The sequence below is a fragment of the Staurois parvus genome, unplaced genomic scaffold (genome assembly GCF_062004578.1).
Source record: "Staurois parvus isolate SC_StPar_1 unplaced genomic scaffold, SC_StPar_1.0 ptg000362l, whole genome shotgun sequence".
Classification (NCBI taxonomy): Eukaryota; Metazoa; Chordata; class Amphibia; order Anura; family Ranidae; genus Staurois; species Staurois parvus.
Genome location: NW_028318158.1, coordinates 2,488,639 through 2,560,727, shown reverse-complemented (window position 1 = coordinate 2,560,727; position 72,089 = coordinate 2,488,639). Strand labels below are relative to the sequence as shown.

Genomic DNA, 72,089 nt, shown 5'->3' with positions numbered 1-72,089 from the left:
CATGAATAGAAAGCTATGTGGAAGGGAAAAGTGTGGAAGAAAAAGGTGCACAAGCAGCAGGGATGACCGCAGCCTGGAGAGGATTGTCAGGAAAAGGCCATTCAAAAGTGTTGGGGACTTTCACAAGGAGTGGACTGAGGCTGCATCAGAAGCGTCTTACCTGGGCTAAAGAAAAACAGACCTGGTCTGTTGCTCAGTGGGCCAAAGTCCTCTTTTTTGATGAGAGCAACTTTTGCATCTCATTTGGAAACCAAGGATCCAGAGTATGGAGGAAGAATGGACAGGCACACACTGCAAGATGCTTGAAGTCCAGTGTGAAGTTTCCACAGTCTGTGTTGATTTGGGGAGCCATGTCATCTGCTGGTGTTGGTCCACTGTGCTTCATTAAGTTCAGAGTCAACGCAGCCGTCTACCAGGAGATTTTGGAGCACTTCATGCTTCCTTCCACAGATGAGCTTTATGGGGATGCTGACTTCATTTTCCAGCAGGACTTGGCACCTGCCCACACTGCCAAAAGCACCAAAACCTGGTTCAATGACCATGGGATTACTGTGCTTGACTGGCCAGCAAACTCGCCTGACCTGAACCCCATAGAGAATCTATGGGGCATTGCCAAAAGAAAGATGAGAGACATGAGACCAAACAATTGAGAAGAGCTGAAGGCCGCTATTGAAGCATCCCGGTCTTCCATAACACCTCAGCAGTGCCACAGGCTGATAGCTTCCATGCCACGCCGCATTGAAGCAGTAATTGCTGCAAAAGGGGCCCAAACCAAGTACTGAGTACATATGCATGCTTATACTTTTCAGAGGTCCGGTATTGTTCTATGTACAATCCTTGTTTTATTGATTGCACGCAATATTCTAATTTTCTGAGATTGTGGATTTGGGGTTTTCATGAGCTGTAAGCCATAATCATCACAATTATGACAAATCACGACTTGAACTATCTTGCTTTGCATGTAATGAGTCTATCTCATGTATTAGTTTCACCTTTTAAGTTGCATTACTGAAATAAATGAACTTTTGCACAATAGTCTAATTTTTTGAGTTTCACCTGTATGGTGCAATGTTAACCTACTTATTCAATAAGCGTTTGGGTTATTTCTACTTATAATCGACATTCACCGCAAATGCTAAATAGCAAAATAAAGATATTGATATTAAAAATATATTTAAATAATATGTGGGGACATATAGGCTAATCCTAAAAAATATATTTTTAATAAACGGAATTATGCTATGTGTCTACTCTTTTTATTCCCTATGAGTGCCTAAATTTATGACCACTATACTCGATCATCTCCGTGATTAAGGGACATATCCATACCAAGGAGGACTACAAGCACCAGCTATTACGGGATTTTTCCCACTAAACGCATTAGACTGTAGTCTAAGAGTCCATACAAGTCGGTGAGTGAGGGGTACCACCGGTGGGGGGCACAGTGTGTGTTTTTCCAGCACTTTTAAGAAGATCACAGCACAGATATGGTTATAGATTGCACGGTTATTCACAGTGCATGGACTTTGGCACCATTTTACCAGAGTCCTGTGTGGGGAAGAAGTGTTGTGTGCTGCGGACTGTACTGCTCTATGTTAACTGGATACAGGGTCGGACTGACCATTTGAAAACTCAGGCACTGCCCGAGGGCCCGGGGTCAGTAGGGACCCCATGAGATGCCCCTGGTATCTTTTTCATAGGCTTTTTTCAGCTTGGGCACGGACACAGGGGCCCCATGATCCCCTATTGTCCGGGGGCCCCATGAGTTGTCAGTCCGCCTCTGATGTCTACACTTTGTATGCAGAAATGCATATGTATAGATATAGTTCCAATACTGAATCATGCTTTGCACATGACATGTTTTCTTAAAGGAAACCTGTCAGAGAGATATGTAGACTGACATTGCTATCTATGGGAATGCTTCTTGTCTGGCTGTCATGCTAATACACCGGCCTTTTCATTTGGAGATAATGACCCAGAACAGGCATGAGGAATTTTGAATTTTTCCAGACTTGATGGATCAACACACGTATTATAGGTTAGTGACTTAGGAGGTATTGAAGCCAGAGATCCAGAAAACTGTTATTTTCAGGGGGTCAGCGATGGCAGCCACAATTTTTCTCTTATGGCAGGTTTACTTAAAAAGGCAGGTTCACTGGGGTTGATTTACTAAAGGTAAACAGATTGTGCACTTTGGAAGTGCAGTTGCACACTGCAAGGCAATTTGCCCAAAATCTTAATGAAAGATGGAAATCTCAGCTGACTTCTGTCACCCAATCACAAGCAAGTAAAAATGCTGTTTTTTTTTTTAATTTTGCTTGCATGTGATTTGGTTTTCTTTGCAAAGTGAAACGTCACTTAATTTGCTAAGCTCTGGCGCAAATGCCCTTGCAGAGTGCAACTGCACATGAAAGCTATTTGCCTTTAGTAAATCAGTCCCATTATTTCTCACTAGCAGTCTGTTTTTCCAAGATTCTTTTCCTGATCAATGAAAAAACCTAAAACATGTTAAAACACAATATAATGTAACAGAAAGAAAATAATCACACTGCCAAATAAACAAAAAAAACTACACTGCTCAAATAAATTAAAAGAACACTTTTAAATCACATCAGATCTCAATGGGGAAAATCTCATGCTGGATATCTATACTGATATGGACTGGGTAATGTGTTAGGAAAGTAAGGATACCCCATTGTTTGATGAAAATGAAAATTATCAACCTACAGAGGACTGAATTCAAAGACACCCCAAAAATCAAAGTGAAAAAATGATGCAGCAGGCTAGTCCATTTTGCTGAAATTTAATTGCAGCAACTCAAAATGGTACTCAGTAGTTTGTATGGCCCCCACGTGCTTGTATGCATGCCTGACAACGTCGGGGCATGCTCCTAATGAGACGACGGATGGTGTCCTGGGGTAATTCCTCCCAGATCTGGACCAGGGCATCACTGAGCTCCAAGACAGTCCGAGGTGCAATCTGGCGGCGTCACATGGACCGGAACATGATATCCCATCTATTGGATTTAGGTCAGGCGAGCGTAGGGGCCATTCAATGGTATAAATTCCTTCATCATCCAGGAACTGCCTGCATACTCCCCACATGAGGCCGAGCATTGTCATGCACCAGGAGGAACCCAGGACCCACTGCACCAGCATAGGGTCTGACAATGGGTCCAAGGATTTTATCAAGATACCTAATGGCAGTCAGGGTGCCATTGTCTAGCCTGTAGAAGTCTATGTATCCCTCCATGGATATGCTTCCCTAGACCATCACTGACCCACCACCAAAACGATAATGCTGAACTATGTTACAGGCAGCATAACATTCTCCACGTGTTCTCCAGACCCTTTCACGTCTGTCATATTTACTCAGGGTGAATTTGCTCTCATCTGTGAAAAGCACATGGCGCCAGTGGAGGACCTGCCAATTCTGGTGTTCAATGGCAAAGGCCAATCGAGCTCTATGGTGCCGAGCAGTGAGCACAGGGCCCACTAGAGGACTCAGGCCACCCTCATGAAGTCTGATTGTTTGGTCAGAGACATTCACACCAGTGGCCTGCTGGAGATCATTTTGTAAGGCTCTGGCGGTGCTCATCCTGTTCCTCCTTGCACAAAGGAGCAGATACCAGTCCTGCTGATGGGTTAAGGACCTTCTACGGCCCTGTCCACCTCTCCTAGAGTAACTGCCTGCCTCCTGGAATCTCCTCCATGGTCTTGAGACTGTGTTGGGAGACACAGCAAACCGTCTGGCAATGGAACATATTGATATGCCATCCTGGAGGAGTTGGACTGCCTGTGCAACCTCTGTAGGGTCCAGGTATTGCCCCATGCTACCAGTAGTGACACTGACCCTAGCCAAATGCTAAACCAGTGAAAAATATTCAGAAAAGATGAGTAGGGAAAAAAATGTCAGTGGCCTCCACTTGTAAAACCATTCCTGTTTTGGGGGTCGTCTCATTGTTGCCCATCTAGTGCACCTGTTGTTAATTTCGTTAACACCAAAGCAGCTGAAACTGATTAACAACCCCCTCTGCTACTTAACTTCCCCGATCAATATCCCTGGAGTTTCATTGACTTGATGCTATACTCTGATTAAAAAGTGTTCCTTTCACTTTTTTGAGCAGAGTATAAAGGTAAATGCTGCAGCATGTTGTTTTTACAATATAAAAAGAAAAGGGATGCAAACATAATTCTTTGTTCAGATTTTGAATTAATAATATATTGATTGTGCTTTTCTCCTTGCATAACCGCTGTTTGGTATCTTGCATTTTTAATATCACCTTAATGCGCAATTACAGTAGTAGGCATAACTTCTGCACTGCAGTGCACCCCAACCCACATGTAGTGCATTGTAGGGCACTGCATAAAAAAAACAGGCGGGTGCATTTTAAATGTGTTAAGCTGTGTTTCAAGCCTACTCAAGAAGACCTAATGCAGTGCAACTTAACACATGATATAGTATTCCATTCACATGCGTCCATTAATGCAATGTGTTCTTTGGGCCTTAAACGCCTTCCTTGGTTTGATATGAGGACGGTACCTGGGCTGAAATCTCTTCAACATTTCTTACAAGTCCAGCTGAGTGTGGCAAACCACACCTTCACAGTAAGGTTTAGCAGACAAACAATTACTCATATGAAACAAATGACCAGTATTAAAGCTGTGTATACAATCTGTTTTTTTTCCTCAGCTAATCTTTTTTCCTTGGCTGCTCTTTTTTTCTTCTGTTCTTCAGCTGCATGAGCATACCCCCTATGAATACGTGCGGTTGCACGAAACGCGTCAGAGAGGAACTGCAGTACAGTGACGTCCTACTGCCGCTGGCACCACCTGGGTCCCGGCAGCCATCTTGATTTATCTGGTCAGTATTTGTTTTTCTTGTATACCCTTTGCTGGATGGAATAAAAAATCATTTTCAAGCAGTATCACGCTATTCTGGCCTCCTTTTCTCTCTGGGGCTCCCTGGTGAGCTTTCCACTACCCGCAGAGTTACGTCTAAGGAGGACAGAGCCATGCTTGATAGCTGGGGAACATAACACGAAAATAGACCAGACTTCATTCCAGACGGTTCCTGGATCCATACCTTAAGAGGGGTCATCTCTTACATGCGCATACTAATTGCGCATCTGGTGAGTGCGCAGTCTTACATCGGTTTTGGATATCACTACATTCGATTTTGGATATCACCATATATGTGTTAAAAAGGATCCTAAAAATCATTTCATCACTCCACCTACTGCGATATTTTAGACTGGGCATTAACACTTAATTAAGTCACAGCATTAGTGACATCATGTGGACTATGCTATTGTTTGCACTTTATATGTAATTTATCACTATTTATGCAATGCGTGATATAGAGTATCTAATTTTTTATTATTTTGCATTTCATTCCATAGCGCTGCACCTTTGCTTATATGTGATTTTCACACTTGTAAATGCAATGGCACTGCGATTAGATGTGAGACATCACCAAGTGCAATGCAGTGTCGGAAGCAGTGGTGCAAAGCACGCCACCATTGGACACTAGAACATTGGAGATGTGAGGAATCATGCTTCTCTGTCTGGCAATCCGATGGAGGTGTCTGGGTTTGGCAGTTGCCAGGAGAACGGTACTTGCCTGACTGCATGGTGCCAAGTGTAAAGTTTGCTGGAGGGGGGATTATGGTGAGGGATTGTTTTTCAGGGGTTGGGCTTGGCTCCTTAGTTCCAGTGAAGGGAACTCTTATGGCTTCAGCATACCAAGACATTTTGGACAATTTCATGCTCCCAACTTTGTGGGAAGTTTGGGGATGGCCTTTTCCTGTTGCAACATGACTGCGCACCAGTGCACAAAGCAAGGTCCATAAAGACATGGATGAATGAGTTTGGGGTGAAGGAGCTTGACTGGTCCTGACCTCAACCCGACAGAACACTTTTGGGATGAATTGGAGCAGAGACTGCGAGCCAGGCCTTCTCGTCTGACATCAGTGCCTGACCTCACAAATGCTTTTCTGGAAGAATGGTCAAACATTCCCATAGACACACTCCTAAACCTTGTGGACAGCCTTCCCAGAAGAGTTGAAGCTGTTATAGCTGCAAAGGGCAGGCCAACTCAATATTGAACCCTATGGACTAAGACTGTGTGCATGTAAAGGCAGGCGTCCCAATACTTTTGGCAGTATAGTGATTAAATATCTCTTCTGTCTGTTATTCTCAGAGTGGATTTTGTTCCCTAACCATACAGCCGGTTATTTATATTTACTAGAGAAGCACCAAAAGTTCGGTGACCAAAACGTTTCAGCTGAAAATATCCCTAGCGGCCTTTGGCCGATATGAAAATAGGCACCGATACAGGTGCAGAAAATAGCCTCGTCCCTCACCGCCCCCCCCCCCCCTCACTGCCACCCGCTGCCGCCGCCCAGTGGTTCTCCGTCTTACCTGAGAGCCCACCCAACGGTCCCGGCACTGGACATAGACATCAGTGAAGGAAATATGGTCTCCACTCATCTCTATGCCCTTGGAGGCCTGGAGCGATGTCATTACGTCACTTCCGGTTCCGACGCCATGTTGAGTGCCTTGAAAAACGTATTCATACCCCTTGAAATTTTCCACATTTTGTCATGTTGCAACCAAAAACATAAATGTCTTTTATAGGGATTTTATGTGATAGATCAACACAAAGTGGCACATAATTGTGAAGTGGAAGGAAAATGATAAATGGTTTTCCAAATTTTTTACAAATAAATATCTGAAAAGTGTAAATACATTTAAAACCATTTATCATTTTTCTTCCACTTTACAATTATGTGCCACTTTGTGTTGATCTATCAAATAAAAATCCCAATAAAAGACATTTATGTTTTTGGTTGCAACATGACAAAATGTGGAAAGTTTCAAGGGGTATGAATACTTTTCAAGGCACTGTAAACAAGGCCATTTTTTTAAAGCACTAGATCAATGCTTTTTTCTTTTTTTTTTCTTTTTTTAATCTAATTCTTTACGTTGTAGAGGAGAGATGTAGGGTCTAATTGATCCCAGATCTCTCCATAAAGAGGACCTGTCACTGCTTATTTATAAGGGATGTTTACATTCCTTGTGATAGGAATAAAAGTGATTAAAAAAATTAAAGGGAAAATGTAAAAAAAGTAATAAAATAAATGTAAAAAAAAATGTTGAAAGTGCCCCTGCCCCCCTTGTGCTTGCACGTAGTGGTGAACACATATGTAGGCCACGCCCACATATGTAAACCATGTTCAAACCACACATGTAAGGTATTGCTGCGAACGTCAGAGCAAGAGCAATAATTCTAGCACTAGACCTTCTCTGAAATTTTAAACTGGTAACGTCTAGAAATGTTTAAAACGTCACCCATGGAGATTTTTAAGTACTGAAGTTTGACGCCATTTCACAAGCGTGCGCAATTTTAAAGTGTGACATGTTGGGTATGTAATTACTCAGTGTAACATCATCTTTCATATTTTACAAAAAAATTGGGCTATATATTGTTTTTTTTTTTTCAAGCACCAGAGACTTTGAGAGAGCAACTTGTGCAACTTGCACACCTTGAGGCAATAAGAAGTCAATAAGAAACTGTAATCACAAAGCAAAGACTTTGTGAACTATACTGGTCGCCAGGCATGTATGCCCAAGTATTAACTGCCATTTAATCTTGCTACATCCTGATTCTGCTTGAGAGGAGCTTGCTATTGAGGCCTCATGCACATTGGGCTTTCCTACAGTGGCTGTTTTTGGCTTCTGCTGTTTTTTTCTGCAGCCAGTAAACTCCCCAGCATGTTATCCTATGTGTTCATGCACACATAGGCTTTAACCACCTCAATACCGGGCACTTTCACCCCTTCCTGCCCAGGCCAATTTTTTATTTTTCAGTGCTCTCACACTTTGAATTACAATTACTCAGTCATGCAACACTGTACCTATATGAAATTGTTATCATTTTTTTCACACAAATAGAGCTTTCTTTTGGTGGCATTTAATCATAACTGGGTATTTTATTTTTTTGTGCTATAAATGAAAAAATATCGAAACGTTTAAAAAAAACATGTTTTTCTTGGTTTCCGTTGTAAATTTTGCAAATAAATTTTCTTCATACATTTTGACCATAATTTATACTGCTACATTGCTTTTGTAATAATAACCCAAATCAGGGTATATTATTTGGTCTGTGTGAAAGTTACAGAGTCTACAAGCTATGGTACCAATCATTGAATATTGTTCACAAGTGATGTACTGATGGCCTATCTCATTTCTTGAGACATTAACAAATCAGAACAGTACAAATAACCCCCAAATGACCCCTTTTTGGAAAGTAGACATTCCATGGTTTTTAGTAAGTGGTATGCTGATTTTTTTAAGTTGTAATTTTTTTCCACAATTCTTTGGAAAATAAAGAAAGTAGATAAAATTATTTTTTTTTCCCCACAAAAACATCATATTAACAAGTTATTTCTCACACATAGGCATACTTGCAACTACACCCCAAAACACATTCTGCTACTTCTCCTGAGTATGGGGATACCCCATGTGTGAGACTTTTTCTCGTGTAGGCACCTTCAGGCATTATCCTCTTTAAGACCAGGCCTTCTTCTGACACTTTTTGTTTACAAGTAAAAATCAGTATTTTTACCAAAAAATTACTTAGAACCCCCAAACATTATAATTTTTTAGCAGAGGCCCGATAGAATAAAATGGTAGTTTTGCAATTTTTTATGTCACACGGTATTTGTGCAGCGGTTTTTTGAATGCAATTTGTTTGGAAAAAATACACTTTAAGGAATTTTAATGCACACAAACACAATATAATACCCACATTTTTGGTCAAATATAAAATATGGTGTTGCATCAATTAAATAGATACTAAACATGTCACACTTAAAAATTGCACATGCTTATGGAATGGTGCCAAACTACGGTGTGTAAAAATCTCCATAGGTGACACTTTGTAAGCCTTTACAGGTTACCAGTTTAAAATTACAGAGAAGGTCTGGTGCTATAATTTTTTGTATTCATTAAAATGTATTTTTTCCCCAAAAAACTGTGATTGAAAAATACTGTATATAAATTTTTAAAAACTGTCCCTTTCGGTTTCAGTTTTCGGCAAAATGCATCCTGAATTTTCGGTTTTGGCACCAGAAGTTTCATTTTGGTGCGCCACTAATGTTTAAGGCTGCATATATGGTAGATGGTCAAGAATAAATTGTCTGGTGCTAGAATTATTGCCCTCGCTCTGATGTTCGCGGCGATACCTCACATGTGTGGTGCGATTGCTGTTTACGTAGGTGTATGAGACCAATGCATGTGTTCGCTGTTGCACATGAGCAAGGGGAGACGGGTGAGCTTTAATTTTTTAAAAATTATTATTTATTTGTTTTGTGCACTGGTACACTGTGACAGATGTTTTTGTATACTGTATACTGTTTCAGATGTTTTTGTGCACTGTACACTGTAACAGATGTTTTTGTATACTGTATACTGTTTCAGATGTTTTTGTGCACTGTACACTGTGACAGATGTTTTTGTATACTGTATACTGTTTCAGATGTTTTTGTATACTGTATACTGTGACAGATGTTTTTGTGCACTGTACACTGTGGCAGATGTTTTTGTATACTGTGACAGATGTTTTTGTATACTGTATACTGTGACAGATGTTTTTGTGCACTGTACACTGTGACAGATGTTTTGTATACTGTACGCTGTGACAGATGTTTTTGTGCACTGTACACTGTGACAGATGTTTTTGTGCACTGTACACTGTGACAGATGTTTTGTATACTGTGACAGATGGTTTTGTGCACTGTACACTGTGACAGATGTTTTGTATACTGTGACAGATGGTTTTGTGCACTGTACACTGTGACAGATGTTTTTGTATACTGTGACAGATGTTTTTGTATACTGTGTACTGTGACAGATGTTTTTGTGCACTGTACACTGTGGCAGATGTTTTTGTATACTGTGACAGATGTTTTGTATACTGTGTACTGTGACAGATGTTTTTGTGCACTGTACACTGTGACAGATGTTTTGTATACTGTAACAGATGTTTTTGTATACAGTGACAGATGTTTTTGTGCACTGTACTCTGTGACAGATGTTTTTGTATACTGTACACTGTGACAAATGTTTTTGTATACTGTACACTGTGACAGATGTTTTGTATACTGTACACTGTGACAGATGTTTTTGTATACTGTACACTGTGACAGATGTTTTGTATACTGTACACTGTGACAGATGTTTTTGTATACTGTACACTGTGACAAATGTTTTTGTATACTGTACACTGTGACAGATGTTTTTGTATACTGTATACTGTGACAGATGTTTTTGTATACTGTACACTGTGACAGATGTTTTTGTGCACTGTACACTAACATATGTTGACATGTGGGCAGGGACAATTGGTGCTTCGTGCACTGGTGTGGGATGGCTGAAGATCTGTGTAACTGATCAATAAAATCATCAACTACACAGATCAGCTGTCACAGTTTGCAGCATCCACACTCCCCCCCACTGAGCTCTCACTGAGCTCAGCGGAGGGAAACAGCTACAGAGACACACATCTCTGTTGACATTCAGAGATGGCTGTGATTGGACACAGCCATCATGTGATCAGGAGGGCCAATCAGAGAGCCCATATTCCGATCTGTGATGTGCTGTGCTGTGTCCAGCTATCACAGAATCACGCTGCTGGCACATGTTTTGAGGGAAGTACAGGAATGTACAACAGGGAAGCTCCCACCTGGTCGTTTATATACAGTTGTGACCAAAATTATTCAACCCCCAATGCTGTAAAGGGGTTTAGGGACTATAGTGTACATTTGGAATTGTATTCAGAATCAAATCCTACAAGGACGTTGTAACTACCCAAATGCAACTAAAATGACATCAATTGTTTATGTAATACAGTAGTAAATGGTTCTTATGTGGTTTCTTCATTGCCACAATTATTCAACCCCTTAAAGACTACCACTCTGAAGAACAGAGGTTCATACAGGTGCTTTCCATCAGGTATTGAAAACACCTGTGGATGTCACCGAGCAGCAATCAAGCATAATAAGCACCAATTAGGCAGCTTTAAAATGACTGTGATACTCAGCTCCTTCTAGACATTTACTGGTGTGGTTACAAACATGGTGAAGGCAAGAGAATGGTCCAGGAAGACAAGAGAAGAGGTGATTTCTCTTCACAGGAAGGGCAATGGCTATAAGAAGATTGCAAAGATGTTAAACATACCAAGAGACACCTTAGGAAGCATCATTCGCAAATTCAAGGCAAAGGGCACTGTTGAAACGCTACCTGGTCGTGGCAGAAAGAAGATGCTGACTTCGACTGCTGTGCGCTACCTGAAGCGTAGAGTGGAGAGAAGTCCCCGTGTGACTGCTGAGGAACTGAGAAAAGATTTGTCAGATGTGGGTACAGAAGTTTCAGCCCAGACAATAAGACGCACACTGCGTAATGAAGGCCTCCGTGCCAGAACTCCCAGGCGTACCCCCTTGCTGTCTCCAAAGAATAAGAAGAGTCGACTGCAGTATGCCAAAAGCCATGTGGACAAACCACAAAAGTTGTGGGATAGTGTTCTGTGGACTGATGAAACAAAATTAGAACTGTTTGGGCCCATGGATCAACGCTATGTTTGGAGGAGGAAGAACAAGGCCTATGATGAAAAGAACACCTTGCCTACTGTGAAGCATGGTGGAGGGTCAATCATGCTTTGGGGCTGTTTTGCTTCTGCAGGTACAGGGAAGCTTCAGCGTGTGCAAGGTACCATGAATTCTCTTCAGTACCAGGAGATATTGGATGGAAACGTGATGCAGTCCGTCACACACCTGAGGCTTGGGAGACGTTGGACCTTTCAACAGGACAATGATCCCAAGCATACCTCCAAGTCCACTAGAGCATGGTTGCAGAGGAAAGGCTGGAACATTTTGGAGTGGCCATCGCAGTCACCAGACTTAAATCCGATTGAGAACCTCTGGTGGGACTTAAAGAAAGCAGTTGCAGTGCGCAAGCCTAAGAATGTGACTGAACTGGAGGCCTTTGCCCATGAAGAATGGGCGAAGATACCCGTAGATCGCTGCAAGACACTTGTGTCAAGCTATGCTTCACGTTTAAAAGCTGTTATAACTGTAAAAGGATGCTGTACTAAGTACTAAGATTGAATGTCACTTGGGGGTTGAATAAAACTGATAATGCTGTGAGCACAGAAAAGACATTTGTGGTTATTTCATTATAACTGTTATGTTATATTTGTCTGACCTACAAGTGCCTCTTTAATGTAAATGTAAGCAAGATGACTGAATGATCAAAAGCAATGTCAAACTGGCCAAAACACTCAATTTCAGTGGGGGTTGAATAATTTTGGTCACAACTGTACATTGGCCAGGTGGGAGGTGGTTAATCAGCGGTTTTTGGCAGGGGCGTTTTCTGGCTGGAACCCCCCCCAGAACTAGTGGGTTTCGAGAGGAGTTAATTAGCTGTAAAAATGCTGTAACACTGATAAAAGCTGAAAAACACAAAAAAATGCAGCTATTTGGCATTTATGAGTGTTTTTGAACCTCAAGCTTTTGTGGGAGTATAGTTTTGCTTAAAAACCGCAAATGCTAAAAAACGCAAATGCAAGAGTGCAGTAAACTATGTTGGATACATACAACTCCCAAAAAGTCTACTGCCCCTGAAATCATCAGAATACAGTTTTCGGTGTACATTTTTTTTAAACAGGAGCAATTCAAAATTTCCAGTCTGCTTTACCAATTTTTCAAGTCAGTGAGACTTGAAAAATTGGTAAAGCAGACTGGAAATTTTGAATTGCTCCTGTTCAAAAAAATGTACACCAAAAACTGTATTCTTGCACCACATTTCCAAAATGCCTTACTTTATCTTTTGAGCTTTAGCAGTCTTAGCAACTGATGATTTCAGGGGCAGTAGACTTTTTGGGAATTGTATGTATCCAATGTAGTTTACTGCGCACTTGCCTGCCACATAGTAGTTCAGCTGGTGATGCTCCTGCTATTGCTTGTTTGGTAGCTCTGTAGACATGTAAGAACTCTGTAGTGTATAAACGTTCCTAGATTTCCCTGTATGATTTGCAGTCTCAAGAGCTTCTCTAATGCAGGCCATAGAAGGGGAGAAAAACGGCAGATTTTTCTTTTAAAAAATGAAAAATCAGTCGTTCAAGCGGCCGATGTTACCATCAATGGTAAAAAAAAATCGGCCGATTTTCATCCCGTCTACAGCTGGCAAAAAGTGTCCCTGCAGAGAGCTCTGCTATTTCTTTGACAGTTCCTTGACATTTACAGCGGTTGCAACATTGTATCTATTTGTATCCATTTAGGATACAGATGTTTTATTCGGAAACAAATAGATACAATGTTGCAACCGCTGTAAATGTCAAGGAACTGTCAAAGAACTGTCAGAAATAGCGGAGCTCTCTGCAGGGACACTTTTTGCCGTACTGGAATTCCTCTTATTTTTCATCCTACTTCTTCTTCTTCTTTTTTCTTCTTCTTCATCATCATCCTCTTCTTCTTCTTCTTCATCATCATCCTCTTCTTCTTCTTCTTCATCATCATCATCCTCTTCTTCTTCATCATCATCCTCTTCTTCATCATCATCATCATCATCATCCTCTTCTTCTTCTTCATCATCATCATCCTCTTCTTCTTCATCATCCTCTTCTTCTTCTTCTTCACCATCATCATCCTCTTCTTCTTCTTCTTCATCATCATCATCATCATCCTCTTCTTCTTCATCATCCTCTTCTTCTTCATCTTCATCATCCTCTTCTTCTTCTTCTACTTCATCATCATCATCATCATCATCATCATCCTCTTCTTCTTCATCATCATCATCATCATCATCATCATCCTCTTCTTCTTCTTCATCATCATCATCATCATCATCATCCTCTTCTTCCTCATCATCATCCTCTTCTTCTTCTTCATCATCATCATCCTCTTCTTCTTCTTCATCATCCTCTTCTTCTTCTCTTCTTCATCATCATCCTCTTCTTCTTCATCATCATCCTCATCTTCTTCTTCATCATCATCCTCTTCTTCTTCTTCATCATCATCCTCATCTTCCTCTTCTTCATCATCCTCTTCTTCTTCTTCATCATCATCATCATCATCCTCATCTTCTTCTTCATCATCATCCTCTTCTTCTTCTTCTTCTTTTTCTTCTTTTTGTCTTCCTCTTGCAGGTCACTGCTCATGCGCAGATTTTTTTATCGGTAAAAAATTGGCCGATTTGGCTATCATTGCCGCGAAAATCGGCCGATCGGCAAAATCGGCCGATTTTTTTCCAACTTTACCGATAAAAAAAAACGGCCAAAATACCGAAAAACGGCCGAACAAATAGCCCACTAACGATCCGAAAATCGGCCGACTTTATTTTCGGCCAAAAAATCGGCCGATTTTCGAACCATCTATGGCCTGCATAAGGCTTTTTTTAATCTATCTCTCCATTTGCTTGGGCATAATACATTTAGGCACCCTACACATATGAACGGTCTGATGGACACATATAGAATGCCAGTCGTCTTATGTTTCTTAGGCAGGACTTTTCTGAAGTTTCTTTTGATGAAGGACATTTTCCTGTTCCTACTGATAACAACCAAACTAGACAGCAGGAACCTGAACCACCTAGACATGTTCAAAGAATCAGAAGGCTTCCGGAGTGGACCTAGGGCTATATGATGTAATTCAAATGCATAGTACTGTTTTCTGATGTCATCCTTTACATTGTTCGTTGCCTGTATGTTTCAATATTGAGGAAAAAGGCTCTTTTTTACTTTGAGAGCGATTTGTCATGTTTTAGCCTGGGTTCTCAGTAGTGCGGTGCGGCATATCACATGTGATTCACACAGGAATCGCACCGCATTCCTGTGCAAATCACATATGAATTCCATGCGGTTTGATTTGAGCCAAAGATTTGGTATGGCTGAAATTGCACCGCATCCGCACCAAAAAGGTGCAAGACCCTTTTTTGGTCCGCACTAGAATCAGATCGCATGCAAAATCCTTTGCAAAGTGCAATTTCCCTTGCAAAGTGAACAGTCAATTTGCCTCTAGGAAATCCATTCCAATGAGTGTGCTCATGCCATAACACAGGTTACTGAAAACATCTAAACATCTATTAAAATAAAAAACATTAAACATTTAGATGCCAACTGTTTTCCTTTTAGGTATTTTTTTGTTTTTTAGATACGCATAGATTAACTGTTATGCCTCACAACTTTGCAAAAGGAACATAAAAATAATCCTCTTCAAAATAGGGACTGAATGGGTTGTTTACTCTCTCAGATGAAATTGCCACACATGTGACAGCTAATATATTGTCCTGAACCAATAGGAATCAGGTTATTGTCCTTGGAAGGTCTAATTTCCTGCTACAGAATAAAAAAGTGGAGTTTTTTTTTCTGGACAATTTAAATTAAAAAAAAGCAACATAAGTTTGTATTTATTTGTTTTACATTATTTTCTACTGAATTTTAGTTCAAAAGAACATTTGAAACGAACGTTGAAGTGCTAACCCCTGTTTAATGGCAGCTTCCTTCCACCTGGTAAATTTTGTGACTTAAGTCTACATATATGGCAATAAATCTTTTCAGTCCCCTATAGTTATGCAACGTTTGTACTGTACCATGTGTAATAATATCCCTTCCCTTAACTGGTCTTTGAAAAATAAACTGATTATTTTATGGCATCATAAAAAGAGATTTTAAATGTGATGTGCTCTTGGGGCAAAAGCATATAAGGTAGCTGTAAAGTAACAGGCAGAAGGTGCTCTGAGAGTTAGAGAGAGTGTAGACAATTATGGGTCGCTATACGGGCAAGTCCTGTCGCTTGATCTTAATGTGTGTTGTGAGTTTTTTCTTATTTATAGTAGAGTTGGTGGCAGGGTACATAGGGAATTCTCTTTCTCTCTCCTCCGATGGCTTTGCAGTTCTTACCCACCTTATCTCCATGGTCATCGGTTTGCTCGGGGTCCGATACAGTCGTGTCCAGTGGCACCAACGGAACACCTATGGCTTCCTCAGGGCAGACGCGGTGGGAGCCTTTGGCAATACCATCTTTTGTGTTGCTCTGATGTTCAGCATCCTAATAGAGGCCATCAAAAGGTTTATCAGCCCAGAGAAGACTGAGAATGTCATGCTGGTTCTGATCGTCGGGGTCGTTGGCCTGGCCATCAACATATTAAACTATGTCATATTTCTTGAGTGCTGCTTACCTACAAAGTCATCTGTTCATCCAGACCCAGAAAAAGGTAAATCAATATTTTATGACAGCATTGTCTGTTTAAAGTTTGGTTTTAATTGGTAGGGGTATATGGAGGTAGGGGTATGTGGAGGTAGAGGTATTTGGCGTTCAGCAAAATATAAGCTATGACTAGAATGATATTTACAAGCAATAGTTATTAGGGTCAAGCCGCAATTTTGGAGCAGATTTGGCAGTTCTGCAGATAACGGGGAAACATAAAACCTGCACATTGGGAAGATGCTGTGCCTCACTTTTTTCTCAAATCAGTGTATTTTTTGTATTATGTGAACATTTATTTTTTAATGCTTTATACTGATTTACTATTTTGTGAATAAATCATTAGGAACATTGTGCATTTTTTCCAGTTCGTTTCTTGTGTCTATTTACCTAATCAATGGATTGGAATGGAACTTGTGTAAGTCTTACATCTTTTGGTTACTGTAATGATTTTTAGGTTATGGGGAATGCAATAGGAGAAAAGGGAACAGCTGTAATATTGAGCGATAGATAGATAGATAGATAGATAGATAGATAGATAGATAGATAGATAGATAGATAGATAGATAGATAGATAGATCGATCACACTAATAGATAAAATAAATGTTTAAATATCTCTAGATGCCATTTATGGTGCAGTACTTTTTCAGTTATTTCACTTTTCATTAATTAGTACATATTTTGGCTTTATGAACATTTCAAGATAAATACAGCAAACTGTGAAGCCAAAGGGCACTCAAGCCAATTGCCTCAGTGGCCGTATCCTTAAACCAGCCCTGCTTGTTTCATAAATAAATGTTCTTCCTTCTTTGACCATACATAGGGAATTCTCTCACTAAGCTTCCTCGTACTTTACGCCCGGTACAACCCTCTGCAATTATTCTTCCCAACTCCGAGCCTTTGAACAACACTTCCAGTAGCCCTTAACCTTGAGAATAGGAAACAATTGCAGCAAGCAATGCAAAGCATTTCTGGTGCTTGGAGGTTCTCGTTATTGATGTGCATTGAACTCCTACATCGCCAGTTATTGACAGTGATGTTTCAATAGGCTACATTGCTTGCAAATACTGAAACATTTATTGTCACCAGTAACTGACAGTTATTGACAGTGATGTTTCAATAGGCTACATTGCTTGCAAATACTGAAACATTTATTGTCACCAGTAACACCATTTTCCTGAATTTTGTAATGTTTTTGCATAGTGTGATCTTACAAGTACTGTCACTGCTAATCTCGCTTATCTCCTTGCCAGGCCATTTACATATTTGTAAGGTAACATCCGGTGTATAGAATGGCTCTAAAGTTCATGTTTTACACTTTGAAAACTATTAGAAAGGCATTTAAAGTATATTGGTCAGAGATCAGAACATCCTAGGATGACAGGGAATTCCAGGAATGGGAAGTTGTAAACAGTGAAGAATTTCAGAAACGTCACTGCACGTATACATTTGTACATAAATATAGAAACAAAAAAATAGTCCTGTGGGCAGTGCCGGGACAAGATCATCTAGCCCCCAGGTTGAAGATGCCAAACACCTCCCCCCAAAATGTATGAACAATATGTGTCAGCAAAAATGTTCTCCCTCTAAAAGTGGCACTGCTTGTCAAACTTGCTCATTGAGTTCACAGGGGCTGTGCCACAACTGTATGCAATGTATGAGAAATCAGTGCAGTGGTATGGGATTATAGGGTAAAATCAGGTGGTGATTTGACTGATTGTCAAATGTCCTCTGAAAATCACTGTGACTGGAAGGAGAGAGCCTGAGATTGGTACAGTGGGGATTTCTGCAGATCCTGACCTGGAGTGCAAAACAGGGGCATGGTTCCTGGGGTTATAGGCGCTAACACAGGGAGGACTTAGCCACATAGAAGAGTTATGGAAATGTGTCAGGACATCTCCTAGCCAACTCTCCCACCAGAACCGATCCTCCTTGCTGTACCAAACAGCTTCTCAGGCTCTCTCTTTCCATTTCTTACAGCTCTCCACATGGAGGTATCGAGGGCCAGATAGGGACAGCCAAAGGGCCAGATCTGGGTCCCCAATTTGCTCAGATCTGGAGTAGAGGAAGAATATCCATACACAGATTGCTCAAGTCATTAGTGAAAAAAAAAAACAATAAGGGAATAATCAGAGGTTAAATCCAAAATATGGAGTTGCCACCAGAATAGGAATAGAGGGGAAACCTTCCATTGGGGGCACCTGCTCCTGTAACAACTGTCTACTAAGAGATTTTCCCTCATGTTGGAAAGATGTCCTCTCACTTTCAGTCAAGTCTACAGGACAGGTAGTGACGAGGAAATCTCCTTAATGAGATACAAAAGTCAAGAAGACAAGATAAAAATAACAAACTGGCAGCAGTATAAAAAAATGTTTTGCGTTTATATGTACTTTTGGGTTAAGCTGAGTCTGGGATTATGGTACATAAAAAGCAAGGGGCTGACTTCTGATCACCTACTGTATGCCTAATAATCTGTATTTTGTTGGACCGGCCCTTGAGGCTAGGTTCCCACTACATATGAAGGGACTGCATTGGATGGCTATTCCAGCACAGTTCCACTGCATGGACATGGAAAAATGCCTTCTCGTCTATGTGCCTGGTTCACACCACTGCGTTGTGGGGGTGTGCTGGCACGGTGAACTGAACTTGGAAAATCAAGCTGCCTCAAATTATCCATGATTATTACAATAGATAAAGATCTAATGTCTGCAAAAAAAGTACACATATGGCTCTAATACCTGTCTAGGAACTGATGAAACAAAAAAAAAGGGAAAATCATAAATTTTTTTGTGGCAGTAATGTTAATTTTTTTTTTTCGGGGGTCATGCAAATCCACCCTCCTGACCAAACACTGTAAAGTATAGACTGGCAGGATCACAGCAAGGCTGAAGATGCTCCTCCACACAATACTCTGTCCCTGACTAGTTGGGCTGGCGCTAATCCCGAAGTACTTAACCAAGCATCCCAAATAGTTGTGAATTTCCGGGCACATCCTCTATGTTGGTAGATTAATTTCTCTCTGATTAGGGTATTGTTAACAACTTTAATCCATTGTGCATGGGAAGAAGGGGTAGGAGATAACCATTTCTGGGCTATGAGTTTCCGAGCAAGAAACAGCACTTGAGGGATGGCAACATAGGTATGAGGGGTATATAGCTCCTCATCTATAGCTCCCAGCAGACAAATCTTAGGGTCCAGGGGAAGATTAAGAATCCAAATTCTATTGATAATTTCTATAATGTATGTCCAGAATCTTATCAATTTAGGGCATCTCCATAACATATGGAGAAGTGTGCCATTATTAATTTCACATCTTGGACAGAGGGGGGAATCCCTCCTATTCCAGTCGTACAATTTTTGAGGAGTGCTGTAAGTACAGTGAATGATAAAAGCTTCTGAGTTGGCGATAGAGAGACTTTAATTGCATTTTCTAGTATTGTGGACCATTCCTCATCTGAGATAGTGTCTAAGTCTATTGACCATTGTGCCCTACAATTGAGGGACATCGCCTTAGAGACCCGGTGTACAAGAGATTGGTACAACGAGGATATCTGACCCTATAAAGTGATCTTTTAATAAGTTTCTCATGTATTATAGATGGAGTTATCACCAAATGTACATCAGCCATCTCCATTTACAGGCAGGTAGTGGAAGGGTAATAAAGAATACATTCTTCAATGTGGCTCTAATTACCAGTCCACACCCTGGCAGTCACAAGGATGGAATTGGTGTCAGACTGCATGTAGCTGGAACATCTGAGCAGTATATGCTAGTAGGATGATGCAGTAAAAATATCACCCAACACTCTTCTGCATGTCTGCCACAATATTACAGTGCAAGGTTTTGTGTGTGTACACACTGAACCAGACACTTGTTTCCACTAAAACATAATTTTTTAAAAAAAAATAACACAATAAAAGTACAAGATGCCCATACACCTTATCTATATTATATTGTATAAAGCAAGTAGCTTCTCAGAAAACCTTATACCTATCCTGACTACATGCATAAAAAAGAACTTTATACCTATTTTCAATCCGCTCTGGTCCGATAACATGTTCCTGAAGTTCTTTGTACGGGAGCGCTGAGCAGCAGCTCTTACTTCCATAGCCTTGCTGTTGTTGGTGCTCCCTCCACTCCCCTGAAGCAGCTACTCACTGACAGGGGAGCTGGAGATGTGGGATCACATGACTGGACCGATTAAAAAAAAATAGATATACTTTTTTTTAATACAGGTTAGGATAGGTAAGGGAGGGGGTTAACATTTTTAAGAATATATATAGCTAGGTTTTTCTTCCTGAAGTTCTGTGTAAGGGAGCGCTGAGCAGCAGTTCTGAATTCCATAGCCTTGCTGTTGTTGGTGCTCCCTCTGCTCCCCTGCAGCAGTTGCTCACTGATACAGGGAGCCGGAGATGTGGGATCACATGACTGGACCGATTAAAAAATAGATATACGTTTTCTTTAATACAGGTTAGGATAGGTAAGGGAGGGGGGTTAACATTTTTAAGAATATATATAGCTAGGTTTTTCTTACACTTTAAAACCATTGCTCCCCCCCACTTCCCCAACTATGCTGTAGCATGCTGGTAAAAAGGATCTGTGTAAACAACTTATTTTAATTCCCTCTGGTCTGGGGCTGAATTGCGGGAGCCGTGACATTACCTGCCAGCTTCCATTGCCCATCTGTTGTTGGAGCCCCCTCCTCTTACTGGCAGCAGCCGCTCCATGATACAGGGGAACCGGAGCTTCTACATCACATGACCGGACCAGAGTGGAATGAAAAAAGGTTCTTACACTGGTCTATTTATCAGCACTCTACAGCATAGGTGGTAAAGTAGTAGGGAAGCAGTGGTTTGAAGCATACAGTATATGTAGCCATTACGTGCTCTATAATGACATGTCATATGACCTGTTCCGTCACTCGCTTTATACTTCCATAATGAATGGAGTGGAGCACTCCAGAGCATTCATGTAAAAATAGAATGACTTGATTGAATAACTCAGGAGACACAGTGACAGCTGTGCACAGCTTATCTGTGGTAATTATAACACGCTAATCATGGAAAATGTCCCTGGAAATTACTAGTTTCCTAGTTACATTCTTAGGCCATACCTGCCACCTACGCAGAATGATTTTGTGTAGCAGCTCACAGTATACAGGATGCATAGCAAAAACAGCTTGCGCCAATCGTGTCTGTTTGAGATGCTTCTGAGATCTTTCAGAATTCTCTGACAGATGCATGAAACCTGCAATTGAAATACTTTTGACTTGCATTGGACCTGCTTCAAGAGGGTTTGGCATTCCAATTATCTTGCATGGGAATGCAAAACTCGCTTGAAGCAAATAAAAGACCGTTGACAGCGACCTAAAGCATTATAAAAACAATACTTTTTAGAGTAAGCATTCTATAGCATTTTATTGTGTTTTGAATCATTTAAAGTGAACTTGTGCTTTACTCAAGTTTTATTTTTTATTTATTTTTTTCAATTTAAGAGCAAACGATGATCCCAAAAATTGTCAAAGCGTTGTCAGACCAATATAACGAGTTTACGACTGTTATTTCTCTAAAGCAGGCTTTACATACAATTTTCTTTGCAGGAAAGAAAATTGCCTAATTCCCCCATTAACACTGACTGTGTTGATGGGGGAATTCTTCCTGTTCTGCTGATGGGGAGCCTTCGTTGCCAGCATAACACAATGATCACTGGTGGCGGCTATAGCCACCAGCAGTGATCTCATGAAAAACAATATGACAGGCTGGTTGTACTGAAGTCAATTGACGGATCGACTTCAGTACAACCAGCCTGCTTATAGATGGATCCCTGCATAACCGGCTTTAGTTTACTAATTTTGAGAGGTAATATAACCACTTATGGAAGTTGCTAGGCATGGAGGGTGGTGGACATTGTAGAAAAATGGGCACCAGTCACTTTTAGAATTAAAAAATAATGAGTTTATTGCTGTGAACAGTAGAAAACTCAGGGACAGAGGGTTGGGGCACAGGACACCCTAAGTCAAATAAAGCAGCAGACTAGAAGACTCCTTAGACAAAAGAAAAGGGAGTAACCAGCAGATCCTTGAGGCTGTAATCAGCAATCTGTACTTTAGTTGCAACAACTGTCGCCCATAGCAACAAAGAGAAAACCCGGGATGAGACCATCTTGATGGTTTCCCAGGCTCTCCACAGTTCCTCGGTCTATGGCAGAATCACTTCATCTTTGTACTTTATCTCGGTTCTCCATCCTTTCCTTCACGCATCCAGACAACAAACAGACAACAAACAAACTCTCGGGTAGACCAGACCAAGGCCTGGGTGAAAAGCCCCTGATCACCTGACCTCCTTAAATATTTATACTTTATCCCATCATGCTCAGCAGCAATGAAACTCCTACTGATTGGCTGGGAAAAGTATACATATTCATAACGTAGCTTTACTGCTTTTCAACATACTAATGCCAAACATAACAGTGCCACCTATTGACAGAAGGGAGGAACTACAGCTACACCAGGCTTAGGAGATACCCCAAATGATCAAAAAAACTATAAATCAACCAGGTTGCTACAACCCAGCACAGCTAAATTTACTGGTAGCCTCTGATTAGGACAACGGTGCTACAAAAGAGATAAGGGAGAGGAGGACAAAACAGGGAGGAGGTGTCTATATACTCCCATCCTCTCTATATGAGTGCAAAACTCTCTCCTCACTTCAATACATCTCTACAAAGTGAGGGGACATCCCTTCCTAGCAAGTTATCCCTAAAAATGGTGTCCCCATTTCAAGCTAGCAGGAGCCTGATCCTTTATCATGCTGGAGGCGTTACATGGGCTTCCTGGTCATGTGATCACTGTGATTGGTTGCTGGCAGCTTTGCTTCCAGCTCCCAATCATAAACAGTGACCGGAAGCTGTTGGTGACAGCGTTGGAGAACACAGTAGGTGACAGATCATGCTGAAGCACGGCCCGTGGGGTGTGTGCGAGACACAATTGTGGGAGGACATCATATGATGTCGTCCCAGGATCCCGCCCAGCCGTCATATTAGGCAGGGCAGGAAGGAGTTAAAATCCAGTAATACACTGTCTCACCCTGCTCTGCACATGCCTAGTTGCTGTCTATTTTTTGGCACTGCCAAAAATGTAGAGGCCGATCTGCTGACAGCATAAAGATTTACTGCTGCTCAGGGGCTCTGGGCTTCAGCAAAATGGCAGCCTCTGGCAAGAAGCTGGAGTTTGCATGTTCTCCCTGTGCCTGCGTGGGTTTCCTCCGGGTACTCCAGTTTCCTCTCACACTCCAAAGACATGCTGGTAGGTAAATTGCATCCTGTCTAAATTGGCCCTAGTATGTGTATGAACGAATGTGAGTTAGGGACCTTAGATTGTACACCCCGTGAGGGTTAGGGACTGATGTGAATGTACAATATATGTTTGTAAAGCGCTGCGTAAATTGATGGCGCTATATAAGTACCTGAAATAAATAAATAAAATAAATTAGAAGAAATGGGAGCAATACTGTAGAAAATGTACAGCACACACTAATTTTGTTAGCATAATTATTAATTTTTATTATTAATAATTATTAATGTGGAATGTATGTTCTTTGCTAAAGAACATTGTCTTTTATCAAGTTGTTGCGGGCAAAGTTTGTTTTAAAATTGTGATTTGATTACTACCAGCAATGTTACCTTGTAATTAACTGCTGTACCACTCCCTACCTCCAGGGGGCAGCAAATGATCTTCATATCACAGACACCTTCATCACCAGCTGACCTAGTTGTACCATGAAGCCTCATTACACATGTAAATCTTATTTATAGGGAAGTGATATTTATGATGGTTGAACATAATGGGACACATGGAAATACTAAATTACCTTTTGCAAATTTTCCATATAAGCTCCATAAAACTCCACCCAAACTCTAATTTTATTTTTGGGTGGTTGCTGGAAAGTTAAAAATACATTTAATCCTTTACAATAATATCTGGTTACTGGTTACTTCATAATGGGACAATTGTGAGAGCAGGGGATAAATAAAGGTGAATGTGGCTAAAATAAAATTGACCCTTGCAGTGGGGCTTGGCTGCAGGTTAGACACTTCGTGAAGTTTTTGGGAAGATCTATCCCTCGGTTTGTCCTGGTGGCCATTATTAGTCCTCATGCACACTGGATGTTTTTACAGCGGCTGTTTTTGGCTTTTGACGTTTTTTTCTACAGCCAGTAAACCCCCCAGCATGTTATCCTATGTGTCCATGCACACATAGACTGTAATCAGCGTTTTTTGGCAGGGACGTTTTTTGGCTGGAAAAAAAACCCAGGACTAGTGGGTTTCTAGAGGAGTTTTTTTAGCTGTAAAAACGCGGCAAAACTCTGCAAACCGGCGTTTTTGGACTTTTTGTGACCAAAAAAACACAAAAACGCAAACGTGGAAAAACGCTGCTAATTGCGAAAAAGTGCTAACGTTACCAGAGTTATCAAAATGCCCAGTGTGCATGAGGACAACCAAGACAGAAAATGATGGGAAATCCAACATTTTAGAACTGGCATTAGTGCAAGTGCTCCAGTGAAGCCTGTTCCTTGTGACAGCCTTCTAAAATGGGAATTCCTCTAGTTTCTATTTCTATCTTCAGGATAGGAAGTGATATGAAAGCTTCCATGCTGAAGGAAGGCAGCAAAAAATAACCTGATAGGGGTGTAGACTCTACCCTACGCTATCCAAAATTGTAAAAAATATTTTGGCTTTCCATAACATTTTTATTGTTATCTCAGGATACACTGAGTTAGGAAGCTGGAGCACGATATGTGGATTCTGGAAAAGAACATGGCTAGGGAAACATGCTTGCATTGTTGCCAATGATCACATGACTATCAAAACCAGTGGATCTTGTGAGCTGCTATCAATTGTACAAATGGAAGCAATAATGTGAATCGCCCACACTAATCACACTCCCATACAGATGTGTTAATAATTTATATATAACCAGCACAGTGCTGCACTTCACTAAAATAAATAGATCCTATACACTCTAACTCAGAATGTAATACTAGTGCACTTCATAGTCACCAACAAGGGCGGACTGACAACTCATGGGGCCCCCAGGCAATAGGGGATCATGGGGCCCCTGTGTACTTGCCCAAACTCAAAAAAGCCTATGAAAAAGGTACCAGGAGCATCTCATGGGGCCCCCTACTGACCCCGGGCCCTCAGGCAGTGCCCGAGTTTCCAAATGGTCAGTCCGCCCCTGGTCACCAATATCATAAATATAATATTCATAAACATCAGTGTGTGAAATTAGTTCCAAAGGACAGTCCCATATCCACTTGAAAAACTTCAAATATGAGTAAACTTCACATTTATAGAAGCTTCTAACAATATCGTATGTACCAAACTAATAATTCCAACACGGGGTGACACACCACCCTTCACCAGATGTGCTCTCACCTGGAATATATGACCAAACCATAAAGTGAAGTCATATAGCACTTATGTCCCTAATGCAGGACTGATATATGTTCCATGGTCGAGATTCAGCGATGTGAATGACAGCCTCGGTTGTCCCGGTTCTCTGCCTCCTCATTGGCTGAGACAGCAAGCGGGAGCCATTAGCTCCGCTGCTGTCAATCACAGCCAGTCAGCCAATGAGGAGAGAGAGGGGGCGGGGCCAAGCCTCAGCTTCGTGTGTGAATGGACACACAGAGTAACAGGTGCCCCCATAGCAAGTTGCTTGCTGTGGGGGCACCCGACAGGTGGTAAGGGCCAGGAGAGCCTGCTGGGGACCGGAGAAGAGGAGGATCCAGGCTGCTCTGGTCAAAACCACTGTACACAGCAGGTAAATACAGACATGTTTGTTATCCCCCCTAAAAAAAAATTAAACATTAGAATCGCTTTAATTCTTTTTCTCCCTGATGAAGCTCTGTGACCTGGTGGCATAACGGGAGAGGCTTGATGACATGATGCTTGAGGTCTATTGAGATGCGGTAACTATCAGCTGGCTGTATACTGATCGGTGTATGTACATCATTGGATATATTTAATGTGTGATATAGTGTGGGGCACTTACAAGTTGTAAAAGTGAATTTATATATTGGAAATAATTTTATGGCAATACATTTTAAAAAGGATAAGCACTATACTGGTGATTTTTCCTTATGGATGATCAAAAAATGTGGAGGCCTAGCGAGCGCACACGTAAGCAGCTAAATGCACTGATAAAAGGAACCACAAAACCTTTCAATAGCAAGCAAAATAAAGAAATAAAGTGAAGGAGGAACCTTTTTACTTACGGCACCAAATTCACCAGTAGCCAGGTTAGCAACCGAGACGGTTTTGACAGCACACACTGAAGTGTCTAATAGGAGGTGCTGTTTGGAGAGAAGCGTACAGTGTGTCCAGGACCCCAGACGTCCCATTCGGACCAGAGGAGGGAGGTGATAGACCAGACCTGCACCCACAACTGGATTAAGGGACCCCCTGGTGTTCCATTCGGACCAGAGGGGAGGTGATAGACCAGACCAGTACCCATCATTTGATTGAGGGACCCCCTGGAGGACATCAACATTCCACCTGGCTGTTCCCACATCAGACTTCCAGCTGGTCTTGGATTCTTTTATGCACATATTGATTGCACTTCTGGTTAGTAGGCAATCTTACCATTCTTTCACTGGATACCGCATTGGATATCATAACAGAACTGTCACATCAGCACTCCTTATATCCATTAAGGAGCTTGTCTACCTAAGACTGTATTCATTAGCTTTCTATTACTTTAGCGCTGCACTTTATTTCTTTATTTTCTTTCCTTATGTATGCATGACTGAGGTGGATCGATAGGAGGAGGATCAATGGGAGGAGGAGGAGAGGTGGATTCTTAAGGAGTGTAGATTCATCTGACCCAACTAGGAACATATATCAGTTCTGCATTAGGGACGTAAGCGCTATATGACCTCACATAACGGTTTGGTCATATATGTGAGAGCACATCTGGTGAAGGGTGGTGTTCACCGTGTTGGAATTATTAGTTTAGTACATACGGTGTTGGAAGAAGCTTCTATATTTGTGAGGTTTTCTCATATTTGAAGTTTTTCAAGTGGATATGGGACTGTCCTTTGGAACTAATTTCACACACTGATGTTTATGAATTTTATATTTATGATATTGGTGACTATAAAATGCACTAGTATCACATTCTGAGTTAGGGTATATAGGATCTATTTAAGTAAAGCGCGGCACTTTGTTGGTTATATACTGTATAAACGATCACATGACTGCCGCACTCTCCCTTAACAAGCATTGTGTGTGGTGCCCAGGACCATGATAGCTGAATCTATACATTCAGCTTGAAAACTAGGACCTAAAAGAGCTAAAATCAGTCTGGGGGCATGATAGAAAAAATCAAGAGCATGTTGTTCAAGGGAATTTGTCTGGAGCAGGGATGAGCTCAGGTCTGGTACGAACTTGAGTTTGGACCAAAAACAGAAGACCATATAAGGTCAGTTGTGTCATGAGCATCCCTGACCTTCTGTGTACGTGCAGATGCTGGGTGTAGCACCCTCATAGTTAGTTAGGAAGAGCTAGATAATTATTTTTTTAATTAGAAGCTGAATAGCAACCTGATGCAATAGCCAGAGGGTCAAATTTGGGTCATTGCTGAGAGGCTCTGCAGATCAGTTCCCTGATACCTCCCCCTGATCTAGAGACTTGGAGAAGTCTCTAGAACTCAGTGGGTGGGGGGGGGGGGGGTGAGGAGAGGAGCTGATCTGCACTCTCAGGGGATCCAGGCCAATGCCCAAGCAGGAGGTTTGGCATGGGGTCAAGACAGCCCTTAAGTGTGATCAAGCCTGCTCAGTGGCAGGAGGAGTTTGGGTGGGAGATGGAGTGAGCAGGATGGTGTGTAGCCTGGGAGGGGGTCCAGGAGAGGAGCCTACCTACAGGTGGAGGAGATGGAAGGGAGGATCTCTCAGCCTCATCATCCCGAGAGAGGACAGCCTGGGAAGTGGGAAAGGAGCCAGCCCAGCGTAAGGCCTAAGGCAGCCACCAACCCACAAGCTTGCAGGAGAGACTGAGTGAGTAACCCCACAGACCCTGTGCCGTATAAGGGGAGAGGGCATTCGGGTGCGAAACCTAACTAGCCCACATCTCAGACTGTTTTTATCTAAGGTGGAAACTTCTGGGTCCCCTTGCCTAGGGATTCCCTCAGGCAGCTGAGTGAAGAGGAGATTTCATCTGGGGTCTGAGGTGGTGCAGAAGGAGAGGCTGGATAGCTCTCTGGGAAGAGAAAACCCCTCTGAGCACTTGTACATAATTCCAGGAAGTTGTCCTCAGTTCAGCAGTTCCTTGGGCATCCCATGTATCCCTCATCCCCATCCAAGTTTCAATTCCCTAATAAAATCCAAAAAATAAAGTAAAAGGACTGTTTACTGTCTCTGGAGTGCAAGGCTGGAAGGAAATGCGTGTTGCCTCTCTGTGCAGGACTATAGGGGGACCCAAATCTCTAGTGCCTCCTAAAGGGGTAGTACTAAATGGGCATGGAAAGCACTAGCCACAGTTGATTGGGTGGCAGTGGGCAGGAGTGACAGTTTCCTTTCTGGCTAGACCCAAACCAAAGTTCAGACTAAACCCAAGCTTATCCCTAGCCATGAGAGATTATGGAGTCTGACATTGCTAAACATTCCTTTTTAGGAGGTTGCTAGTGCTGATGCTTTGGCTTAATGGATTTTTGAGCTGCTGACCTGGAACAGGTGTAAAAAAGACATTTGAACACTTTTCTGACACTCATTTTCAGTGTGTTTATTCCAGGTCTGTGACTCAAACGTACCTAAAGAATAAGGCCTCATTCACACCAGTGTGCAGAGAGACGCAAGCTTTTCTGCACGAGTTCTGCAAGGGTACAAAGAAGACAATTGTTCTCTATGTGTCCTGTTCACACCACAACACTAGTATCAAATGCAGATTTTATTCTGCGCGGGAATCTGCAACGTTTGCAAAACTCACTTAAACGTGCATGAAAACTGATGTAAACTCGTGTCTCAGCAAGTGAAATCTGTGCATTTTTTCCATCCGTTTTTTTGCATATATAGTGCGGAGGAGGCCTACGCACATTTTTGGAAAAAGTGCACTTACTCGTTTTGCCTCAACCTAAACCATCCCACCTTCCCCCTTTGCAGATCCATTCTTCCTGTCATCTGTTGCCCGCGGCCTTCAGGATTGTTTACATCTCAAACCGAAAGACTTCCTCTGCTGGCCGCACCTGTGCATTACACTCCAATATACTTCTATGGGGCTGTCAACCAGATTAGGAGACAAATTTAGACAAGCGTGGCTTGTACAGTTTCGTCTCTCTCCTTATACAATTTATTTTTAGATTTACCAAAACCATATAATATGAGACCAAACCTAAGCACTTGAAGGTAAATCTAAAAGAATTTGAACAAGAAAATTGCATAATGTATGGTCAGCTTTAGTCAGACACAGGCAGGTAACCAGCATTTTCAAAAGGAGGCCAGCAATTGCTGCATCATACTTCTTCCATGAAAAAGTCACTTTAAAGTGACACTAAACTCTGGTTAAAAAAAGAGAATTGTATTCAAGCATGTATTCTTAAAGTGTTACTAAACCCAAAACAGTAAAATCAGTGTTTATATGCAGTAAAGCATCCTTGTTATACTCACTGTGGAATCTAAGGGGTTAGATCTCCCCATTGTGTAAAAATGCTGTTTGATCCTGACTTCTCTGATCCTCCCCTTCTTCTACTGCCCCCCTCTTATCTCCTGATAAGACATAGCATGTGCAAACACACTGCACATGCTCAGTTTGGTGTGTATTGCTGGATATTTGTTTTTCTTGGGAGAGTGCATGTGAACAGTACAGGGCCAATCAGCACTGTCCAGACAGAGGTCAGGGGTTCTGCATCCCCTTACAGCAGAAAGAAACCTCCTCCTACAAGCTTTAACTAGTGCTCTGCTGGACACTGGTAGAAGTCACAAGACTGCTCTAACTGCTGATGAGAAAATGTATTTAGCAGTTTATATTTACTAAAATAATTGCATTTTCCTATGTTCTGTGTACTGTGGGAGACCAGATATAGTGAATGCGGGGTCCTGGGTTTAGTAACACTTTAACTTAAAAAGTCCTTGCTATTGCTCTCAGCCACCTCCAAATTTACAAATTCATTTTATCTGGTAGAGGATGACTTTGTTCGTTCTCCATGTTCCCACTGTATGTAGAAGTGAAGCCACCATCTCTTGCTTGCTCCCTAGACAGACTATGGACCAGGGGTGGACTGACAACTCATGGGGCCCCCGGGCAATAGGGGATCATGGGGCCCCTGTGTCCTTGCCCAAACTCAAAAAAGCCTATGAAAAAGGTACCAGGGGCATCTCATGGGGCCCCCTACTGACCCCGGGCCCTCGGGCAGTGCCGAATTTCCAAATGGTCAGTCCGCCCCTGCTCTGGGCTGTGGGAAACTGAAGTGAGGAAGAAAAGCAGAGGTTTGGGAGTTCACAGGACATTGCAAGGAGGCAGAAAGAAATTATTTCATGAAAAAAAAGTTTTCAGGGCCATTAAAAACGGGATATAAATGGATTAATTTTGAAGGATAAGGATATAATTTGGTGTCACTTTAAGGGCAACATTCACACGCTACACCTCTCAGTTTTAAAAAATGTGTAATTTGTAAAGTTGTAGAAAAAGGAAAAAATATGCAAATGGATTCTACAGAGAAATAAAATACAAACGTAAGCTGCGTGACCTCTGGATACAACTGCACAGCGCACTATAGGAGCCAATAGTAATAAGCACAGTTTTAGCCCATGAATGTGTTGTATATGTTGATTAGTGGATTAATGCCAATTTAATAAGAGGGTGCGAGCTTAAGATGATCATAATAACTGGTTTGCTGTAGATAGGGACATTGCACAATATAATCGCAATGAACTGGGAAGAACAGACAATAAACTGTCTGACTGGAGGCTTACCTTGGCACAACTGGGCCCTGGTACAAGATATGAGCCAGGTCCCCAAGCTTTAATACCTTACCCATTGCCCCACATTTAACATCCCCTACCCCATGACTTCCCCTGCAAGTACCATACCCACCCTGTTGCTTTCTGTTCCTAAAACCCCCGACTCTCATATACTCCCATCACACATACCACCCCAACTCTTACATATAACCTATTCCTCCTTGTATGGAAATCCCCTTCCTTTCCAACTTGCAACTTGCTCAAGGTGATGGAGAGGGTACTTGTTAAAGACAGGAGAAATCCTACAGGATCCTTGAAAAGTGGCCTGGTTGCTCTCACAACCTCTGTTATCCTTGTTCTCATTCCACTGTGTGGCATAACAATAGCCATAGCAGCCCACACATCTGCTATGAGGCTTGGGGGGCCCACGTAGAGCAGCTGTTGAGGCAATTTAAAGCCAGACTCCAGGAATTATATGCCTACTTATGTTGCTCCAGCTTGGAATGATGTAAATATGCATTACTCATACCTGTTGGACTTCTGGAATCACTGTAGTAGTCAGTGCTACTACAGTGATAGCCACGATCATCTGGGTCTGGTTCTGGGGATGCTGGAAATCACTGTAGTAGTCTGTGCTACTACAGTGATAGCCACGATCATCTGGGTCTGGTGCCAAGAGGCTTCCCCTCTGCACACTGACAGTACTGCAGCCATTCATAGAATACCTTGCATTTTTTTTCAATGAATACAAAGCATTCTCTGATTGGATGTCACCACCCCTTCTGTCCACCTTGTCCAATCAGAAAAAGCTAAATGTTTGCAGAAAAAGATCTTTCTCTGGATCTACTGATTATTGCAACACACGGTTTTCACTAACAGTAACCTCTATTTTAATGGTCAGTTCCACCCAAACTGATATTTTGATATTTCACCATGGCTGAAGAGGTTGAACCACTTGCTGTTTTTATATTCTAGTGGTCCCGGTGGTAAGATGCATTTGTGTCTCTGCCTTTCTCACATGGCCACTGGTCTGGTGTTCACTTTAGGGAAAATCCATCAAACAAAGATATATTTTTTCATGCCTGTGGCAGATGAAAGTTGAGTTATCCAAGAGACAAGAATCCAGCATGCGACTCTGGTTGTTACAAGCATGTAACACTGAAACAGAAGTTTGTGGATTTTTGACCTTTAAAAAGATACATTTTTGACTGATCTCCCAGCTAGAATGACTACCAATGTAAGGATGCTATTTCCCATTGACATACAATGTAAAAGGTAACTTCTAAACTGATAACCAGTGCAAGGGGGCTTTTCTCCTCTAACCACCAATGTAAAGAGGCATTTCTCCACTGATTCGTATTGTAAAAGGGCATTTCTTCACTGACCACTAATCTAGGGGGACAAGGATAGTGAGGATTGGATCTTTTAGTGGTACCCTGGAGCTGGGTACACACTGGATGAAAATGGTCTAGTTCCTGCTTTCATTCAGTGTGTACAGCTGTCTACAGTAGCCAGTCCAATGACTGTGAGCACTGATCAGTGTATTCTGGTGGGGGAGGGGAGTCCCCCTGTCAAAATAAAATAGCACAGCATGGGAGATTGCCACACCAGCATTGATTGTGTTCATACGTTGTTCTGTCAGTTTTTTTTTTTGTTCAACCCGCTGGGTTGAATGAAAGCAAACTTGCAGTGTGTACCAGGCTTTAGAGAACAATGATAGCCACTTTGTTCTCATAAATGCAAGGGGGGTCTCTGTACAACATGGCCAATCCCCATGACATCCACTGCGACAGCGGCAAATTCTGGCACTGCAAACAATAAGCAAATGTCTCCCCTTCTGTCATTTAGGCCTATCTGGAGTCAAATCTTTTGAAAGTTTGATTGTTCCAGCTCATTGTTATGGCTTTCCCCAGAGATAAGCTAGTGCTATGCACAGGGGCGGACTGACCATTTGTAAACTCGGGCACTGCCCGAGGGCCTGGGGTCAGTAGGGGGCCCCATGAGATGCCCCTGGTACCTTTTTCATAGGCTTTTTTGAGTTTGGGCAAGGACACAGGGGCCCCATGATCCCCTATTGCCCGGGGGCCCCATGAGTTGTCAGTCCGCCCCTGGCTGTGCATGCTCCCTTTCCTTTTCTAAAGCCTAGTACACACAATCGGAAAATCGTACGAAAAAGGCCGCTTTCAAAGTGATCGTACGATAATCTGATTGTTAGTACACAGCTTTCATCTGAAATTATTAAAAGAGACACGCACGAAAGGTTTTCTCATACAATACGCGATCATACGATTTTCATTTAATCAGTATAGTTTTCATCTGAAAATACAATACAAATACAATACAATACAGTACATCATTTCCAAATTTTTATCCTGTCATACAAGAATTTTTGAAACTTGAGTAATCTCTTAATTTCCAATATGAGACTAACATGCAAAAAAAAAAAAAAAAGGGTAATAATTCTTCCGGTATTCTGATTGTGTGTACAGGGTTTAAAGGCCAATCACACAGGTTTACCTAATCCCTATGTGTAGTGTGAAAGATGGTGGGCACCCTGTGCTAGGTGCCCTTTATTTTACTATCCTGGTGGATTCAGTGCTGTGGCTGGCCAAGCTACAGAAGATCAATGACTCAGAGCTGGTGCTGATCATGGATATCCTGGGTCTGGGCATAAATTTTGTGGGTCTGCTGGTCTTCAAAAATGATGGAATGTGACTGCAATGCACCCAGAGATGCATAAAGACACAGGGTTCAAGGAACCCTAAGAGATCATCCAATGACCAGCTGAAGGTCACCCCCTATAGGTCAGACTGACAAGGGGCCAAGATCATGGACCATGACTGAGAAAGTGCCCTAAGGTTATTTCACCATTTGTTTTGGGTAGTGGGTTCTCTAAAGGGGCATTAATGAACTACACATTTCCCAGCTGCTAAGATGTCATCCAATGGCAGTTGTGGCCTTCTCAGTGGTCAAATCCATTGTCCAGGTTATATCAGCCCATTGTTATTGCTTTCTCCTGAGATAAGCTGGTGATGTGCACTCTCCCTTTCTTTCTCCATAGGCCAGTCAGTTTTTCCCAATCCCAATATGTGGCTTTGTAAATACTTAGTGTGGTGGGCGCCTGGTGCAATGCCCTTTGTTTTCCCTTCTTGGTGGATGCAATGCACACTGGCCAAGCAACAGAAGATCGATGAATGTCCTTCTCCATAGACCAATCACACAGATTCAGCTTATCCCAATGTGCAGCTTTGTAGATCTTTAATATGAAAGATTATTTGTGACCACATTGTGTACCTACAGCCCACTACCATCTAGAATGTGCAGGTCCATTGCCATTCCATTTAAACTGGCCGTAGATGGATTGAAGTTTGTCTGGTTCAGCAGGGACAGTCAAATTGCAATCTATCTATGGATGTTCCTATTCATAAGAAGTTGATCTAATGGTCAGCTTCTCACAAATAGGCTTGTTGGAAAATTTTTGTTCAGTGCTGCAGCCAGTTGATCAGTGTATCCTGACAGCGGAGGAGTCCCCGCTGTCATCATACAATAGCGCAGAGGGGAGGATTCCCCACATCCACCTGTTTTTGAATTGTGGAATCTAATATTTTTTTTCCTGATTAGCTTGCTGGCTGATGAAAAAAAAAAAAACAACTGATTAACATATGACCAGCTTTAGACTGCACTCACAGCTAGGCGTTTTGAGAGTACGTGCACAATCTCGCCATGCTTACGTGTGCTTTGTGTGCGATTTTGCACTATGCAGATTGGCACCCCATTCATTTCAGTGGGCTGCTCTACAAGCAACAAACATGTCAAAGTAGCTTATATAACTTTTCGATGTGTTTGTTGCACATTTTGCTTGAGGCATTTGGGGTGACATTTACAATGAATGAAACCACAAAAGTGCAAAATGCTTAAGTACGAGTGGGGCCCTAAAAAACTACAATCTACATGATGACTATTATGAAGATTGTTCAATCATAACAAATCTGTTACAGTGTATCATTATAAGTGATTTGAACACACAAACAAATATATATGCTTTATTGCCGAAAGTATTGGAACGCCTGGCTTTGAACTTTAATGGCATCCCAATCTTAGTCCGTAGGGTTTATTATTGAGCTGGCCCACCATTTGCAGCTATAACAGCTTCAACTCTTCTGGGAAGGCTGTCCACAAGGTTTAGGAGGGTGTCTATGGGAATGTTTGACTATTCTTCCAAAAGCACATTTGTGAGGTCAGGCACTGATGTCGGACGAGAAGGCCTGGCTCGCATCTCTGCTCTAATTCATCCCAAAGGTGTTCTGTTGGGCTGAGGTCAGGACTCTGTGCAGGCCAGTCAAGTTCCTCCACCCCAAACTTGCTCATCCATGTCTTTATGGACCTTGCTTTGTGCACTGGTGCGCAGTCATGTTGGAACAGAAAAGGGCCATCCTGCCACATGTGCAATTAGTCCAGCTGGGACATTTCCTTGCTACTAAATTTTCCATGGTCAGCTGTTAGTGGTATTTGAACATAGTGGAAGCAACTGTGAACAACAGCAGCAGGTTCAGCGTATGCTGAAGCACACAGTGCGCAGAAGTCACCAACTGTCTGTAGCTAAGTCATTAGCTAAAGACCTCCAAACTTTGTGTGGCCTTCAGATTAGCACAACAACAGTGTGTAGAGAACTTCATGGAATGGGTTTCCATGGCCGAGCAGCTGCATCCAAGCCTTACATCACCAAGTGCAATGCAAAGCGTCGGATGCAGTGGTGTAAAGCATGCCGCCACTGGACTCTAGAGCAGTGGAGACGTGTTCTCTGGAGTGACGAATCACGCTTCTCTGTATGGCAATCTGATGGACATGTCTGGGTTTGGTGGTGCCAGGAGAATGGTACTTGCCTGACTGCATTGTACCAAGTGTAAAGTTTGATGGGGGGGGGATTATGGTGTGGGGGTGTTTTTCAGGGGTTGGGCTTGGCCCCTTAGTTCCAGGGAAGGGAAGTCTTAAGGCATCAGCATACCAAGACATTTTGGACAATTTCATGCTCCCAACTTTGTGGGAACAGTTTGGGGATTGCAACTTCCTGTTCCAACATGACTGCACACCAGTGCAGAAAATAAGGAACTTGCCTGGCCTGCACAGAGTCCTGACCTCAACCCGATAGAACACCTTTGGGATGAATTAGAGCGGAGACTGCAAGCCAGGCCTTCTCATCCAACATCAGTGCCTGACCTCATAAATGCGCTTCTGGAAGAATGGTCAAACCTTCCCATAGACACACTCCTAAACCTTGTGGACAGCCTTCGCAGAAGAGTTGAAGCTGTTATAGCTGCAAAGGGTGGGCCAACTCAATATTGAACCCCACAGACTAAGACTTTTGGCAAGATAGTGTATTGTATGCAGGGGCGGACTGACCATTTGGAACCTCCGGCACTGCACGAGGGCCCGGGGTCAGTAGGGGGCCCCACGAGGTGCCCCTGGTAGCTTTTTCATAGGTTTTTTTTAGTTTGGACAAGGACACAGGGGCCCCATGATCCCCTATTGAGGGCCTGGGGTTAGTAAGGGGCCCCATGAGATGCCCCTGGTACCTTTATCATAGGCTTTTTTGAGTTTGGACAAGGACACAGGGGCCCCATGATCCCTTATTGCCCGGGGGCCCCATGAGTTGTCAGTCTGCCCCTGGTTGTATGTGTACATATATATATAGATATAGATAGATAGATAGATAGATAGATAGATAGATAGATAGATAGAGATACACATGCTGACACATTGGACAGAAATGTTTCAGTCCAGCGTACACTAGCCGGTGAATGGATTGCACGGGGTTGATGTAATCCTGTACGGGGTGATGATCCTGGGGTACGGACAGTCCGGTGACATGCAGTGATGAGTGCACTCGGTCAGGTATGATGGGAGGAGTCACATGGAGCTGACACCGTGCTGAGTACGTGCCGCTGTCCTGGAAAATAGGAGCGGCCGGGCTGGGCGGTGACATCACTCCGGCACAGCTTGGAGCCCTCGGCTCAGTCTATATAAATTGCAGCGCTCAGCCTGGTGACACCACGTGAAGAAGTGACTGAGGGAGCCGCTGATACATTTGTACTGCAAGACCCCACTGCTCACCTACCTTCCTGCACTGCAAGACCCCACTGCTCACCTACCTTCCTGCACTGCAAGACCCCACTGCTCACCTACCTTCCTGCACTGCAAGTTCCAGCTGCTGATCTACCTTTCTGCACGTCCAAATTCCACTGCTGTTCTACCTCACTACACTGCAAGAACCTACTGCTGACCTACCTTCCTGCACTGCGAGATCTCACTGCTGACCTACCTTCCTGCACTGCGAGATCCCACTGCTGACCTACCTTCCTGCACTGCGAGATCCCACTGCTGACCTACCTTCCTGCACTGCGAGATCCCACTGCTCACCTACCTTCCTGCACTGTGAGATCTCACTGATCACCTACCTTCCTGCACTGTGAGATCTCACTGCTCACCTACCTTCCTGCACTGTGAGATATTACTGCTGACCTACCTTCCTGCACTGTGAGATCCCACTGCTGACCTACCTTCCTGCACTGTGAGATCCCACTGCTGACCTACCTTCCTGCACTGTGAGATCCCACTGCTGACCTACCTGTGCTGCTGAGCATCATTGCACTTATCCTCTATCAGGCAGTGCTGTATGGTCCTACTGTTTCAGTAGGCAGTGCTGTTTGATCCTGCTTAATGTTTAGAAACAGTACTGACATTATATACGTGACATTTTAGTACTGCCTGGTGTGTTTGGCTCCTTTAAATTGATTGCAGATACAAGACTTGAGTTCACTGCTCAGTAGACAGCTCACGCTGGCTTGCATACTGCTTGGTTCCTGGTGCCATATGCTCAGTAGCTGCAGAATCTGCAGAGCAATCACAACCACTAATAAGGTACAGAGCTGACAGTGACCCAATCTGTGGTCCCGCTGACCCTTTGAGACCTTCTTTTTTCCTAGCACTGACTATCATCCCTCCTTGCTGCCATGGGGCGCTACACTGGGAAAACCTGCCGGCTGATCTTCATGCTGGTTATCACAGTTATCTTCTTTGTGGCAGAGCTGGTATCTGGCTACTTGGGCAACTCCATCGCCCTCATTTCAGACTCTTTCAATATGCTGTCTGACCTCATCTCACTATGTGTGGGCCTTACCGCCAGCCGCGTCTCTCGTCGCAAGAAACGGGGGCCTCGGGTCACCTATGGCTATGCCCGGGCTGAGGTGGTGGGTGCTCTGTGCAATGCTGTCTTCTTGACTGCCCTTTGTTTTACCATCCTTGTGGACTCGGTGCTGCGGCTGGCCAAGCCAGAGAAGATTGACGACCCAGAGCTGGTACTAATCGTAGGTGCCCTGGGTCTGGCGGTGAACATTGTGGGTCTGCTGGTCTTCCAGGACTATGGAGCATGCATGCGGAGATGCAGAAAAACAAAGGATCCAGAGAACCCTAAAAGATCATCCAATGACCAACTGAATGTCACTCCCTATGTGGCAGATATGCAAGGGGCGGAGAGCGAGGACCACGACCGAGCAGGTGCCTTTCGGTTATTTCACCAGGGGGTTTGGGTAGTGGGCTTTTAAAGGGGCACCAATGGGCAACTGAGGCCTTGAGTTGAATAAATATGCCCATACACACATATTATTGGTCGATGAGGTGCTTTTAGACCTAATCTGCTAATAATTGGGCCATATGGGTCATCTATATCTTTTCAACCTGCTAAGATGTGATCATCCAATGGCAGTTGTGGCCTTCATACACTCCTAGATTTTGTCCCGTACACAATCCATTAGTTTCATGTCTATTTTAACCAGATTTGGCCATTACTGTGGGTCAGAGATTTAAGTAGGTATTTTTGACTTATGAGCACAGTATTTGTAATTTTGCCCCCCATGCCCAAAAAACATTTAGGGTTGACCCCATTATAGACAAATGCCAAGCATTTATTATGTCAGGTCCTGTTCTCAAGTTCAAATCCAGGCTTAATGTATTACGGGAAAATGTGTTTTGTTTTCCCTAATGATTGTTATTTTCAGCCATGTGACTTATTTTAAGCCATCTCTATTAAAAATAAAGAATGCAATGGCAAGTAATGATAACTACATGAGTCAAGTTCCTTCTTAAAAAAATACCCAATAATTTTCGTAAGGATCAGGTTTAGCTGTCAATGTTTTTTTTTTTATCTGATATTGACCTCCAATCATCACTGAGTCTGGGGTAGCTGACTCTTTTGGCCACTTCTACCTACCCCTCAGATTTTGTCATCTATATTGGTCATTGGATGAACCAATCTTCATGTACCACTGTTAAAATAAGTTCCAGCATGCCAACCAGACATCAGGTTCTGCTGGGACTTGTGTTTCTACAAAAACATGCTTTTTAATGTACTATGGACTGTAATGATACTCAAGTCAGATAACATGTACTATGTAGCTTGCTGTGACCTTGGAGTATGATCAGTTTCATGAGTCATATCTGAGGTCTAAGGGTTAATGACTTCATGAATGGTTAGATATCCTTATCTTACCTTAACTTGCAGACTTCACATGTGGTGGCTGATATGCAACCATTAACACAGAGACACAAGCAGAATTTGCATGTATATAATATGTGTATATACTTATATGGAATAGAATACATTATGTGTTTATGGAAGCCTGATCAATGGAAGATGATTGCTGATAGCTTGCAGCGGGGTATTACACTTTGCATGTTTTCTCTTCCGTATTCCTGGCTGCTCTGCCAAAATGTTTCTGGAAAGTGTATCTGTCACCATTGAGTAACCAGCCAAAGTTATACTAGAAAAGTTTCCACTTACCATTTCTGGAGGAGTAAGCACCAGCTTTACGAATGAGGCGTATAGTACTTCCGGATCCACATGATGAATGTCTCCAAAAGGTTCAAATTTGGCTAATTTCAAGCCCCATAATCATAGGTCCATGTACCAAGTTGACTCACCACTTTGAGAGCTCCAGAAGTTTGGGATCTTGCTGTCACATTATGGGATCTGTCCTTTGTATGTGCCATTTTCTTGAGTTTTATGACTCTTTGTTTTTAAAGTATATCTCCAGACTAAGCATTCTACTTTTTTAGATTTGGGTAAGGTGTGGAAATGTTAGAACCTCTGTCAGGTTTTATGGCTTTCTGTGTCCTCATTTAAGAGATGTAAAGGAGAAGTAGGGCCAAAGATCTTTTGGCTATACTTCTGGGGGTCCCAGGATTTAGTTCTGCACTCCTGTGACCTGTATTCAGCCAACAGCAGGCTAAAGTCTGCTGTTGGCTGACATCATTTAGCCCATCCAGATTCTGAAGGGACCCCAACTGTAATGTTGGGATCCACCCAGATCCCTGAATGGCAGCTTGCTTAGCTTCTCAGCGAGCTACTGAGAGCCCTATCCAGCCGCTCCTGTCCCCTCCACAGCCCGGCAATACAGTGAGCATTGGAGGGGCAGAGCAAAAAGCATTGACTGACAATCTCCAGTTCTCTGCTCTCTGAAGACCGAGAACTGAGCAATCAGTAGTTTTTGATTGCTCAGTTCCCGGTTTTAGAGGTGATGTGGGACAAATGCAGCATCGGACCAATGCTGAATCCTCCTAGGTGAGTATGATTGTTTTTTTTACCTCATGCTTCTCTTTACTTCCTATTTACTTCCTGTTCCAAAAGACATAATGGGAAGTGAGTGTAAAATCTCCCCAACTTGAGGGAAATCCCCCTTTTGGTAATTGTCACTGTAATAGATGTTCTCATTGGAGGATTTTACCTCTTATCCTGTTCCAGTCACAAATGTAATATTTGGGATTTCCTATCACTTTCTGCTCCTATGACAATAAACACCAGGACAAATGAGGGTGAATTTCTCCAGTGGTGAGACAGGTAAAAGCAAAAAACTGACAGATGCTTGAGATTACTTTCACACTGATCTGTTTTTCTTCCGCTTTCGCATTAAAAAAAGCCAAAGAAAGACGTGACCATGTAATTTTATGGAACTCTCCACTCTGATCCGTTGCTGGTCCCCTGCGTTTAGTAAAATCCTGCTTGCATTTTTTAAAAAACTTTCCAAAAATCTCCCCATTGAAATGCATTGAAAACATGGCAAAAACACACCCGCGATGCATTTGATGCATTTTTTGACTCCTGTGAAAAATGCAAATGTGGTAAAAACGTGGTAAAAATGCATATTCATTTTTACCATGTTTTTATAACAGATCAGTGTGAAAGTAACCTTAAAGTGGTATTAAACCCCTAACCAAAAATGTAATATATTGCAGCTTACCAGTCATTGGATGTGGTGGCTGCATTAGTATTCTTTTTATGTGTTTGTCCCTCTGTTTTTACCTGTTGATCTGGCCAGTAACAAACCTCCTGCATTAGAGTACCCTGTCTTTTGGACAGCAGCATTGTCAGTCTGGGGAAAGGGAGTGTTAGATCTACTAGCAGATTTAGAAACACTAACAAATTAATGCTGAAATCTACCTAACATTGTATAGCCAGTTATAACAACATTTCTGTTCCTTTTGAGATAAAGGTTGTACCTAAATAAATCAAAGTTTATCATTAGAAGCACCCCTGTCAGTGATAAAGGGTTTGTCTCTAACCCGATCACCAGATGAAAATAAAAGAAAGAAAGCCTAAAAAAGAAAAAGAATCTAGCCATCAAATTTAAGAATTGGCAAGCTGCAATATAATGAATGTTTTCTTATGGGTTCAATACCTCTTTGAAGTGATTCTAAAGGCTTATGGGTTTTTTTTCATAACAACAAACATGTTATACTTACCTGCTGTGTGCAGTGGTTTTGCACAGAGCTGCCTGGATCCTTCTTTTCTTGGGTCCCCCGCAGGCTCTCCTGAACCCTCCCTCATGTTGGGTGCTCCCACAGCAAGCAGCTTGTTATGGGGGCACCTGCTGCTCCATGTGTCCATTCACACATGGAGCCGTGGCTCGGCCCCGCCCCCTCTTTCTTCTTGTTGGCTCACTGGCTGTGATTGACAGCAGTGGGAGCTGCTTCTGTTTCAGCCAATGAGAAGAGGGAGTCCCAAGACAGCCGAGACTCCAATGCACATCGCTGGATTGAGAGGGGGCTTAGGTGAATATTAGGGGGGGCTGGGGGTAATGCTGCACCTTGAGCCTTTGGAACCACTTTAACTCTTTCATACTGACTATAGTTTTACATTAAAGCATTTTAATGCCTCTTCCACCCAAAACTCCTATTCGTGTGGCAGCAAGTTGATTCACAAGACTTCCCTTATCTCTGGGGGGCTCAAGTGGTGAGTTACCTCTGCAGCAGTTCCCAGTTCATTTGCGGTTATCAAAAACTAGTGTAGCTTGGTTCCCTGGATGGGTTCTTCATAGCAGCCAATAAATAGTTGGGAAATCCAGCTCTGACAGAGAGATCCTTCACTGGCGTTGTAGCAGTTGGCAGATACAAAACCTCCATAGTGGAAGCTCAGCATAAACTCTGAGTGATATATTAAGCCAGGGGGTGATTCAACTCTTTGACCATCATAGATCTATCAATTTTGAGTGGAACTAGCTTTTAATGACATTAGCGATGAATGGACACTGTTATTGTATTGTCATTGGCACAGCTGATCTTTGAAAAACTGGTGTTTCTTCTGTTTGTAGAACTTATACACAACACAGCGTTTCTTCTTTGGCTACAGGTGACTCTCTAGAGGAACAGGATTCTGATCTGGAGGATGAGAAGTCCAAGAATAAGAATGCAGCAGCCCTAAACATGAGAGGTAAAGATCATGAAAACAGATGTGCTGACAAAAATGGAGCAAAATACACAGAATGTACATATAGGAGACCTTTGTGTACTTGTAGTGTCTCTCTAAGCAAATAAGGAAGGTATGTATTGTCCCATTGGTGCTCAGGAATGGGGTGCCAGCATGAAATATTACCATCCAGTAGTGTGTAGCATACTTAGAAAAATAACCTCTCCCAGTCCAGTCTGTGTTGTTAATGTGTGAGATGGCTTCAGCCTTACACCGCTTCATAAATCCATACATCCTGATGCGTTTCACACTGCCCAGGGGACCTTTCTTACTTTTAAAGGCTTTAAAATGGTGTGCTGCCAGTTTTACAATCCAGCATTCTTAAGAGACAGCATAGCCAGGCCCCCAATCTCACTTTTCTGTACTGAAATCAAAGCAGTAGGGCAGCCTTCCATGAAACCATAGGGTTTCTCCCGAGGTTGCTAGGGGTTCCTTGAGTTATGATCAACTTCTATTTTTTTGATGAGCAACCACTGGCAGTAGTGTTTTTTGTTTAGCTGTCAGTAAGGGTGGGATTCTCTTCAGATGTAAGGAGCATCCTTCTTAGTGACCATGCCGTGAATTATAGATATAGTAATTATTAGCAGGCATTCCCTTTGCCCAAAAAGTTATTTTAAGGGTTCCTCCATGTTAAAAAGGTTCAGAAAGGCTTCAGTAGAGCTTGGTCCAGGATTGCAACTGGAGAACAGATCATCAATGAAGTAATCTCTGTGCTCTCTCCTCCATTCTGAGAGGTCCATGCATTAGATTGAAAGCACAACATACTGCAAGTTTGATGCGTTAGAATAACAACAATGATCTTTTTAGGTATCCACAAGGGTGGGATTCTTCCCAATGAGCACAAATCCAAGGACCATCCTTCCTAGCGACCATCAGGCTAATATACGTACTGTGAATTATATAGTAAATATTAGCAGGTGTCCCCTTAGCCCGGAAATTTATTTTAAGGATTCCACCATGTTGAAAAGGTTGAGAAAGGCTTTAGTACAGCTTGGTCCAGGATTGCAACTGGAGAACAGATCATTAATGAAGTAATCCCTGTGCTCTCTCCTCCATTCTGAGAGGTCCATGCATTAGATTGAAAGCACAACATACTGCAAGTTTGATGCGTTAGAATAACAACAATGATCTTTTTAGGTATCCACAAGGGTGGGATTCTTCCCAATGAGCACAAATCCAAGGACCATCCTTCCTAGTGACCATCAGGCTAATATACGTACTGCGAATTATAGTAATTATTAGCAGGCGTCCCCTTAGCACGGAAAGTTATTTTAAGGGTTCCTCCATGTTGAAAAGGTTGAGAAAGGCTTTAGTAGAGCTTGGCCCAGGATTACAACTGGAGAGCAGATCAATAAAGTAGTAGTAAACCGCTACATTTAAGAAAATTAAAAAATCCACCTGCAAGGCAATGGCATAATGTGCAAGTATGCATAGAATACTAACCTTAGAACAAAGTCCTCCAGTGGTGCGCTGTCACCGCTGACAGGGCTTCTATCTTCTCCTGGTCTTCCTTCCGGGAAGCCCTTTAAATGGCTGAACCACGATGATGTCACTCCTGCACTTGCGCATGGGAATCACGGTTTACGGTACAGAGCTGTGAAGGGACGGCACAGTATGCTGTCCCTTCAGAGTACATGCGCCGGTAATGTCACCGGTTGCATCCAGCGTAAATATCTCCTAAACACCGCAAGTTAGGAGATATTCACTGTAGCTACAGGTAAGCCTATAATAAGGTACAAGTTCAAAAAAGGAATTTACTGCCACTTTAATGAGGTAATCCATGTGCTCCCTCCTCCATTCTGAGAGATGCATGTGTTAGATTGAAAACACAACATACGTTAGATTAACAACGATGATCATTTTAACTATCCATCAGGGTGGGAATCTTCCCAATGACCACAAATGTAAGGACCGTCCTTCCTAGTGAATATCACGTTAGTGTACTATGAGTTATAGATAACTCATGGTACAACCTTACAAAAAGTTAGAAAAGAGAATGCAGTGGAGCTTGATCACTCTTCTCCATTCTGAAAGGTCCATGAGTTAGATTGACAGCACTGTTCAGTACAGTAGATACGGTTTACACAATCCCTGCCTTTCCCTGTCTTCTTCCAGGGATGACTGCTGATGGTCAGGGGTTTACAGAAGGCAGATGTAGAGATTTAGGTAAATAAACAGATTCAATTCTCACCAAGGTGCAGGGATCAAGGGACCCAAGATCAATGCATTGTAAGATACTATCAAAAACAGAAATCCCAGCTTTGAGTGAACTTAGAGAAATGTAAAAAATGTAATTAAATGTTTGATTTTCTTTCTTTCTTTCTCTTTCTTTCTTTCTTTCTTTCTTTCTTTCTTTCTTTCTCCTGCAGGTGTCCTTCTTCATGTTATGGGAGATGCATTGGGGTCAGTGGTTGTTGTGGTGGCTGCAATCATATTTTATGTCAAGCCTTTGAAAAAAGAAGAACTCTGCAACTGGCAGTGCTACGTTGATCCCAGCCTTACTGTAATCATGGTGGCCATCATATTATACTCTGCTTTCCCCCTCATCAAGGAAACAGGCACTATATTACTTCAAATGGTCCCTGAGGATGTTAATGTTGGTGACATTGGTAAGAAACGTTCTTTTACATGTGGAGAGGATTTAATTAATATTACTTGTGTTTATTTATTATCAGAATTTATATAGTATCATCATTTTCAGATTACTTAAAGCTGGGCTCCAGCCTTATCTTCAGCCTTGCACAGTTATAAAGGCTCCTCTCCTATGTGGAAATTGCCCATTCTGATTTCACTGCACACTGTGAATTTTTTACAGTGTGCATTAGAAGATGCAGAAAATCAAATAGAGCACGCCTCATTCCGTTGCTGGAGGCAACATCTAGTTCTTTCCTCTCCAGCCTTACTGTCCTGGTCTGGTCCTTTCTATCAATCCCTTGGTGCCGGTGCCTCCCTGGCCTTTAACCCTTTGAGGACCAAGGGACGCATTTGTCCCATGTTTTTAATTGCCTGTATCATCTGATTAAGAACTTAAAATACTTTTTTTTTTTTTTGGTTTGAGTCAAAATATTAGTTCTTATCAACAAATGGATCTAGCTTTTTGCTAATTATTTCATGAAATGGCTTAGTTACAGCAACTGATGTGTACGAACTTTAAAAACCAAAAATTGATTCTTTTGGCGTTCCGTAATCTTATGGTCCTCAAAGGGTTAAGGGGTTTGTGACACCAGGAGGTGGGGCGGGGTTTAGGGTCATGTGACCGCCGTGATTGGCTGTTGCAGCGGCAACCTGATTGGAAAGCTGCCAACCACTAGTAGTGATCGAGATCTTTCCGTGAGGCGACGGTAAATGTGGCGGGAGCGTACACGGCGCGCTGTCTTGGCACGTCCTTTGTTTACACAAATTTGCGGCCCCTCGGCACCATGGCCACCAAGAGGCCACATATTTGCGTGCGTTCGGCGCTAACAGGTTAACTGGATTTCAGTTCTTTCAGTCATGGAGAATCAGCATCACATGTGGCATTACCTAGCATGGTCTGCATGTAAATTCAGCCTGCCTAGAAGCACCCGCTCCTCCAGACTGACTTACATCCACCCATCAGAGCATTCTGATATTTGCACAACCTCTCCCAAGAGCCATCCCACTGCTTGCATCATGATTAAGGATTGAGAGGAGCACCAAGACAAGGCGCTGTGATGTTTTTAGGAAGATAGGTACAGAACTCTGCGGACCCCTCCCACCAGCCATGATTTGTGTTCATTACATAAAAACACAGAGACCCAGTGATGATGTTACTAGGTATGAAATCGGAAAGGTTTTACCAAACAAATGTCATTAGCATGTCGATGAAAGAGGGAGCGAGGAGCCAAGGAAAGCAAAATATAAGCAGATTCATTTTAAACAGATTTAAAATCTTTTTGAGTTGGACAATTAAACTGGAACATCAAAAGCAAACCTACACAGACTTAGATAAAACATAAAACTTCATAAAGGTGTTTTCTGGATAAAACTGAACCTAGGACCCCAGTGCTACAGGGCTATATGCCGACCTAAACCTGCTATTCCAGAATATTCGGAATAACTGGCTGAATTCTTAGTCGTTAGGATCCCAGCAGCAAGACATAACCCTTGTAGTAGTTACATCTATTCACGAAGTCCATTACAAGGCTGCCCGGTTGGAGTCACCAATTAAAAACAAGAACCTGCGAGCTTTTTTTTAGCCCACCTGTGTATTTTAGTTTTGGGTCGAGTTGGCCCTTAAATAAAACTACCTTGTCAAACCATGCCAAGCTGTGCATTAAAGATTGGTATTTCTGGGCAGGAGATATGGCCATGTTATTAATGATTGGCATTACAGCCAGACAAGCCTCCTTTTGTGTGCTGATCCATATAAATAATGCCTTCACTAATTATGGGAGGTGCCATGTTCATTATTAGTTCATCATCATAAAACTGTTTACCGGAATGAAGCATTAGGAGAATAATCACTTGAGTTATTTCTCTGTTCTCAGCTGGCCGTTCTCTATGTGCCTTTGTTTCCATACCAGGAAATAAATCCTCATAAGCACAAAAACAGCCCAGTTCACATGCAGAAGATATGTGATCTGTGCTTCTGAACTGATATCTGGTGATCCCATATAACCTTGAAGAATAAGCTCGTGTCTTTGTTTACATATTCCTCAAGATGAGCTGTATTACAATATGAATGCCCATGAACTAGCTAATTCCCACCTGTTTGCAGGACTGCAGAATTAACCACTTCAAGTATGGACACTTTTACCCCCTTCCTGTCCAGGCCAATTTTCAGCTTTCAGTGCTGTCACATTTTGAATGACAATTGTGCGGTCATGCAACACTGTACCCATATGTGTTTTTTTAGCATTTTTTGAGACAGATAAAACTTTATTTTGGTGGTATTTATTCACCACTGGGATTTAAATTTTTTTTCGCTATATAAATGAAAAAGTCCAAAAAGTTTGAAAAAAAGTGTTTTTCTTATAAAATTTAGCAAATAAATAATTTTTCTTCATAAATCTTGGCCAAAATTGAGTCAGTTATCTTTTTAGTAAAAAAAACAAAAAAAAAAACAAATTAGTTTATAACCAAAAATTATAATTTAAAAAAAAATTATTTACATTTTTTTTTTTTTTTTTTTATTTGTTTTAAACATACTGTACCATAGTGACACTGTACTACTTGTGGGGGGTGATAAAGATTTTTTTTTTTTTTACACTGATTGCTTTTACACCCATAAAGGCTGTAAAAGCAATCATTTCTCCTCTCTGACTGCATTCTTGCAGCCGTTGAGAAATACTGTGCAAACTGTGATTGGTCACAGTTTGTCACATGGTACAAGGCTGTTGTGAATAGCCTTGTACCATGTGACCTCTGTGATCATTCACATATTTCACAAGTAGTAAGCAATGATGTCAGGAAGGGCACAGCGGGCATCGGATCGCAGTGCTGTGCGCTCCCAGGGAGCGCACACACAGGCTGTAAATGCCTAAAATTTATATTTTATGTAAATTTGTGAACGGAAATCCGCTCCTGCACTGCTCCTGTCCGGCCGTTTATGTACATGGGCTGGATGGGAAGTGGTTAAATAACACTTTTAAGAAACAGTAATGCTACTTTCACACTGATCCACAGCAAAAAAGTGCTAAAAACACATATGGGTTTTTGCAGCGATTTTACCACGTTTGCAGTGTGTTTTACACAGGACATGTGACTCAAACTGCATCAAAACCACAACACGGATGCATTTTTTATGCATTTCAAGGGGGAGGTGAGTGTACTGCCATTCACTCCGCACTCCTTCCCTGTACATACTACCCACTGCCATACACTCCACCCTGTACATTCCCTATTTAACATTACCACATTCTGCACTGTGTAAGTCATCTCAGACACTGTTTAACCACACCCTTTTTAAGCCACACCCAATTTTTAAGTGCAGTCTAAACCACACCCACTTTTCACCACATTTTTTCTTTAGCACTGCCTAGGGCCCACTTTTGATCTTGCACATGGTCCCACTGATTTCATGATACACCTCTGGTCAGAGGAGAATGAAAACTCCTCCTACAAGCTTTAACTTGTGCTCTGCTGGACACTGATAGAAGTCACAATACTGCTCTAACTGCTGATGATAACAGGTGTTTAACAGTTTATATGTACAAAATATTTGCATTTCCATGTACTGTGGAAGACCAGATATAGTGAATGAAGGGTCCTGGGTTTAGTAACACTTTAATAATGACTTTTAGGTTTACATACTGTTTGGTGGACTTTTTCTTTTTCATTAGAGCAAAAAAGTAACACTAGGCTTTTGTTCACTGTGTTTGGACAACTCTGCAAGCAATGACCATTGTTTCTGATACTCAGAGATTACTGTAAATGTTGAAATTACTTTTATCCCTTATCTGCCTGTAGGGCTGTTTAAAATTTTACCAAGCTTGTGTGTACCCAATGATCCTCCTGCTAGTTTTTAAGACTAGCTAGTTAATCAGCCTTTCCCAAATTTCTTACTCTTGAGGAACCCTTGAAAAATTCCTGAGATCTTGGGAAAGAATTTCTGATCTACAGCTCATGAAATGTTAGTGTGACCGGTGGTTTTAGATATAATAATTGTAAAGGTTTAAAATATTTACCCCTGTGTTTGATGTTCAGTGCAAAACACATTAATGAGTTGGAAATCGGCTTACACATTGTAACCTACCCTGGAAAAATTATATTGGTTTTGGTGGGTAATTGCTCCAGTAAATTTCCCCCTTAATCAAAGGAGTTCACATGCCTAGAATTTTTGGAAAGATATTTCATTGACAGCTGAATTTTTTTCAACATGCTTTTGTAAGATAGCTTGACTTATTCCAGTCTCAGCAGAATTAAAATACAAATTATTTAACCATGTGTGGAGCTAAATGGTGAAATGTTGAGGAGAGAGAGATTGTTTTGACTGTGTGAAGAAAAAAAGTGTTAGCGTCTGATGTCTAAATACATAAAAGTGCAGCGCTTAAAGTGACAAATAATCATAGGAAAACTGAAAATTGTGTCAGAAAATAGTCCATCCAAAATTAAAGGAAAAGTCCCAGAGGCTGTGATCAGATAAAAATAAAAAATATAGAATATCAGATAAAAATAAAAATAAAAAAAAGAAATCCAAGGACAGTTGCTGTGTCATCAACCACTCATACAGAAGGCTCACCGGAAAGGCATGACCCCCTGTTAAGAGTGGTCAATCACCACACTTTGTTAAACAACCCAGAAAGCCAGTCACTTGAATCCTCCTCTAGATCACCAAAAGAGCAGATAAAGATCTTCCAAACAATGGACCTTAATTAGGGTAGCTAAACCACTCAGGACAAGGCTTGGACTCTTAGTGGGAAACATGCAAAGAAAGAGCACTTCACATAGTGTAAAACCATAATCACAGCATTTAGTTAAAGTACGGTTGCACTCACATGTAAGCAAACATGATTAGGCATTGATCTGCCAATCAATGCCAAGTGATGTTTGTTTATTGCCTAGTATCAGGGTTTTTGTGTTCAACTGCTATATATTATACACTTTATTTTTGATTATTGATCATTTATTTTCATTAGCGCAGGTTTATATATATATATATATATATATATATATATATATATATATCATTTAGTGTCTGATGTCTGTCAAACAATATCTAATAAGATATGTCCATGTTACCAAAGTAGCAAGTGGTGCACAGAGTAGGGAGAGAATACTGTTACCTACCTTACAATCAGAAAATCATGTGAAAAATACCACTTTTTAAACCAACGTACGATAATCTAATTGTTAGTACACAGCTTTCATCCAAAATTATATGAATGGGGCAAACATGAAAATTTTTCTCGCACGGTACAAGATTGTACAATTTTTGTCCGAAGATACAGTACAAATACAATACATTACAGTGTTTTAAAATTTTTATTCTGTCGGACAAGAATTTTTCGTAACTTTAGTAACCTCTTCACTTTCGATATGAAACTAGCATGCAAAAAAAGCGGACGATCATTCGTTCGATATTCTCATCATGTGTATGTGGCTTTATAGGTGAACTGTTTTTCTCATCTCATGTGGCTGCCTCAGTGTGAACTGTTGTTCTGTGCTGCTGACTCAATGTGAGGATGTCAGGATATCAGGAGCTGGAACTCAGCAATTTACATGGGTCTGCTACCAGTCTGCCCATTGATACCCAGCACTTGAAAGAGCGATAGCTTAGCCCCTTGACGCCAAGCGCACACAAATATGTGACTTTTCAGTGTCTGGACCTTGACGTCGAGTGGCCGCATATTTGCGTGCAATTAGAAAATACGTATGTGCTGAGAATGCACGCTCTGCGTGCTCCCAGCACGTGTCCGCGACTCACAGAAAGGTCCCAATCTCCCCTTTCGTGCGGGACCTTTTCCGATCATGTGACCGCCGTGATGGCGAATCACGGCAGTCATATGACCCTAAAACCCCACCTGCCTCCTGGCTTCTGAAACTCTTAAAGGGCCGGGAGGCGCCGGGGCAAAGTGGTTAAGAAGAACACTAAAGCCACTTCTGGCTAGATATAAATCTGCTGCAATGATGGAGTGTTGAAACCTCCTGGGGACTTCCAGGGTTATGTGGAACCCCAGTGGAATAACCCTGCTTTAAATGTACAGTAGACCAGGGCTTAAAATTTCAAGTCCTGAGCTACTAGTCAGGCCTTAGGAGTTACTCGCCACCAGTTGCTCCACCCATCCACTACCATGCCATGCCCCTAATCTCTCCCCTAAACGCGCCCTCGTAAATTCTCTCATTAAATGACACTGTTAAATGTTTTATGCAGAATACAGTTACAGAAATAAATATATACCCTCCTTCACCCCCACCCCCATAGCCATGTCCTCTACCCCCATTTCAAAAAAAAGAAAGGAGGGGGTGAGAGAGAGAAGGGGGTGAGAGAAAAAGAGGTGGGGGAGGGGGCAAAAAAGGGGCGTGATTGGTATTTCTGCTACTCACAATTATGGCACCATCCCCCCATTATTTGAGGTTATGAGCACACAACCCCCCTCTTAGAACACATGGTCTCCATTATGGTACAATGCGCTCCCCCCCAAAGCACACACACAGGGCCCCGTACTATATAAAGTAAATACTGAGCCCCCACCACCATCACATACTCACACACACATACATACACAGATACACATACATACACACATATATACATACATACACACATACATACATACAGACACACACACATACATACATACACATACAGACACACATACATACACACACACACACACACACATAAACACACAGACAAGCACACACACACCGCCGCACACATACACACACACACGTCTCCCCTCTGGCTCTCTCAGCCTGTCACACTGTTTCTCAGCACTCCGGTCACAGACATTTCTCCCCCTTCCTCCCACTATTACATGCTGAGTTCTCACCAGTCTGTGAAGTGTCCTCCTCCTTGGGCTCTGTTAGTCTCTCTTTCCTCTCACCGGACCGGACTCGGAGCACGCTTGTACAATCCACCCTGCATCCCTCCTCATCCTTCAGGAGCCTGTCATAGGACCTCCTAAGGACTCTGGGCCCTTGGGTAGTGTGTGAGTGCCTAAATGCCTGAAAGCTTATTCCGCCACTGGTGCCGGCACCCTGCTCCATATCCATCGGCTGTTTGATTGATCTGGCCCTTGCTCCCATGTTGTTTCCACTCGCGAAATGCGAGCAGGCGAGTGGAAATTTGAAGGCCTGCAGTAGACACTCAGAATGTGTCATAAAATGATGGCTGTTGCATTTTGCACTCATATTGGGGTTGTCATCTCTCTTATGCAGCTCAGGGGTCTGATAGGTTATTGTACAAAAGAGAGGGATGGGGTAGCTTCCTGGTAAGGTTACTGTCAATGTATGCATTACCATCTATGTCCCAGTATCTGTGCATATAGACACAAGAGGGCTGTGGTATTGAGGTGCCTTGAGGTAACATATTTGCTAGGCTGCCCCTGTCAGCAAGTGGGGCAATTCACATTTTGGACCTGTTATGCTAGTTTTAAATTGATTGAGCAGCTCAATGATGTTCACATCCTTCATTCGCACTCCTCAGATTATCTATAAGAAAGCCCACAGACACAAAAAACCTTCTCAACTGGGTACAGGACCATAACATAGGCACATCCAGGTATCTCCATGCAGACTTTGTTAATTTGCAGAGCCAAGAAGTTCACCCATCACACTTTGTGGCAAGAGGCATTTTGTATTGCTCTTTCTTGAGTAATAGAGTGACCTGGTACTTGGACAGATTGTATATTCACTAAGCACAGTTTGACTTAACCTCTTCCCGTCCGGCCCATGTTGATAAATGGCCATACAGAAGTTCTGCCGATTAGGGTGGACATTTCTAAACGTTCCCCCGCAGCCATTGCCTGTGCGCACTCCCTGGGAGCGCGCAGCACCGCGATCGGTGCCCGCTGTGTCTGGACCTCTACGGGAGGTGCCCGCTGTATGGGACCTCTGTGTGAGGTCCCGATTCACGTGATCTCTGATTGGCTAATCAGTGATCACATGAATAGTAGTAAACAAGATGTCACTTCCTGACATCATTGCTTACTACTTGTGAAATCCATGAATGATCACAGAGCTCACATGGTACAAGGCTATTCACAACAGCCTTGTACCATGTGACAAGCTGTGACCAATCACAGCTCGCACAGTATTTCTCAATGGCTGCAGGAACGCAGCCAGAGAGAAGGAGAAATTATTTGTCTTACAGCCTTTATGGGTGCAAAAGCAATTAGTGTTAAAAAAAAAATTTTCATCACCCCCCACAAGTAGTACAGTGTCACCATAGTGACACTGTACTGCTAGGGTGACAGTATATTAAAAACAAAAAAACATAATAATATAAAAAATAAAAATGTAAAGTTTTTAGAAAAATTAAAATTTTTGTTTATAAACTAATTTGGGATATTTTGTTTTTACTAAAAAGATAGATGAATACATTTTGGCCAATATTTATGAAGAAAGATTATTTATTTGCCAAATTTTATGAGAATAACTTTTTTTTTTTTTAATTTTTGGACTTTTTCATTTATATAGAAAAAAAATAAAAATCCCAGTGGTGAATAAATACCACCAAAATAAAGTTTTATCTGTCTCAAAAAAAATGCCAAAAAATTCATATGGGTACAGTGTTGCATGATCGCGCCATTGTCGTTCAAAGTGTGACAGAGTTGAAAGCTGAAAATTGGCCCGGACTTGAAGTGGTTAACAAGCTCACAGATTCTCTACACTTGATCACATGTACTTTTGAAGTGGATTGGCAGGCACAAAATAATAATCTCTGTTAGTGCACTAAACCTTACACCTGCAACCACTGCTTAGAAGATGAACATATTGGATGGAAACAACAGGCTTTAGTGTCTGATTATTCCAGGTGATCTGATAATAAGCTGATATGGATAGTCATTATATGTAGACATTTCCAATTGTACTGGAGAACTGTTTTTGTTTCCAAAAGTCACATTCGTGAACAATAATCAAACAATTGATCATTGTTGATCATGCAGTTCCACAATTCTCCACCAAGGGGTGACCCAACCAGGAAGGGTACATGAAGCATGTTGGGAGGAGCCTACATGTTGACGGCATGCCTTGGTTTCCGGTTTGGCGGCCAGTTTACATTATTTTGGCTCAGTGTGGTGAGCTGTTTTTTATACAGTACCCTTCCTGGTTGGGTCTCCCCTGGTGGAGAATTGTAGAACTGCTGAAGATTGTTGTCCTTTAGAAGTAAGAGTTGATGTACGACAGAGGCTGTGTTTTCTGCATTCATTTGTGGCTAGATGTCTGGTGAGTCCATAGATGGTGGTGGACAAGCAGGACCAGTGATAATCTCTGTATGGTGGATTGTTATCACATTTTTGTTTTTTTTAATTTACATATCACAGACTTGGACTTTCACATTTTTGTAAACTATTTGCACATTAATTATCTTAATGATTGATTTTGTTTATTTCTTTTATCTGTTTGGGGTGCTGCACCTTTCACTTTACAATTTATTTATTTAAAGTTTGTATGTTCACCTTCTTTCCAGCTGCCCACACCTCCACATTCTGACTTGTTCTGATATTAAACCACTGATCAACTGGATCAGTTGGAAACTTCCAACTGGTCACTGTCAGACTAGACAGTGTATGCAGATGTCTACCAACAATTCCAAATGTACAGTATATTTAGAAGATCATACTTAGAGAGATAAAGGGAGGGGATAGATCGAAATCGGGAACGACTTTCTGTTTATTTGTACAGAAGATGATCAGCACAGACAGCCTTCAACCTTCAGTATATGGATATATTTCAAAGAACATTTGTAGGGCCAGCAGTATCCATCAAATTACTACTTTCTCTCAATGTCACTTTGATAGATTGTAAAATGTTACTAAACCCAGGACCCTGCATGCACTATATCTGGTCTCCCACAGTACAAAGAGCATGGAAATGCAATTATTTTAGTAAATATAAACTGCTAAATACCTTTTCTCATCAGCAGTTAGAGCAGTCTTGTGACTTCTATAAGTGTCCTGCTGAGCACTGATTAAAGCTTATAGGAGGAGTTTTCATTTTGCTCTAGGAGGATGCAGAACCCCTTACCTCTGTCTGGACAGTGCTGATTGTTCTAGTGCTGATCACATGCACTCTCCCAAGAGAAAAAAGAAACTCACTAGCAATACACACCAAACTGAGCAAGTGCAGAGTGACTCCACATGATATGTCTTATTAGGAGATAAGAGGTGGCTATTGAAAGAAGGGGAGGATCAAAGAAGTCAGGATCAAAGAGTATTTTTTCGCAATGCAGAGGATTAACCCATTAGGTTCCACAGTGAGCATAACAAGCATGCTTTACCGCATATATGACTGATTTTACTGTTGTGGGTTTAGTAACACTTTAAGAAAAAATCATAATTTTGTTTAATTGCAATGACATCAACCAAGTGACTGCTCTGGTCATTTAAACCAGCTGCTTCTCAAAATATCTTTAATTTAATCTAATTTTTTTCTTATTCTATAGGTAGCAAAATATCATTAATCCCAGGGGTGAAAAGTATCCATGAAATCCACATATGGGAACTGGCAAGTGGAAAGAACATTGCAACACTTCACGTTAAGTTTCAGAGCCTCAACGACTACCTGGCATCCAATCGCAGCATTCGAAAGGTCTTTCATTCAGCTGGGGTCCATGCTGTCACTCTTCAGGCTGAGTTTATTAAAGAGAAGGAGGTCTCCTTAGCTTGCAGCAACCCCTGTATTTCCAAGAACTGTGACTCTTATCTCTGCTGCAGCCAGGAGCTTGTCCCTTACGCCGAAACCAACGGCAACGCTCTGAAAAAAGGCAAATCCTCTCAAGTATGGTGCCGAAATAATGACTTAAACATTGACGTTGATACACCGGATGACCATTTGTATGTAGAGCCTCTGGAAGCAAAGGGTGTCGAGAGTGTTATAAACCAAGAAAATGAGGCTCTAAATGCAAAATCTACTCGTTTTTAAAAATGTTTAGATGAACCATAGTAAGCTGAAAAACCTTAAACATTTTCTGAGGACTTCATTTAATGTGTGATGATGTTGTGGTTTGTCTATAAACTCTTTGTTCTTAGATACACGTCACTGTCGAGGTCTTGAAGGGCAGTATATACCTCAGCTAGGAGATGCACACAAGAACAACAAAAGTTACCTAGCGCACAATCAAGCGATCAAATGCACACTGAAGTTAATCACTGTGTGAACATGGGGGACTATGTACCACTTTCTGATGTACAAAATGGAATCTGCTCGCCGTTAATCTATATTTGTTCTGTTGCTTTCTTGTGTATTATGGGACTCTATAAGTTATGGTTCTTTAACGGCTCTTTTGTCTGAATATGTCATAGCTCTAAACCATGAAGTGCAATTATCTTGTTTTGGCGTATACTTTGAAAAAATGTTCACTCTAATAATTCTAGCAGAACCTGCAGCTTTATGTCATGGGTAATTCAGAGAGGGAGCTGGTTTCCCAGAATCCCTTGGAGCACACAGAGTATTTTTTTTCTGAGTTTATGGACCCTACAGTAGGGGTCTTTTTTTTTTTTTAGTATCTGGAAAAAGGATTGTGTTCTTTGGCCATATCAACCACATAGATCTTTCCTTTCAAATTCTGATCTGCACTGTAGAAAAGAAAGATGTTTGGTTGCCACAGGCAAAAAGAACTACACTTTCTTCAGGGTCTTTGGTAAATAGGGCTAACCGAAGACGATTTACAAAAAACACAGCAAAATTGGATTGGTTGCACCAAATGAGGTTTCATCCAATTTTGTTTATTTCTTGCCTTTATATGCACTGTACTAATGTAGTCGATCAGCAGAAAATATAATAGAACATATAATATATGTATATATGGAACATATCTTGAAGGAAATAGTATCTTTTTGTATTATATATTCTCTGAACTCAGGTTTTTTTCAATGATGTCTTAGTTTTGTCTGCGTAAATTACACTTAAATATAGATTGTTGGATTTAAAGAAACATCACAACCAATAAATACAGCAACCACATGTCTGTAGTGAATAGATGAAAATAAAATATAGTGAATAGATGAAAATAAAATATTAAAGTGAAAATATATTTCGTGAACACTCCCTTGCTCTTAATAAACAGCGGTTTAATAGTGACACCACTGTATCTTGTTTCACACCAATGATGACATTGGTCTCTACAAACTGGATTGGCTCCCTGTCAGTACTAATCATCTCATATAGTAAAATTATTATTTTAAATAATTCTCAGTGATTTGTTTTGTCAGGAACAGAGATAGCCAGTTAGGCAATAAGGTTAAAAGCAGTGCGGAAAGCTTGATACCGATAGCTAGGGGAGTTCATCTGAAGCTCCTAGATTGTAAGCTCCAAGGAGCAGGGCCCTCCTAACCCTCTTGTATTGAACTGTATTGTTGCTGTATTGTCTCCCGTTATATTGTAAAGCGCTGAGCAAACTGTTGGCGCTATATAAATCCTGTATAATATTAATGTGGACACAGGAAGTTTACCAGCGATTGTGTAACACTGAAGTCTGTCTGAATATGATGTATATTAAGGTAGGCTCTTATGATGCAAATTTTGTTGCTCTTAGAGGCCATATCTTAAACATAATCCAACCATAAAGGCAATATAAAAGGAAAGACATGCAGAGAATAGGCTTAGCTCAGTTGAAATGTCAACCAAGAAAGTTCCATGCACTCTATAGGCAGTGGTGGGGGCTGTTTTAGCTGCACTGTTGGGTACAGCCTGTTGGATAGGGCTCAGCCAATCATTTAATGGGTATTACCACAATCCTTTACACTGATCTGCCTAAGGTGTTTTGTTTCACAAAATTAAATTTTATTGGGTTTTTTAAAGTTTTTTGTTTTAAAGTTATACAAAACAATTATATGCTAGATCTTTCAGGTGTTTCGAAGCATAGAAGCTGCCTGTGCCAGCAGCACAACTGAGAGCCGGACCACTGTCTTTTAGGTGCAGCAATCCAAGCCATCAGTGGTCCAAAGCTCCCTCTGCAAGCTGTTTCAATCAACAGCACTGCTTAGGGATCATACGTGTTGTTGATTGGAGTGCTGCGCAGGAAGAGCATGAGACAGCAGGAGACCCAGACCGCTTTGCTCTGAGAGAGCAGTGGTCTGGCGCTTACGTGTGCCACTGATACCGAAAGCTTTTACAGTCCAGCACACATACATTGAGGAATAATAACAAAAATGCCATTATCTATGCAGCCTAGCTGCATAACAAGTAAATTACCGGAGGGCTCAATTGGGCTCAACTGGCCTTGTATATGAAATTGCCAATATTCTGTACTCTCTATTTACAACCAATTCCTTTTTTTTTTTTTTTTGGACTTGCAAAGAAACATCAATTAGATAAGCTGATTGATTGCAAGATTCTTCGTATGTTTTCAATTCTTTTGTCTTGGAAAGACGAAAATCTTGCCTGCCACAATTTTATGACTGATAGTTTGCACTCCCAGATACTAGTTTCACTTCATTTTTGTTCACATGTCCCAGGATGACAGAACATCAGCTGTCTAAGCAGTCAGGAGGAAACTTGCAAAATCCACTTTTTTTTAACCCTTTGTGATGAAAAGATAATCAAAATCACTGTGCACAGAAACTACAGCAAACAATGAAGCAAATAATATAGTTGTTTATTAGTAACAACTCTACTTTTAAACCATTTTTTGTGGACAAGCTTTTAGATATCTGCCTTAATTGGGTTTATGCCTTGGCTCCTTAAGTTTAGGCATTATGGATTTCTAAGTTTAAAACAATTCCAGGAAAGGTGAAGCTAAAGGTGCCCAAATGGACTATACATAGGCCAGCAATTACAGGGGGTGGGACATGGACCTTAGTTTTTTTTTTTATTGCTGATCCTTTCAAACCTTTCAGGTCCCCAGTTCAATATTTTCTCTGTAATTGTTATATGGTGCTTAAATGTGCAGGTAACAATAATGACAGTAAAGAGAGACGGTGGGGGACTTATGTCATCTCTGCTTTGAGGTTTGGACACTTCTATTTCTATTCCTCTTTCCACTACTGGTTGTGGGACAGGGAGTATGAAAGTTAAATAAAGGTAGATTGCTCAGGACTGTGAGGGTTCAATTTTAGACAATCAGATCCCATATAGATGGCGAGTGCTTAGGAGAAAATCTGATTTTAAGCAATTTTCTTGAGCAGATGGATTTGGAAGGTAGTAATCATCAGTATGTATGTACCATTATGTAAAGGGTCCCTGGTGCCTATGTTTTGATAAAATAGATGCCACACATACTGGATGTTATATTGTGGCCTGAGCTATGTCTATGAAGTTCCAGTGATCTGACAGGATTATTATTTGTTCAGGAGCCTAAATGGTTGCAATTTCATAGAGATACAGCAATGTGAGATGTCGCAGCACCTTCCATTTTGTAGAAACCTTAGCACCATTCCTCTTGGCTAGTTTAGACAGCAGTCATCTCTTTATTGGAATGGGTTCGCCCTCCATCCATTTATGTGATAAATATTATTAGGTATTGACAAGGAGATCAGTTTTGGAATCTATTTCTCTTGTTTGTTATCACTGACATTTTACTCCAATTGGGAACAATAGGTCATTATATTCAATTTTGATTTGTTTAAATATACAAAAGTAATGATCAGTAACTGATTAGGTTCTTCCCATCAATTCGGAATTCCAGAATTTTTCATCTATCTGCTACAGAACAAATAGTAAAGGAGAATACATGTTTCTGATGTTGAAATCCAACTGAATTTGAAAGTACTGGAAATGTTTAATAAATGTTCTGGAGAGTTCATCCAAGTCTGATTACACTTAAACACACAGCCAAATGTTAAACTTAACAAAGAATTTTGATAACCATTTGCAATGATAATCCACAATTCCGAAAGCATTTTTTGTGCTGTGTTTGTATGTTTTATGTCCAGTTTATGATATTGCCAGTGTGAGCTGCTATCATGTATATGACATCTGGAAAATGTAATAAAGTGTTTATTTTTGTAATAACTTTGATGATGTAGTAGTGTTGTGTAAACCACGGGCACTGAAAAATACTGTGCAGTTTTTGGTATGCTACTAAGCAGGGGTAAAGCTTAGCTTTGTTACTAAAAGGCATTAAAGCCAAAAGCAAACATTAATTATATTGCAGCTTGCCAATTCTAGGTGTATTGGCTGCATTAGGTTTTTTCTTTCTTCTATTTTCACCTGGTGATCTGGCCAGTAAGTCTGTTGTTTTTCAAAAAGACAAGTTCTCTTCCGGGCATATCAGTTTACAGGGTTGAGACAAACCATTTACCAGTGAGAAAGGTGCTTATAAAGATAAGCTTTTATTTATTCATGTAAATTGCCAAAAGGAAAAAAAAAATGTTTTCTGTAAGTTTAAAGTGGAAAGAAAATACATTTAAAAAAAATTTGCCAACAGGCAGGGTATTTATGACAGCAGAGACCCTATTGGTCTCTTATGCCATGAATGCATCCTCCTGCATGTCAGCTGTCAAGCTCACTAAGTCGCGCACATGCAGCGCAGTGAATATTTACGGCCCCAATCTGTGCCAAGGCGATGTGACCCCTGTGCGCATGCAATGAAGTGACTTCATCGTGGCCCAGGATATCAAATGGCCGAAGGCACGGAACCCGGAAGGAAGACCAGACGGAGATAGAAGAGGTGGGGGCCTATTGGATCGACCCTGGCGCAGCGCTGGAGGGCAGCGATTGACAGTTATGTCTTCTATAGTATACTATTATCCCACACATACTAGCACATTATGGCATAACTCACCTGGGGGCCCCTAAAAAGAAAAGGATATAGCGGAGTTAACTACCTCCTTAAAGTGTGAGCTAGAATTTGGCTTCAATTTATTAGTGTAACAAATCTAAATCTGCTAGTACATTTAACACTACCCTCCCCCAGACTTACAATGCTGCTTTCTGCTGTGTTTCCTGTGCTCATTCATCCAGAGTAGGGCACTCTAATACAGAAGGTGTGTTAATAGCCAGATCACCAAGTCAAAGAAGAGGGAAAAAAAAACTAAAAAAGTAAACTAATGCAGCCAGCAGAGCTAATGATTGGTAAACTGCAAAATATTATATTTTTGGTTTTGGGTTTACTACAGCTGTAAGGAGAAGGTATGCTACTAATGAGCAGTATGGTTTACGCAGGCTAGTTAGGAGGAATATAGCTTATACATGCAAATAAGGAACAATAAGGAGCATGTTACCAAAGAGCAGTAAGTGTTCGACATGCTACAAAGGAGCAGTAGGCGTTCAACATATAACTAAAGAGCAGTAAGGCTCAGATGTGCTACCAAGGAGCAGAGAGGTTTAGGCTGGCCATAAATGGACCCATGTGTAGCCATCACTGTTCAACAGAAATCAGTCATTAGGTTGACTTCTGTCAAAAGGGAAAACGTTTGTCGATCAGTGGAGAATCTGTTCATATTTTTTCGTTCAGCCCACTGGTGAAACAAAATAGTGACCACTAAGTGGCCAGCTTTAGATATGCTACTTTGAAGTGATAAGGCTTGGACATGAAACTGAAGAGCAGTTAAAGCATAGATGTGCTATCAAGGAGCAGTGAGGCTCAAGTAGGCCAAATACTAGAAGAATTTTGTTTCCTTTGAATTTCAACTTTTAGTTGGCTCAAAATAATGTTAGTTTCCAACTGCTGTGACAAGAAAATTCTAAGAAGCAGGATGGAAAATATTCTCAAATGAACAAATTTCTAACAGTGTTTGTAGTATTCGTTTGAGCAATTACTTTAATTTCAAATTAGGTAATGTTGAAAGCAAATGAAGTACTTTTGAATAACATTTGTTATGTCATTAAATGTACTAAGAATTTTCATGTGAACGTTCATGTGTATGGCCAGCATTTAACATTTTGCTAAGGAGCAGTAAAACTGATAACCTACCAAGTAGTATGGGGGCTTGGACAACTTAGATGTGCTATCAAGGAGCATGGAGGCCGAGGCATGCTACTGTGAGGAACGGGGGGGGGCTTTGAGTCTCAAGACCTTTTGATTGATCTCTGTAGTCATCTTCTCCCAGTGACATGGTCCATGCAAGGTCTCTTTCATGACTTCAGAGTGTATGTTTCCGGTCTTTTTTAATGCAGGGCAGCCATTGAAGCAATCATGGAACAATCTGGATAAACTTGTCAAGATTAATTGAGTAATTGAAATATATTGATTACTCTAAGAGGTAAGAAGGTGACAGAAGGTGAAACCCATGAAAATGACATCAATCTACTCCAAGGTTCCAATTAATGGAAAATGTCACAGAGCAGTCAATGAGATTTTCCACAAGTTAAAGTCTTGATGGCAAACTAGTCTGTTCAATGAGTAACTATGAACGTGGTGTCATTAACATTTAATTACATCTCTGTGAAGAATAAGAATACTACTCTAGCATTCTCTGCGGGGTTAGGGGAAGGTGTTACTGCATCTTGCATCTTCCAGGTATCTCCTTGCTCCAACCTTTGCACTTGCATTGTTTATGATATTTGGAATACAGTTCAAGAGAATCTCAGCAGATGCACATGTGCTCATGTGGATGAACGCAGCCATGCCCAATGATTGCCACCTAGGGTACCCTATTTTTGTGGATGTCACACTTGTTATACAACACAGTTTGCTCATTTCTGTGGGTGCACTGTTTGATGGTTTTGCTGCTGGCCTAGCTTGCTTAGAACTTATGAATCCCTACCATTTTGACTTTGCTTTCTGTTTTCACACTTTGGTCCCAACAACCAGGTTGGTGACCTCATGGTGTGCTTCCTGGTCTGATCTCTAACCCTTATAATGTAACTTGTGCTACCTAAAAACCTATCTTTAATTTACTTGTGTTTACATTATTTTTTTTTAAATCAGATCTTTTTTATTAAAATTTGGGTCCATACACATGCATAGTTATACAATTACATAGTCTAACGTATTATAACAATAATAGAAGAAATATAGTTCACAAGTGCAGTACTCAAGGCGTGTACATCAGAGCATACTGAAGTTATGAGCATAGATCCCAAACCACATTGTTTTTTGTTTTGTTAGAAAAAAATTATTGTGGAAATACAAAAGACCAAAAAAATTAGACCAAAACAGTAAAAACACAACATTCTTTAATTAAACTGAACCTAAGCTGCCTCAGTGTATCTGTTTTTAGAAATATAGGTAAAGGTCTAATGTCCATAATAAGTACATTCAATATACAGTTGCAAGAAAAAGTATGTGAACCCCTTGGGATTACGTGGAGTTTTGCATGAATTGGGCATAAAATGTGCTCTGAACGTCATCTAAGTCACAACAATAGAAGAACACAGTCTGCTGAACATAATACTACACAAACATTAGATGTTGCCATGGTTTAATTGTACATAACATGTAAACATTCACAGTGCAGTGAGGAAAAAGTATGTGAGTCCCTAGCTTAATGACTTCTCCCAGTGCTAATTGGAGCCAGGAGTGAGCCAACCTTGACTCCAATCAGTGTGATGATATTGGATGTGTTGCTGTCAGCTGTCCTGCCCTTAAAAAACACACACCTGTTTTGGGTTTACTGGTTTCAAGAAGCACTGTCTGATGTGAACCATGCCTCGCAGAAAAGAGCTCTCAGAAGACCTATGATCAAGAATTGTTGACTTTCATGAAGCTGGAAAGGGTTACAAAAGTATCTCCAAAAGCCTTGATGTTCATGTGCCCACGGTAAGACAGACTGTCTACAAATGGAGAAAGTTTAGCACTGTTGCTACTCTCCCTAGGCGTGGTCGTCCTGTAAAAATGGCTGCAAGAGCACAGCGCAGAATGCTGCATGAGGTAAAGAAGAATCCCAGAGTGTAAGCTAAAGACCTACAGAAATCTCTGGCACATGCTAACATTTTTGTTGACACATCTACAATAAGGAAAACATTAAACAAGAATGGAGTACATGGGAGGACACCACGGAGGAAGCCATTGCTGTCCAAAAAGAATATTGCAGCACGTTTGAAGTTTGCAAAAGAGCACCTGGATGTTCCACAGCACTACTGGCAAAATATACTGTGGACAGATGAAACCAAGATTGAGTTGTTTGGGAAGAACACACAACACTATGTGTGGAGAAAAAAAGGCACAGCACACCAACATCAAAACCTCATCTCCACTGTGAAACATGGCGGAGGGAGCATCATGGTTTGGGGCTGCTTTGCTGTCTCAGGGCCTGGACGGATTGTTGTCATTGATGGGAAAATGAATTCCAGAGTTTATCAAGACATTTTGCAGGAAAACGTACGACCATCTGTCCGCCAACTGAAGCTCCGCAGAGGATGGGTGATGCAACAGGACAATGACCCAAAGCATACAAGTAATTCAACAAAACAATGGCTGCAACAGCACAGAATACGCCTTCTGGAGTGGCCCAGTCAGAGTCCTGACCTCAACCCGATTGAAATGCTGTGGCATGACCTTAAGAGAGCGATTCACACCAGACATCCCAAGAATATTGCTACACTGAAACAGTTTTGTGAAGAGGAGTGGTCCAAAATTACTCCAGATCGTTGTGCAGGTCTGATCTGCAACTACAGGAAACGTTTGGTTGAGGTTATTGCTGCCAAAGGAGGGTCAAGCAGTTATTAAGTCCAAAGGTTCACATACTTTTTCCTCCCTGCACTGTGAATGTTTACATGTTATGTGCAATTAAACCATGGCAACATCTAATGTTTGTGTAGTATTATGTTCAGCAGACTGTGTTCTTCTATTGTTGTGACTTAGATGACGTTCAGAGAACATTTTATGCCCAATTCATGCAAAACTCCACGTAATCCCAAGGGGTTCACATACTTTTTCTTGCAACTGTATATGTGGCTCTAGTACCTGTCTAAAGGCTGGTGAAATATAAGATGGAGATTAGGGATAATTGTGGTAGCAATTTTAATTTATTATTCATGTAAATCTATTCTACTGACAAAATACCGTAAAGTGTGGGACAGGGGCAATGTCATATCAAACCTGAAGACTCCTCCACTTAGTATTCTGTCTATGACTAGTTGGAGTGATGCTAATCCCGGTGTACTTAACCAAGTATCCCAAATAGTTGTGAATTTCTGTGCACATCCCGTATGTTGATAGATTAATTCCTCCCTGATTAAATTATCATTGATAGTTTTAATCCATGTCACATGGGAAGGAGGAGCAGGAAACTCAGCCATTTCTGGGCTATGAGTTTCCGAACGATGAACAGCACTTGGAGAATTGCAATGTAAGTATGTGGGGTATATAGTTCCTCATCTATGGCTCCCAGGAGACAAATGAAGATTAAGAATCCAAATTCTATTTATCATTTCTATAGTGTATATCCAGTATCTTGCTAATTTAGGATATTTCCATAACATATGGATAAGTGTGCCATTATTAATTTTGCACTTGGGAAAAAGAGGACAATCCCTCCTATTCCAGGTATTATTATTATTATACAGTATTTATAAAGCGCCAATGGTTCGCTCAGCGCTGTACATTACAAAGGGGGACAGAACATGTGACAGAACAATACCAATACAATGCAAAACATGAGGGGATTGAGGGCCCTGCTCTGTCGAGCTTACAATCTAGGAATACAATTTTTGAGGTGTGCGGTAAGTATGATGAATGATAAAGAGCTGGGTAAGCTTCTGAGTTGGAGACAGAGAAATGTCAATTGCATTTTCTCGTATTGTGGACCATTTGTCATCTGATATAGTTCCTAAGTCTGCAGACGATTGTGCCCTGCAATTGAGAGACAGTGCCTTAGAGACCCATTGTACAAAGGATTGACACAATGAGGATATATGGCCCTTTCTAGAGGTTGAGGATATAGTTCGAGTAAGAACCACTGGCTCAACAAATAACCATGTAGAGATTTTAGATTGTTTTAAAGTGCTTCAGTAGTTGACCATGATACAATTGTGGTACATATTTAATACCCATCGCCATCCAGCCAGCAAAGCCGTGCAACTTCTCTAATTCAGAATAGTTAGTGTTAAAAAAAATATACGAGTGAAGGAGGTGTAGCCGGAATAATTAAAATTAAGTTGTTTACATGAGTTTACACGCATTTATGTGTGTTTACATACATCCCAGCCACGGCACCTCCTGCCTGGAGTTTGCATGTTCTCCCTGTGACTGCGTGGGTTTCCTCCGGGTACTCCGGTTTCCTCCCACACTTCAAAGACATGCTGGTAGGTTAATTGGCTCCTGTCTAAATTGGCCCTAGTATGTATGCGTATGAGTGTGAGTAAGGGACTTTAGATTGTACACCCCTTGAGGGTTAGGGACTGATGTGAATGTACAATATATGTATGTAAAGCGCTGCGTAAATTGACAGCGCTATATAAGTACCTGAAATAAATAAATGTAGATGCATTCAGAGTACCTGATCTGCCCTTGGATGCACATAATTCTATTTTCTGTAAACACAGCTAAATAGCTGAAATTAAAATACAGTTACTATGTCCTGTTAACTCAAATAAATGCATATATGTCATTGCCAGTGTGAATGAAGCCTTGAGAAAGGCCGTATTGTTCATCATAATCCGGAGCTTAAAGCTGTTCTCCAGTTTCCCCCCAAAAAATTAAAAGTCAGCAGCTACAAATACTGTAGCTGCTGACTTTTAATATAAGGACACTTACCCGTCCAGGGATCCAGCTCTGTCCTCACCCGAGCATATTCCTTCGCTCAGTGAATGGTCCCAAAGTCATCTGTGCGTATTCAATAAAAGTAATCACCTCTCCAGGCAACTGTGTGAACTGTCAGCCCTTTCATACACCAGCAAGTGCCAGTCCTGTCCATGATCACAGCAATGTGTGATTAGAGCAGTGTTTCTCAACCTTTTTTCAGTCAAGGCCCCCCTTTAAAATTATGGACAGTCCTGAGGCACCCCATTCTAAAATGTGAAAAACTATTCTAATAGTTTTATATAACGCAGCAACATACACACATGTAGGACACCCAACATTAGAGGTGATTTATTCTTTCAAAACAAATACACTTTTGCACACTGGTACTGACTAGTATTCCAGTGTTTCTCTTCTCCCTCAGTTTTCCTCCATCACTGAGCTAATGTGACCCCAACACTATTGGAGGGAGGCAGGGGAAGGTCAAACTAGGATGCTGTGCAGGCAACTGACATCCTCCTGATCAACTGATGATGTCATTGGTTGTCAGGATGCCGGTGGCTAGAAGGTCATAATGGTGCACAATGAAAACCTGTGGCTTTGTGTAACTAAAAGGCAGGCTTGTTCCACCGGCTGGCTTGTATACAAATTTTGGGCAATTTTTAGACATTTTGCTGAGGCACCCCTGAAAAAACCTCAAAGCACCCAAGGGAGCATGGGCACCCTGGTTGAGAAAGGCTGGATTAGATAGGAAAAACTGACCGTACGCCAAAGATGTACAGAATAATGAAGTTTTGTTGAAATCTTCCAAGGATGTAGAATACAAACATCACAGCTCCAAAAAGGACAGAGGACAGTTAATGTGTTTAACACAGAAATGTGCTTACTCATAACTTGTGAGTCACCCAAAAAGAAAAAGCTTAAATAGACACCATACAGCTGACTCTAATTAGTGACCTTAAGTCCTCAAACACACTTAACAAATCAGTCTAAAAAATCATTAGAAATAATTATAAAAATACAAAAAGATACAAATGAAACAAAGTGTGCAATGGAATAAAAACATCCACAAATAAAGTGTTGTGTATATAAATCTAAGCAATATTCTGACCACACAATACATTTTGTTCATATATCAGAAGAATATATAATCTATAAATATGATACTGATCCGAATTTGATATATGGAAAAAGGTATGTTAAGGAATGTTGAAAAAATTATAATTTTCACCTGGCACTAGCGCAATTCCGTTAATGCTGAGAGCGGTCATAGCAAGCATATCAGTTACAATTACAAATATAATGTAAACATGGATAGCTTCCATTCATGACTGCTTGCTTACTGTTATAAAGCTGTGATTGGCCCACAGCTATCACATGGCACTTGGCACCCTGTGCATGTAATTAGCTGTAGCTAATCACAGCATGTCAACAGTAAGCAAGCTGTCATGAATGGAAAGCCATTCATGACAGTTAACTATTGCTTTTAACAGTGATCATTAAAAAAAAAGTAATCCCTGATCACCCCTACCAAACTCCTTGTGGCTTCTGGCTTCATTTATCACACAGCAGGGGACAGAACAGATGTCCCTCCCTCTCCTAAGTGGGCAGTAGGCCTGATGGAGTGTAGTGCTCCCAGGCTCCCCGGTGGAAGGGGAGAGCCTGGGAACAATGGAAGGTGGGGTCAATGATAGCCCTTCCAGGGCCCTGTAAAAGTGATTAGGCGAATGTAGAACTGCTTAGATCACTTTTAATGGAAAATGTTGATACCAGGATCATGGCTGCAGCCATAATCTTGGTATAACCAGTTGTTTCCAAGGCTATATATATACAGCTTAACCTGGCAAGTGGTTAAGGTAAAGGTGATTGTTCTGTAGAGGTCCTACGCTAAGGAATACCAACACGTTTAGGTGTTTAGTGAATGAAGAAGCATGTGCTGAAAATTAGTTAGCCACTTGGGTGACTTCATTGTCTCTAGCTGGCCATGCAGTAAACATGGGGAAATCAAAACATTTGTGGTATGAAGCTGCATTACATTTATTGATGCAAAGGTGGTGGTGAGGAATGGTGTTGGAGAACTGGTCATCTAAGGTGTACTCATTCTTTAAAAATACCTCCAGCTCTTTCAGCTAAATGACAGGCAAATATAAAACAAAATATATTGCAGACAATTAATCTTAACAAATTAATTACCTGCATTTTTATATATATAGAACTAGCATAAGAACTTAAATAACAACTTTTTCTATCTTCCTTTCCTGCTAATCCCGGCTCTCTGCTCAGAGTGGTGGACCAACGAGGACAGATGCAGCATCGGATCGATACTGTATCCACCTAGGTAAGTATAATTTAAAAAAAAAACCCAAAAAAACTTCATTGTACTCTGTAGCGAGGTCCAGGACATGGCTGCTTGTGTGCTGGGACCACAAAGCTTACTCAACAAAGTTAAAATCCCCTTAGCAACCCCATGGAATGAACTGGTTTTCTGCAGTAATTTGCCAATAATGTGATCTGATCCTCACATTAGACACGACAATAGACAAACATGATGGGAGAAATTTACTAAAACTAATGCACTCAGAATCTGGAGCAGCTCTGCATGGTAGTCAATCAGCATCTAACTTTGGCTTATTCAATTAAGCTTTATAAATAAAATCTGGAAGCTGTTTCTATGCAGAGCTGCACCAGATTTAGCATTTTCCAGTTTTAGCAAATCTCCCTCAAAGTGCTTAGCTGATAACACACAGACATTTCTAATTTCTCTTGTCTTTACTGAATACACCCATTAAACATTCACAGTGTTGGAGGAAAAAGTAAGTGAATCTTGGACCTCACCAGCAATGACTTCAGACAACTGCTTCCAGTAGCTCTGGATCAGACCAGCACAACATTCAGGAGGAATTTTTGACCATTCCTCTTTACAAAACTGCTTCAGCTCAGACACATTTGTAGGCTGTCTGGTGTGAACAGCTATCTAATGTTCATTCCACAGCATCTCTATAGGGTTAAGGTCTGGGCTCTGACTGGGCCACTCCAAAAGGTGCATTTTTTTCTGAAACCAGTCTGTAGTAGATTGATTTCAATGCTTAGGGTCACTGTCCTGCTACATCACCAAACTTCTAGACTTCAGCTGGCAGACAGCTACTCTGGCATTATCCTGTAGGATATTTTGGTGAATTCGAGAATTAATTTTCCCCTCAATGATTGCAAATGGTCCAGGCCATGAGGCAGTGAAGCAAGCCCAAATCATGATGTTCCCCACACCCTACTTCACCACTGGGATGATGTTTTGAAAATGCTGTTCCCTTTTTGCGCCATATGTAGTGCTGTGTCTTCTCCCTTAACAATTCAACTTTTGTTTCATCAGTTCACAAAACATTTTCCCAGTAGCATTGTAGTTTGCCAAAGTGCTCTTTGGCAAACTTCAGGCAGGCCGCACTGTTTTTTTTTTGGAGAGCAGCATCCATGCTCTCCATGGAGTTCTGCCATGGATACCCTGCCTGTTCAAAAACTTACATATGGCAGACTCATGAACAGGGATGTTTGCCAGTTCCAGTGATGTCTTCAAGCCTTCAGTTGTTACTTAAGGGTTCTTCTTCACCTCACTGTGGGTTGCTTGAGCCTTGGGAGTCATTTTGGCTGAGCCACAACTTATAAGAAGAGCAGCCACAGTACTAATCTGTGTTCATTTATAGACAGTTTGTCAAACGATGGATGCCTATACATTTGGGATTGCCTTCTCTCCCTTTCCAGCCTTATGCAGACCAACTACTCTTGATCACAGGTCTTCAAAGAACTTCATTTTGTGAAGCATGGTTCACTTTAGCTGATGCATCTTATGAACAGTAATTTTAAAAAGCTTTTGTAATTTATCAATGCAGCTCTAAAACACACCCAGGCTAAGGGTTCACTTACTTTTTCCACCAGCACTGTGAATGTTTAATGGGGGTGTTCAATAAATGCACAAGAATCTTGAATTTTCTATATGCTATCATTTAAGTACATTGGGAGGGATTTAAAAAAACTAGAGAGTGCAAAATCTGGTGCAGGTCTGCATAGGAACCAATCAGCTTGTAGGTTTTATTGTGAAAACTTAACTGAACAAGCTGAAGTTAGAAGCTGATTGGCTATCATGCACAGCTGCCCCAGATTCTGAATGCACCTGCTTTAGTAAATCCACCCCACTGTGTTTGTCTATTGTTATGATATTATGTCAAATTACAGCAGAAAACCAGTTGAATCCAAGAGGGTTCAAATCCTTTTTCTTGCCACTGTAATTATTTTAACTTTCTATTTCCCTGTTTGTTTGAAGTTTCTTAAAATCATTTTTGTACACTTTAAGACAGGTGCTGATTGGTGCTTTGAGAGTTTCACACATTTGAAATGCTTTGTAAATGATATTCCTTGGTGCAATGTTAAAAAGGTTAGATGCGCTAGGCCTGATATGCAAAATTCAGTAACTCAAGTTGGATAATTAAAATTGCTATGGGGAGCTCTCTTCATAGCATACCATAACTGATCTTTGCCTTTCCATACTGAAGGAGATAGAATAACATTTGCTCATGCTTCCTTTTGAAGCATTCATGTACTATAGTGTAGGACTGATTTGATCTTTGTATATTCAGCAGTTATTGCACCCTGCCAAGTTCTGTTCTTTGTGTTAGCCTTATCTAAAGTCTACAGTGTATATCAGTAATATGCATATCATCCACCTCCCTTACTGTGGCCTGGCCATCTCCTGTTTGCCCGATATGGCCCGTATGCTGCATGCAATGCCTGAGGGTAGTGTAAGGCATTACTTAAACCACCAGAGACAGTCATTCACTGGCATCTGGAAATATTTAACTATCGCAAGATTAAACTTTGCAACATGTGAATTATTG

The 72,089-nt window shown here is 41.4% G+C and overlaps 1 protein-coding gene across 1 annotated transcript; it reads left to right on the top strand.

The window, feature by feature from the left end:
- The first annotated feature begins 37,188 nt into the window (after positions 1-37,188).
- Positions 37,189-60,593, top strand: SLC30A10 (solute carrier family 30 member 10). Its single transcript, XM_089685018.1, has 4 exons — positions 37,189-38,770; positions 42,897-42,977; positions 45,383-45,622; positions 56,086-60,593. Exons 1-4 carry the CDS (start codon positions 38,227-38,229, stop codon positions 56,562-56,564), a joined length of 1,344 nt encoding a protein of 447 aa, XP_089541144.1. The 5' UTR covers positions 37,189-38,226; the 3' UTR covers positions 56,565-60,593.
- Positions 60,594-72,089: the final 11,496 nt, after the last annotated feature.

What these genes read in the sequence shown, in the direction of transcription:
- SLC30A10 (XM_089685018.1), top strand. Translation starts at nt 38,227, where the DNA reads ATGGGGCGCTACACTGGGAAAACCTGCCGGCTGATCTTCATGCTGGTT. An exon ending in CGAGGACCACGACCGAGCAG is followed by an intron (nt 38,771 to 42,896) that starts GTGCCTTTCGGT and finishes CTTTGGCTACAG; the next exon opens with GTGACTCTCTAGAGGAACAG. An exon ending in TGTTAATGTTGGTGACATTG is followed by an intron (nt 45,623 to 56,085) that starts GTAAGAAACGTT and finishes CTTATTCTATAG; the next exon opens with GTAGCAAAATATCATTAATC.